Below are 72,089 nucleotides of genomic sequence, written 5' to 3' on the forward strand. Positions count from 1 at the left end.
CATAAAATAAATAGAGAACATGCATAACCATTAATGGTATCTTCATCATAATATCAATGGAGATCATACATAACATCACAACCACTAATATCACAACCAATAATAATAGAGTCATGTGTTCGGATCCTCAACCTGAGGTCCTCAAATAATAAAGTGTGGGCCTTAGGGCTAAATCAATGTTAATCTCATATCGCTGTCAGTCAACTAGAGCGGGGCACTACATATGGAGTCATACTCCTCCACCATAACATCTATAGAAATTCTCACTGTAGATCACCTGAGAATGCAATATTCTAAAGCAAAATACTTGGTCTACTTCTACAAACAAACTTGTGTAAGCTTAATCGATTTTTAGCAAGACCAATTAGAACACATATAACAGAGAATGAGAAATCAATTACACATGAACACAAAATAATACTCTAGGGAAAGCCTCAGCTAAAAACCCCGCTATCTGTATTATCATACAAGTTGAAATATCTCTGGATTACATAAAGTTTTAGCTCACAAGCTATCAAGCTCTCAGTACAATCCCTCAATGTTGCTCATAGACTAAATAGACACAACATATGCCTTCCTTCAGTCCTCCAAGCCTCTTATTTTCTTGCGTAGTTTCTCCTGGGTCCTCTGGCTACCACCTGTGTGAATTCCCCTCTCACACAACTCACCAAACTCAGAAATAACTACGCAATCTTGAAGGAATGAATTCCTTATGCATGCAAGAGATATCCTCAAGGGAATATTCCTGCAATTGATAGTACACTGTCCTATCCTCTGATCTCAATTGGGTCTCTGACTGAACTGACATGCATGAGTTATTTATGAGAGAATATTCAGTTATCTGAAGTACACTAGTTACATGCATGCATGCATTAACTAACTGAACTCACAATCAGTTCCACAAACTGTTGGAACTAATCTAACTGGACTTAACTCAATTAATTGAGCTAAATAATTACAATTCAAAGTACAACTCATCTTGATCTCCTTAATTAAGGGATAACTTCCTCAATCAAAGGGATAACGTTTGCATGTCTTCACATATACTTCATGTTTGATTTTCTCCAACTAATTAACTCAAGATAAATTAATTAATTATTTTTCAAATAGCTGCTAAGATCAAATTCGAATTTTAATTCTCAATTTTAGTTCAGGGACTAACTAAAATCAGAATGTATCCCGAAATGCTATTTATAGCAATGCCATTTTTAACACTTCTATATTTAGCATTTCTTGTTGCTATTTTCAACACTCCCTCTCAACAAGAAAATGATTATCTATCACCCCAATCCTATCTTTGTGGAACTCAAATTTGCATTTTGACAATGCCTTAGTCAAAATATCTGCATCATGCTTCTTGGTCAAAACATACTATAACAACATGATCCTCTTCACCACACAGTCTCGAAGATGATGATACCAAATATTGATGTGCTTGGACCTGTCATGAAATACTGGATTCTCGGTGAGTTTGATACAACTCTGATTATCACAATAGATCATAGTTGGATCCATCCTCTAATCAAACAATCCAACTAGAATGTTCCACATCCAAATGGCCTCACATGCTGCCTAACTGACAACCATGTATTCAGCCTCTGCTGAGCTAAGTGCAACTGACCTCTGTTTCCTACTATATCAAGAAACTGCAGTTGAACCAAGGTTGAAAATTCCTCCTGAAGTGCTCTTCCAAATTGATGGACTCCCTGCCCAATCTGCATCTGTGAATCCCTGAAGCTTCACTCCCTCTGTTCGCCTATACCATAATCCATACTGAGATGTGCCTCTGAGGTATCTCAGCACATGCTTCGCTGCCTTCCAAAACATCTTGGTAGGCTGAACCATAGCTTGACTCAGCTGGTTCACCGCAAAGCACAAATCTGGTCGTATGTTCACTAAATACATCAATGAACCCACAAGCTGCCAATAAAGAGTAGCAGCTACTACCTCTCCTGAAGTAGCATCCTCCTTCCTCTGGTTACCTGCTAGAGGAGTCTGCATGGGCTTGCACTTCTCCATGTGGAATCTTTTGAGTATCTCATTGGCATACTTGCCTTGAGGCACAAACACTTCCCCATCCTTCTGCCACACTTCCATGCCTAGAAAGTAGTGCATGAGACCCATGTCTTTCATCTCAAACTCTCTTGCAAGGCCCTCCTTGCAAGAATTGATCAATTAATCATCACATGTCAATATCAGATCATCAACATAAAGAACAATGATCAATGGCTTACCTTCTACCATGATGTGGTAAAGGTTCGCATCCGCTTCACTCTTTGTGAAGCCCAACCTGGTGAAATAATTGTCGAGCCTAGTGTACCAAGCACGAGGTGCTTGCTTCATCCCGTAAAAAGCTCTCTTGAGTCGACACACATGCGACTCACGATCAAAGGTCTCAAATCCTTACGACTGCTCTATGTACACCTCTTCCTCAATCTTGCCATTGAGGAATGCAGTCTTCACATCCATTTGAGGATCTTCCAATCCATCTGAGCTGATAGTGCCAACATCGATATGATAGATGAGTACCTTGTTACAGGAGAAAAATTCTCATCATAGTCAATCCCCTCGACTTGTGAGAAACCATGAGCAACTAACCTTGCCTTATGATTCTGCACAATCCCATCAGCTGCTTGCTTTACCTTGTAAAGTCATCAAGAACTCACCACTGACTTTTCCTTCGGTCTTGGAACAACATCCCAAACATTGTTTCGAACTATGGAGTCATACTCCTCCACCATAGCATCAACCCAAACTGGTTGTTGCACTGCTTCCTCGAAGATGGTTCAGTCTCTATACATTCCCCAACCAGGGCCATCGAACTAGTGTACCGCTCAAGTGACCTCCTCTGTCTGCGTTGAGAAGATGGTTGTCCCACATTCTCTCTCGCATCCATCATCAATCTGTCAGCTTCCCTTGAGCACTTCCGCCCAAGTCTGGAAGACTCTGCATGAGTGGATATCTCCACTCCTGGATCCTCTGCATGCGGCTGCTCCGCATCAGTCTGAGGCTCCTCCTCCTTAGGAACCAAAAGTTCCTCCTTTGCATGCAACTTGAGCCCCCTCTCAAGGGAAACTCGCATGGCCTTCTGCTCATCAAACTTCAGATCTCTGCATACCACTGTCCCTTGACTGGTAGGCAAGAACACCCGATAGTTGTGGGGTGTATCAGTGTACCCCACAAGTATTCTCAACTCAGTTGTTGGCTCTAGCTTCTTCTGGGCATCTTTGGTCACATGGCAATAAATCGATGATCCAAAGATCCTGAAGTGACTCACATCTAGTATCTTCCAGGAGAAGGCCTCCATTGGTGTCTTCATCCCCAGTATATGATGTGTGTAGTGCCCACTCTAGTTTCCTGACCATAATACGACATTATCTTAGACACTCTATTCTTCGAGGACCTCAGATTGAGGATCTGGACCCATGACACTATTATTAGCGATTGAGATATTCATGGTTGTGATGTTATGAATGCTTTCCATTGATATTATGGTAGCATGAATGGTTATGTATCTTATCTGTCAGCATTCTGATGATTGCAATATTAAATAGTCAAGTTGGTCTCTATTTGAAATTATGACGAGGGTAGTAAAGAATATGTATGCGCTCTACTAAAAGCATAATGAGGATAAATTTTATGGATAGGTATATTTCTACAATGCTACGATGTTGATAGCTTAATGAATATGTATGTTTCCATTGATGATTATTGATGATAGCCATGAGGGATGTGTCCCCTATGTTACCAACTTCCTTTAGTTCAGACTTACAATTGACAATGATGTGAATGACCAGGAATTTTTAATGATGCTATTATGATAATTGACTAACATTGAGAAACCTTGTTACTGATGATTATTGAGTATGGCAGGAAACCATCAAAGGCACTCGCATATGACATGTCGATGACACCTGGTTTGATGAAAATTTATATTACTTTATCTTTGAAAGTCTAAGTCGATCTTGGAATCTGCCATATATGTTTAACTATATTCTGATGATATATTAATGGTTGTAGGCACATATTAGTTGCTTGACCGAATGACTCACATATGGGTGATGGGGTTGTACAAGTGGATGGAACTACATGGGAGGGGTGAGACAGAGTCCCTGATCTCACCCACTAGCACTCCCGCCGTGACATGGGCTGGAAGGGTTGAAGCACCTTCGCCTTGAAGATCACGATGCCATGAGGGCAGGTTCCAAAGTTGGGTCACTCATGAGGACTTTACCGGGGGGCGCGCATCAAGGCGGATTCCTTGATCCCCTACACCATTAGTCTCACTATAGCAGGCAACATAAGAGATGATAGTGGTCTATGACGTTGCACTATATTTTCCCCTCGTAATCACTGGATGCTTGAAGGGCAAGTGGTGTGGCACCCTTGGAACTTCAGGGGAATTTCTTGAAGGGCACGACCAACTTGGCACCCTTGGCATCACAAATAAACTATTAGGTGTGGCACCCTTGGAACTTCTAGGGAAGTTCTTGAAGGGCACAACCAAACTGGCACCCTTGACTTCACAAATAAGCTATTAGGTGTGGCACCCTTGGAACTTCTAGGGAAGTTCTTGAAGGGCACAACCAAACTTGGCATCCTTGGAATCATTAAAAATAAATAATAATAAATAAATATAAGCAAGGAATGAAAATTAGGTAAATTTACATCAAGGGTAAATGATGATTAGAAACCAATGTAATTAAATCAAAAATAAAACTTGGAATAAGGAGGATCATAGGAAGAATTAAAATAGAGTACCTTAAAAACCCTACCCTTCCCATTTTGGAAAATACTAGGAAGATTATGTGGTTTAATTAGGAAAAAGGTGAAAGAAAAACATAATGGTAAGGATAAAGATTAATCCTAAACTAATTTAAACCTAATTAATTAAAGGGGAAGGTGAATCAAAATGAGAATAATAAATTAAATTTAGAGAAATGTAGAGAAGCTCCATGTGTCAACAACCAACATAAGAATATCCATCTAGGAGATAACCTGAGTTAAATTAGGGAGTAGATTGGGGATAAAATCTTGACTCATTAATTGACTTCAAGTAATGAACACAAATTAAGGAATAAAAGGGGGGAATAAAGAGACAACTAGGAGAAGAAATAGGAATCTTGTTGAGGTGAGGAAAATATTAGTTTTAAATAAAAATTGAAGTAAATAATTTTGGGAGACCCTTGATATGAGAATGACACATGGGTGGGTGAATAATCCAGCTATTGAATTATAAAAAAAATAATTAATTATGCATGACATGACAAGTGTCACCTATGAGGACTCCTATAAAAGAAGGGGCAAGCCATGGAAGAAGGGACTTTTGGGAACCCTATTGTTGGATGGATGAGATGTCGTCAGAGCAGTGATTACGAAGCTATAGTGAGTTTGGTGAGGTAGAGGATTTAGAGAGGGGAGTCTTGAGCCAAGGTGTTCTCTCCTCTACTAGCTAGTGCTTGTCTCCATTGTACAACCCCATTGCAGCTCGGGGGTCCGCGGGGAAGAAGAGTACCCAAGGAGTAGGCTGGGAGGTTAACCGGTGGGTCTTCGCATTCGGATCAAGTGCGTCATCATTCACTCGCGGAGGTGACCAACTACAAGGGAATACCAGCGACAGCAGAGCAAGTGGAGTCTCGCCTCTGGTGAACGGTACATATGTATTTCATTACTATTGATCTTAGTTAAAAGTATGAAAACGTTATGATATGTTTCCTGAATGAGTGGCAGGAATGTGTGAGTTAAATGAATTTGAGATTCAATGTGTTTCTTTTCTGGTTGTATTTGTTGTAAAAAAAAAATTAAAAAAATAAAAAAATAAAAAATAAAAATGTATATAGTCTGGATTTGGTCCTTACACTTGGTATCGGAGCACAAGTTGAACCCTTGAGGTCTATGGGCCCATGCATGCATGACTAGCTTTGTTTGCTATATGTGGGTATTTTTCTAAAATCAAAATTACTCAAGTTTCAAAAAAAAAAAAAAGAGTCTGAATCTGGTCCTTACACTTGGTAAACCATTATTAGACCAAATGAAAAGCATTTCTCGCAATTTTGGGTGACGCGACAAGATATAGATACAAAGAACCACTGCAGTTGCGGACATAACTTCATCTGCTTCTAAAACATCTGGTGCATGCTTGAGTGGTGAAAACATCTCGTGCCCGGCTACTTGGAATGCATTTGCTATTTGGAGAGCCAAATTTCTTCTTGTTTCCGCAAAATCATCCAAAACAATGGGAAGAATATAGTGTCCTGCTGTCTCATCAACTGTCTGATAAGGAATGCCCAAGAATGAGATAAGAATTTTTTCAAGCACATCCACAGCCATTTCATCTGATTTTTTCAACTTTTCTAGCAGATCATTCATGCACACTGTATTCGAAACATCTACCCGCCTTCTTTTTGGTTGATCAACACCAGCCTCATCCATTCTCATTTCACATGAATCCTTTGTCATAATCTCTGGAACCTCGAAGTGATTCCCTTTATGACACAGTGAAAAAACTGAATTTTGAACTGGTGTTTGAGATCGAGAATCCTCTATTCTCATTTGACGTGAATCCTTTGTCATAATCTCTGGAACCTGGAAGTTATTCACTTTGGGACACACTGAGGATACTGAATTTTGAACTGGGGCTTCAGATCCAGCATCATCTATTGTCATTTCACGTGAATCCTTTGTCATAGTCTCCAGAACCTGGAATTGATTCCCGTTATAACAATGTGATGATATTGAATTTTGAGCTGGTGTTTGAGATCTAGAATCCTCTATTCTCATTTGACGTGAATCCTTGGTCATTATCTCTGGAACCTGAAAATTATTCCCTTTATGACACATTGAAGCTACTAAATTTTGAACTAGTGTTGGAGATCCATCGGCTGGCTTTCTACTATTTACCGTGCCCATCTCTACTTCTGCTTTCTCGATTTTTCCTGCAATATTGTGATCAACTTTGGAGTGTGCTAATGAAAGGAAGCTTGTCAGTTTCTCTCGAAGTAAAGGGGCAATAACATTGCAAGACAATATTGGTTCCAGTGAACACCAATAGATAAGATACATAAACTATTTAATGTATATAGTCTGAATAAGGTCAAAAACCACACCAACTCGGTATACGCTCCCTTCAATCTGCGCTGATAGAACACCTTGCATAAGAACTTGTATCGAGAAGGAAGCACTTCCGTATCAGCTTATAGCAGTTCTTAGAAAGATCTCCATACCCATTGAGAGGAATGAGCCCTATAGAGCTCTTATTTTACCATTAATACTAGGCTACTCCAATTAATCCAGGAACTTCGGATCTAATCATCAGGTTTAACTCATTAAACGTTCGATCAATATGTTACGCCTTCTGTCTTAAAATAGGTCCGATACTTTATTCAAATCGAAATCTAGATGCACCAGTAACATATATAGTTCTAGGCGCAAATTCATATCCATGCTCGGGCCATCCAATAGCAGCATCTGAGCCAGTTTAAACAGCAGCTTAAGCAATTGATCCAGGGCCATGAGCAGGGGGTCAAGTATAGCCTGGTGCATCGAGTATCATAATCTAGGAAGCATTAGAAAACAGGGTAATAAGAAGATTCTCTTTGTATTGACCCTAGAATTAAGGTGCGAAGCCGCCAGAGGATAAAAAGGAGGGGCCGGGGGGCAAGGAAAATGGATAGTTTAATCGGTTGCTGGCCAGGTGAACAAGGCCCCACATTATCATGGATTATGAACAGTGTCAAAGCACGCTTACATGGATTGTGACAAGGTAAGCTATCTGAAGTTGCTGAGCCCACGTCAAAATGGGATCGGTAATCCCGATGCAATGGAAGCTTCGACTCTGGTTGGTAGCAAGTGGATAGCAGCTCCGACCAATCAATATCCAATGATGATATTGCACCTCTTATCTTACTAGGTCGAGTTGCTTAATGGAACGAGGTTAATCTATTAGATGTTTCCCCCATATCCCTTAAGGTTTCCTGCGGCTGAATCGAGACCCGTCTAAGAAGTACTAACACGATGGAAAGAAGATTCGGTTCTTGTGATTCCATTTACTCAGATCCCTAGTCAATCCTTTCTCTCAGATTCACTGATCGAGATGTGCTTCATTCGAGTTACGCACTATAATATTGATTGGGTCATGGGGGATAAGCATTAAAATGGATTCGAACATGTTGGTAGTAGCAAATCCCCGAATATGAACTCGGTGATGTCAGTTATTACGTATATAGATAAGACTGGTGTTTATTGATTTGATCCAGTGAGTCTGTCATAAGTAATTGGTGACACAAACCCTCGAATGAAGTAGGAACAAATGAAGCATGAATCCATCCAATGAATGATGAAGCGGCTAATTGGTCCAATCCATTTCACTCAGGAGATAGTGAAACCAATTCTCGACATCGCATGTCTCTGCGTCACAACCAGGATTTGATTGATTACCCTTTTCCAAATAATATATATATTCGCAGGATCAAATGTTTCTTTATATGAATCTAATTTGATATGATCAATGAATTGGTCAAATGGGCGTGTTGAATCTGTAGCTAAGAACACTTGTTCACCGGAAGCAATAGTCCCGAAGCATTAAGATGTTTCTATTTGAGCGAGACAGAACGATTCATGGAGGAACTCAGCAACAATTTTGATTCTGTCCGTTCTCAACTGCAGTTGGACTCGCCTTATTAATATTACAACTGACAATTGACAATATCCAGAACTTGATGCGAGATTTCAGGAATCGGCAATTTCCATAATTCGGTGTTGTCCCTAATAATCTGCGCAGTCTCTTTGCTAAATAACCTATCCCATCCAGTGTTCCATTTCTCAACTGTCTCTTTGCTAAATGACTTATCTCAAATAGAATTTTCTCAATAGTCTAATTTCTGAATGACTTAGCCCAAATAGTCCCTCTGCTGGATGAAGTACTCCATGAGCAGTTAGTCTTTTTGCTGAGTAAGTTATCCCAAGTATTCTCCTTGCTCAATAAAATATTCCATTTCGCAAATTGCTTTTTGTTGAATAAATTACCTCGACAGTCTCTTCGCTTCCTCTTTGTAGAATAAATTATCTCGACCGTCTTTTTGCTAACAAATCCCCTCAAATAGTCTCATGGCTAGGTTAATTATACCATGAGCAGTTCAGTCTCTTTGCTGAATAACTTATCCCAAGTAGTGTCTTTGCTTATTAAGTACTCCATTTTTCAACTGTCTCTTTGTTGCATAAATTATTTCGAGAGTCTCTTTCTCAAAGTTTCCATTTCTCAACGGTCTCTTAGCCTGCATAAATTATCTCGAGAGTCTCTTTGCTACATAAATTCTCTCAATTATCTCAGGAGTATCTTTGCTGAATAAATTATGCCAAATAAATAACTTTTTCTCAATTTTCTCAAAGGGTCTTTTTAGCTATTAAATTATCTCTTAGCGGAATAAATTATCCCAAAGAGAGGTCATTTTAATCCTTTTATTCTATAAAATTGGATTGCTTGTATTCACAACCTCGGGAGTTCCTTGCAGTCTATAACCTTTGAGCATATATATGGAACAAAATCAGGTAGTTGATCTTTTTCAAAAAGGGGATAGCAAAAGACACTGGCAAATTTTATTTTGCAGCGCTGGAAGCATCCATTTCTCTTAAAATACATTTTAGTTTTTGTTTATACTTTATGTACACCGATAAATGCTATATGATATTATGAGATCTATATTTTAAGATAGACAAAATACCTCTATATCTATAAGGGAATTAAGGCAATTTAATAATGAGAAAAATAAGAACAATATACAAATTTATTGGAGGTGCGTTTTGTTTTTCAGAATTAGATTCTGGGAACTATCTACATATAGAAGAGAATTTGAAACTATCTACATATGGAAGAGAATTTGAAGGTAAATACCTGCGAAATTGAGGAGAAATCCCTGCGTTTTTTAATAGTGAAAAAAAATTAATTACTTTCACACTTATATTCAGCCTCACATTTTTATTTTTGAAAAAAAAAAAGAATTGTAATTTCTGTGAGTTGAGTAGATTTGGTATTATTATTATTTAATAGTGATAAAAAATATATATTTAGTCTAAATTGTGGTAGTCTGAATTGTGGTTCATTCCTCATTATTTGTTTCAGTATATTTGTCCTAGATGATCTCGAGAATTTCATATAAACTTTGCACATTGTGCTATGTGAACTTGAGGTGACTTTTGAATTGGTGAGCCTTCCAGAATTTTGAGGGCATCTGAATATATGCTGCATTCATCTACCCTTAGACATTAAAAATGGTTTTGTTCTGCTTTAAATCCTTCTCGCTTTTGCTCACATGGTTTTGTTTTTAAGGATGTTCTTGTCGATGAACTCCAATAGGTTTGGAGGACAAGGTTATAGCTTTACTTCCATGGTCTAGCACATGACATTCAACACGTTTTCTGAGAAGAGAGAACATTATGAATTCGTTATTTACAACAAAGCGCTGTCTAGCTTTGTTTGTTAAGTGTTTGATTTAACTCAATGCTCAAGATCTATGCAAATTTGTTTTGGACAACTGGAGAAAACGTTCAGTGCTTTAGGGCCCAATGAGGGTAAGAAGTTGGTAGATCTGGCAGTCATTAATTTCGAGGGAGGTGATTGTATTTGTCATAACTTAAAGTGAGATATTTGTACATAAAAATGGTAGTCAGTGACAATCTTCATCCTCACGCATAATTGCTTCGTGTAGCATGGGATCAAATGGTTTTCCAACAATATTGACCACATTAACATTAAATCCTTTCATGATTTCTACGAACTGTTTATAAATACTCCAGGCAAATTAGGAGCATTATTAGCGTCTAATGGAAGCCAATCTGTAAAGTAAAGTAGAATGATAGGATTGACGACTCCTTCATTTCTAAATTGTTTTCGTGCCTACATTGCTAAACTATTTTCGTACAGGGGTTCATAACAGTAATAATAAGCATTATACAAATATTTGAAAAAAAAAAAGTTTAAGGCATATCTTAAACAGTTTAAGAAAATAACAGGGGTTCAAGGCATATCTTAAACAATTTCTATATTTTTCAATTCAATTTTCCAATTGCCTGACATTAGCCATCTTACTGGCTTTCTTTTTAAGGAATTCTTGAACATATATCTCTTTGTATTCTGGGTTTACCAGTTATATGGTGTCGTAGAACTCTCGGTTAATTCCTACATATATTGTTTCTCTGCTTTACTGGCAAAGAAAAATAAAGTTGTGGAAGAATATTCAGAAGCCTTTTCCATTCATTGAAACATGGAACATGTAATCATATACATTCGACATTTTCCATTCATTAAAATTGGGTAAATCTAGAATATTTAAAATATCTTTCTTCGATATTTGTATTGCAATTTTCTTTGCAACGATTTTCCATTTCAATTGCATTTACAATTTTATGGATTCTGTGCGGTTGGTCGAGTATTTTGGTCTGTAAATTATTTGATATTTTAATGTTTTCGAGCAGGTTGTTTTGCCATGGAGAATTTAAGTAAGATATATTGAAGGTATTATTTTTAATTGAAATAAAATTTCCGATAAAAATTTACAGTGTAATTCTAATTATTTTAGTTTCTATTAAGTATTCAACTTTCTTGACTTATTGTGATTTTTCTCTTGATGTTTAGCTTGCTCATTTTGGTTCCCTATAAATTGATACAATAAAAAGTAATCTAAAAACTTAAATCATAATAGTAGTAATAGAACTATATTATTCTTCTATAAAGAATTTATCAAATTTATAATGGAATAAACCCCTGCTGGTAGACGAAGTTTGATTCCAAGTGTTCAGCCTTATTTAAGATTTATTTTATCCAACAACCAAGAATGATCCAACAAAGAGTGATTATGTACATGCAATGTCTAAATAGGTCTTATTGTTTATCAATGGTAAAGGATTAATTGAGACTAATTCCAATTAGAACAATTGAAAATGGACCAGAACAACAAGAAGCAACATAGGAGCATATTACAATCATGATAATATTATACATTGTAATATTTATGATTTATATCTTAATCTGTGTTTTGGCTCTTTCAAAATTGTCCACCATAGGCAGCAGATTTTCAATTACATCACCTTGAATGTTAGATGCCAAACTTAGTCGTTCTTTCTCTGCTCTCTTCCTGTAACCTCACAAGGAGTTGGAGTTTCTCCTTGTTTTATTTGATTGACTTCTTTGTTCAATGTTTTGTAATGTAACAAGAAAACTTTTCCTTAATGACTTTTTGGATTCTTTGCTAGTTCGTAATGCAGAAATAGAGCTATAGTATTGGTTTATGGTTATCTGGAACACCATACTTCTACCAATGCCATTCGATACAGTCAATGATCATTTAGACATGGGTTTCTCTCTATTGTTTTACATTCTGTGCATATCTTTGGCTTCAATCCATATAGTTTTTAGTTCTGCTTGGAATCAAGCAAAGACTGGTAAATGATGTCTGCCTGCCATCTTTGGTCACTAGTGAAGCTTGCTATATGCTTTGTCTTCCATTAGCTTGGATGGCCAAACTGCGAGAATATGCATTCCTCATCACCAGGAAATTAAGAGACTTAATAGTCACAACAACTTTAAAGATTGCAACAATATTGCACTCCTTATCATTAGATTCAGTAGGATTAAATGAAGATAGGCCCCAGATAGCCTCACTCGCTTACCCTAGCGAAAGGAAGTAGGGTAGCTGGGTTTGAAGGGATGAAGGTTTGGACTACTCATTCGTTGCAAGTGATGATTACGTTCTATGTAGTTAACATTATTTTATCTCTAGATAGTGTGTACCATTAAGTATCCGCTAGAAAGGAGTGGTATGCATTTATTTTAAAGTGCATGGTAGTTGTACAACATTGAACTTTTAGAACATGGATCATGAAGGTAAATCAAGTCTCTAAGAAGGTGTAGTAGGCATTGTTAGGTCCCCCTAGCAAGTAGTGGCATATGTTTATTTTCAAAGTACTAATTGTAGTTCCTAACAAAATTGAAGATTTAGAACATGGTAAACAAAGGTGGATTACGTCATAGGTGAAATATCAAGCAATAATTAACACAATTATTATTGACCATTACAAATATTGAAGTCCAAGCTTAAGGTGGGTAGTTCCTCCTATGAAAAAGGCATAGGCATCCCCTATGAATTTGAGTTAATACAAAATTATTGCTATCTTAATTGCATGATTGAATGAATAAAACTAGAGAGATTTCTCCTAAATTAGTCAATTTGTAAATTGAAGGAAGGTGGGTGTTACTAATTGTTGCTTTAATTAGTTGTGATTTTGATTATGATGATTTTGTTGGAAAAGTTTATGTATGACGCTTCCTTTAACTATTAATTTTTAATAATATCTATAATGTATGTTTTGTACATTTATACAAAAAGTGGGTTGCAATGTTCCCCAGTTATAGTCCTTCAGTTATAACGGAATTCGTGTTATAGATACCTTGGGAAAATTTTAACCTGCCCACCAGAAGGTTAGCAAGAGTTTCAGAAAGGATTCTTAGAATATGTGTCGTCGTTTTTCCTTTATGTTCTAAGGACTTCGGGACGAAGTCCATTGTTAAGAGGGGGTGTATGTAGTGCCCACTCTAGTTTCCTGACCCTAATACGACATTATCTTAGACACTCTATTCTTCGAGGACCTCAGATTGAGGATCTGGACCCATGACACTATTATTAGCGATTGAGATATTCATGGTTGTGATGTTATGAATGCTTTCCATTGATATTATGGTAGCATGAATGGTTATGTATCTTATCTATCAGCATTCTGATGATTGCAATATTAAATAGTCAAGTTGGTCTCTATTTGAAATTATGACGAGGGTAGTAAAGAATATGTATGCGCTCTACTAAAAGTATAATGAGGATAAATTTTATGGATAGGTATATTTCTACGATGCTACGATGTTGATAGCTTAATGAATATGTATGTTTCCATTGATGATTATTGATGATAGCCATGAGGGATGTGTCCCCTATGTTACCTACTTCCTTTAGTTCAAAATTACAATGGACAATGATGTGAATGACCAGGAATTGTTAATGATGCTATTATGATTTGACTAACATTGAGAAACCTTGTTACTGATGATTATTGAGTATGGCAGGAAACCATCAGAGGCACTCGCATATGACATGTCGATGACACCTAGTTTGATGAAAATTTATATTACTTTATCTTTGAAAGTCTAAGTCGATCTTGGAATCTGCCATATATGTTTAACTATATTCTGATGATATATTAATGGTTGTAGGCACAGATTAGTTGCTTGAACGAATGACTCACATATGGGTGATGGGGTTGTACAAGTGGATGGAACTACATGGGAGGGGTGAGACAGAGTCCCTGATCTCACCCACTAGCACTCCCGCCGTGACTTGGGCTGGAAGGGTTGAAGCACCTTCACCTTGAAGATCACGATGCCATGAGGGCAGGTTCCAAAGTTGGGTCGCTCATGAGGACTTTACCGGGGGGCGCGCATCACGGCGGATTCCTTGATCCCCGACACCATTAGTCTCACTATAGCAGGCAACATAAGAGATGATAGTGGTCTATGACGTTGCACTATATTTTACCCTCGTAATCACTGGATGCTTGAAGGGCAAGTGGTGTGGCACCCTTGGAACTTCAGGGGAATTTCTTGAAGGGCACGACCAACTTGGCACCCTTGGCATCACAAATAAACTATTAGGTGTGGCACCCTTGGCATCACAAATAAACTATTAGGTGTGGCACCCTTGGAACTTCTAGGGAAGTTCTTGAAGGGCACAACCAAACTGGCACCCTTGACATCACAAATAAGCTATTAGGTGTGGCACCCTTGGAACTTCTAGGGAAGTTCTTGAAGGGCACAACCAAACTTGGCATCCTTGGAATCATTAAAAATAAATAATAATAAATAAATATAAGCAAGGAATGAAAACTAGGTAAATTTACATCAAGGGTAAATGATGATTAGAAACCAATGTAATTAAATCAAAAATAAAACTTGGAATAAGGAGGATCATAGGAAGAATTGAAATAGAGTACCTTAAAAACCCTACCCTTCCCATTTTGGAAAATACTAGGAAGATTATGTGGTTTAATTAGGAAAAAGGTGAAAGACAAACATAATGGTAAGGATAAAGATTAATCCTAAACTAATTTAGAATTAAGAAAAGGGGAAGGTGAATAAAAATGAGAATAATAAATTAAATTTAGAGAAATGTAGAGAAGCTCCATGTGTCAACAACCAACATAAGAATATCCATCTAGGAGATAACCTGAGTTAAATTAGGGAGTAGATTGGGGATAAAATCTTGACTCATTAATTGACTTCAAGTAATGAAAACAAATTAAGGAATAAAAGGGGGGAATAAAGAGACAACTAGGAGAAGAAATAGGAATCTTGTTGAGGTGAGGAAAATATTAGTTTTAAATAAAAATTTAAGTAAATAATTTTGGGAGACCCTTGATATGAGAATGACACATGGGTGGGTGAACAATCAAGCTATTGAATTATAAAAAAAATAATTAACTATGCATGACATGACAAGTGTCACCTATGAGGACTCCTATAAAAGAAGGGGCAAGCCATGGAAGAAGGGACTTTTGGGAACCCTATTGTTGGATGGATGAGATGTCGTCAGAGCAGTGATTACGAAGCTATAGTGAGTTTGGTGAGGTAGAGGATTTAGAGAGGGGAGTCTTGAGCCAAGGTGTGCTCTCCTCTACTAGCTAGTGCTTGTCTCTATTGTACAACCCCATTGCAGCTCGGGGGTCCGCGGGGAAGAAGAGTACCCAAGGAGTAGGTTGGGAGGTTAACCGGTGGGTCTTCACATTCGGATCAAGTGCGTCATCATTCACTCGCGGAGGTGACCAACTACAAGGGAATACCAGTGACAGCAGAGCAAGTGGAGTCTCGCCTCTGGTGAACGGTACATATGTATTTCATTACTATTGATCTTAGTTAAAAGTATGAAAACATTATGATATGTTTCCTTAATGAGTGGCAGGAATGTGTGAGTTAAATGAATTTGAGATTCAATGTGTTTCTTTTCTGGTTGTATTTGCTGCAAAAAAAAAAGAAAAAAAAATGTATACAGTCTGGATTTGGTCCTTACAATGTGGGCTTCTATTCTGCAAGTATACTACTGTATTACATGCCTCAGCCCACAAATGAAGTGGTAGGCCTTGGTCATGCAACATCACTCGAGCTGCTCCCATAATCGTTCTGCTCTTCCTTTCGACCAGCCCATTCTGCTGTGGGTTATGGGGTGCCGTCAACTCTCGTTTAATTCCTTCTGTTGCAAAGAAGACCTTAAACTATTGAGATACATACTCTCCACAATTGTCACTTCGCAAGGCCCTTATTTTCTTTCCAGATTCTTTCTCAACCAAGGATTTGAACTCACAAAACCTTGAGAAGTTTTGATCCTTCGTCTGCATGAAGTAGATCCAACATCTACGAGAAAAATCATTAATAAAAATAACATAGTACGTTTGTCTAGCGGTGGAGGCTGTCGAGAATGGTCCACACACATCCGTATGAACTCGCTCTAGGATTTCTCCAACTCGACTGTCTCGATCATGAAAGGAAGATTTTGCATACTTACCCAAGGTAGAACCTTTGCATGTATCCACTTGCTCTAGTTTACCCTTGGGAATTCCAGTAGGAATCTGTTGCATGATCTTCAAGGCCCCATGGTGCAAGTGGCCCAATCTTCTATTGCATAGCTCACAAATATCTTGGCTTTGCACCAACTCTGCTTTGGAACTTAATGTAGCACTGTCATCTACCTCCAGCTTGTAGAGATTCTTTACTCGAATCCCAATCCTCTTGGTCTATCGAGTGCTAATGTGCCTCAGGATTGCCTTTCCTTTACTAAAGACTACATCATAGCCTTTGTCTTCCAACATAGCGACGAACACCAGGTTCTTCTTCAGTCCAAGCACATACTTTACATCAGTTAGCGTGAGAGGAGCTCCGTGCTCCCTCTGAAACAAAACTGTGCCTTCACATGAAACACGATACTTTCCATCATCGCCCATCTCTATGTGCATCTAGAGGTCCTTCTCCTCCAAGGTACCGAATAAACTCTTGTTGCTGGTCATGTGGAATGAGGCTCCACTATCCAGGTACCAAACATAACCCACCATTGATGAAAGCATGCATGCGATGAGGATGAAATCCAATTCAAACTGTGAGGCCAGTGCCTCACCAGCTGATCCTTTCAAGGATCCCTTCTTGGATTTCTTTCGTGGACAATTTGTTGCATAATCGACCACCTCATGACAATTAAAGCATCGAACTTTAGATTTGTCAATATTCTTCACACCATGGTAAGAACTCGATTTGGAATGAGAAGCCTTCCCTTTAACTTTCCTCGCCTTACTCACCAAGGCTAGATTTTCTTCATCATCATGCTTTGATGAAGATCCATCTCTGGAGCTTCTCCTTATCTCCTCTTGCATCAGATCTGACCATAGTCATTCCCAATCTGGCAGTTTCTCTCTTCGATTTACTCAGTCTTGGTAGCTATGCTAGCTCTTAGGAAGACCGACGAGAGCAAGACTCACTATGTCATCATTGACTGTCATGATTCCTACACTTCCAAGCTCATCCCTACAGGTGGTGAGCTTGTTCAGATATGTAGAGATCGTGCCACCATTTTCACACTTGATTTTCCGAAGCTTGTCTTTCAGTGCTAGCTTGCTCTGATCGCTGTTGTTCTGAAATAGATCCTTCAATGTTTTCCACATTGAAAATGGTATCTCCTTCCCATGGAGACTTAAGATAATGTGGTCTCGAACTCCCTCTAGAAGAATCCTCCTCACTCTAGCCACACATTTCTTCCATTCTGTCAATTCTTGAGCATTAGCAGCTTTTGGCTTGGGGACTTCTTGATCAATGAAGTCCTTTAAACCGTTGTCCTCTAATACCGCTTCCATGTGATCCTTCCAGGCTATATAATTCGAGCTACCATCCAGGGCATACTCGAGTCTCAAACCGTTGAACGCCATTGGTGAAATTTGAAATGTGATAAGAATTCGATTTCTATAATCAGGAACTTCAAACTTCAAACTTGTCCCTTCTTTGTATACTATTCTCTACTTTGATCACCTTTGCTTTGATACCATGTAGAAATTCTCACTGTAGATCACTTGATAATGCAATATACTAAAGCATAATACTTAATCTACTTCTACAAACAAACTTGCAAAAGCTTAATCGATTTTGAGCAAGATCAATTAGAACACATATAACAGAGAATGAGAAATCAATCACACATGAACATAGAAGAATACTTTAGGGAAAGCCTCAGCTAGAAACCCTGCTATCTATATTGTCATACAAGTGGAAATATCTCCAGATTACACAAAGCTTTAGCTCACAAGCTATCCAGCTCTCAGTACAATCCCTCAATGCTGCTTAGTCTATTTAGTCTATGAGCAGCATTGATGGATTTTACTAAGAGCTAGATAGCTTGTGAGCTAAATCTTTGTGTAATCTAGAGATATTTCCACTTGTATGATAATATAGATAGCGGGGTTTTTAGCTGAGGCTTTCCCCAGAGTATTCTTCTTTGTTCATGTGTGATTGATCTCTCATTCTCTGTTATATGTGTTCTAATTGATCTTGCTCAAAATTGATTAAGCTTTTGCAAGATTGTTTGTAGAAGTAGATCAAGTATTTTTCTTTAGTATATTGCATTATCAGGTGATCTACGGTGAGAATTTCTACATGGTATCAGAGAAAAGGTGATCAAAGCAAAGAAAAATATACAAAGAAGGGAGAATTTTGAAGTTCCTGATTATAGAAATCAAATTCTTATCACATCTCAAATTTCACTAATGGAGTTCAACGGTTTGAGACTCTAGTATGCCCTGGATGGAAGCTCGAATTATATAGCTTGGAAGGATCACATGGAAGCGTATTAGAGGACAACGGTTTAAAGGACTTCATTGATCAAGAAGTCCCAAGCCAGCAGCTGCTAATGCCCAAGAATTGGCATAATGTGTAAGGACCACGATTCAGACTAATTACATTTTTTTTTTAAGTTAACAGCAAATACAACCAGAAAAGAAACGCATTGAAATTTCAAATTTATTTAGCACACACATTCCTGACACTCATTTCAGGAAAACATATCATAACATTTACATATGTTTAACTAAGATCAATAGTAATGAAATACATGTGTACCGTTCACCAGAAGGCGAGACTCCGCTTGCTCTGTTGTTGCTGGTATTCCCTTGTAGCTGGTCACCTCCGCGAGTGAATGATGACGCACTTGATCCGAATGCGAAGACTCACTGGTTAACCTCCCAGCCTACTCCTTGGGTACTCTTCTTCCCCGCGGACCCCCGAGCTGCAATGGGGTTGTACAATGGAGACAAGCACTAGCTAGTAGAGGAGAGCACACCTTGGCTCAAGAGTCCCCTCTCTAAATCCTCTACCTCACCAAACTCACTATAGCTTCGTAATCACTGCTCTCACAACATCTCATCCATCCAACAATAGGGTTCCAAAAAGTCCCTTCTTCCATGGCTTGCCCCTTCTTTTATAGGAGTCCTCATAGGTGACACTTGTCATGTCATGCATAATTAATTATTTTTTTTATAATTCAATAGCTTGATTATTCACCCACCCATGTGTCATTCTCACATCAAGGGTCTCTCAAAATTATTTACTTAAAGTTTTATTTAAAACTAATATTTTCCTCACCTCAACAAGATTCCTATTTCTTCTCCTAGTTGTCTCTTTATTCCCTCCTTTTATTCCTTAATTTGTGTTCATTACTTGAAGTCAATTAATGAGTCAAGATTTTATCCCCAATCTACTCCCTAATTTAACTCAGGTTATCTCCTAGATGGATATTCTTATGTTGGTTGTTGACACATGGAGCTTCTCTACATTTCTCTAAATTTAATTTATTATTCTCATTTTGATTCACCTTCCCCTTTTCTTAATTAGGTTTAAATTAGTTTAGGATTAATCTTTATCCTTACCATTATGTTTGTCTTTCCCCTTTTTCCTAATTAAACCACATAATCTTCCTAGTATTTTCCAAAATGGGAAGGGTAGAGTTTTTAAGGTACTCTATTTTAATTCTTCCTATGATCCTCCTTATTCCAAGTTTTATTTTTGATTTAATTACATTGGTTTCTAATCATCATCTACCCTTGATGTAAATTTACCTAGTTTTCATTCCTTGCTTATATTTATTTATTATTATTTATTTTTAATGATTCCAAGGATGCCAAGTTTGGTTGTGCCCTTCAAGAACTTCCCTAGAAGTTCCAAGGGTGCCACACCTAATAGCTTATTTGTGATGTCAAGGGTGCCAGTTTGGTTGTGCCCTTCAAGAACTTCCCTAGAAGTTCCAAGGGTGCCAGACCTAATAGTTTATTTGTGATGCCAAGGGTGCCAAGTTGGTCGTGCCCTTCATGAAATTCCCCTGAAGTTCCAAGGGTGCCACACCACTTGCCCTTCAAGCATCTAGTGATTACGAGGGGAAAATATAGTGCAACGTCATAGACCACTATCATCTCTTATGTTTCCTGCTATAATGAGACTAATGGTGTCGGGGATCAAGGAATCCGCCTTGATGCGCGCCCCCCCGGTAAAGTCCTCATGAGCGGCCCAACTTTGGAACCTGCCCTCATGGCATCGTGATCTTCAAGGCGAAGGTGCTTCAACCCTTCCAGCCCAAGTCACGGCGGGAGTGCTAGTGGGTGGGATCAGGGACTCTGTCCCACCCCTCCCATGTAGTTCCATCCACTTGTACAACGCCATCACCCATATGTGAGTCATTCGGTCAAGCAACTAGTCTGTGCCTGCAACCATTAATATATCATCAGAATATAGTTAAACATATATGGCAGATTCTAAGATCGACTTAGACTTTCAAAGATAAAATAATATGAATTTTCGTCAAACCAGGTGTCATCAACTCGTCATATGCGAGTGCCTCTGATGGTTCCCTGCCATACTCAATAATCATCAGTAACACGGTTTCTCAATGTTAGTCAATTATCATAATAGCATCATTAACAATTCCTGGTCATTCACATCATTGTCCATTGTAAGTCTGAACTAAAGGAAGTAGGTAACATAGGTGACACATCCCTCATGGCTATCATCAATAATCATCAATGGAGACATACATATTCATTAAGCTATCAACACCGTAACATCGTAGAAATATACCTATCCATAAAATTTATCCTCATTATGCTTTTAGTAGAGCGCATACATATTCTTTACTACCCTCATCATAATTTCAAATAGAGACCAACTTAACTATTAATATTGCAATCATCAGAATACTGATAGATAAGATACATAACCATTCATGCTACCATAATATCAATGGAAAGCATTCATAAACATCACAACCATGAATATCTCAATCGCTAATAATAGTGTCATGGGTCCAGATCCTCAATCTGAGGTCCTCGAAGAATAGAGTGTCTAAGATAATGTCGTATCAGGGTTAGGAAATTAGAGTGGGCACTACATACACCCCCTCTTAACAATGGACTTCGTCTCGAAGTCCTTAGAACATAAAGGAGAAACGGCGACACCTAATCTGAGGAACCCTTCCTGAAACTCTTGCCAACTTTCTGGTGGGCAGGTTAAAATTTTCCCAAGGTATCTATAACACGAATTCCGTTATAACTGAAGGACTATATCTGGGGAACATTGCAACCCACTTTTCGTATAAATGTACAGAACATACATTATAGATATTATTAAAATTAATAGTTAAAGGAAGCGTCGTACATAAACTTTTCCAACAAAATCATCATAATCAAAATCACAACTAATTAGAGCAACAATTAATAACACCCACCTTCCTTCAATTTACAAATTGACTAATCTAGGAGAAATCTCTCTAGTTTTATTCATTCAATCATGCAATTAAGATAGCAATAATTTTGTATTAACTCAAATTCATAGGGTATGCCTATGCCTTTGTCATAGGAGGAACTACCCACCTTTGGACTTCAATATCTGTAATGGTCAATAATAATTGTGTTAATTATTGATTGATATTTCACCTATGACGTAATCCACCTTTGTTTACCATGTTCTAAATCTTCAATTTTGTTAGGAACTACAATCAGTACTTTGAAAATAACATATGCCACTGCTTGCTAGGGGGACCTAACAATGCCTACTACACCTTCTTAGAGACTTGATTTACCTTCATGATCCATGTTCTGAAAGTTCAATGTTGTACGACTACCATTAGCACTTAAAAATAAATACATACCACTCCTTTCTAGTGGATACCTAATGGTACACACTATCTAGAGATAAAAAAAATGTTAACTACATAGAACGTAATCATCACTTGCAATGAATGAGTAGTCCAAACCTTCATCCCTTCAAACCCAGCTACCCTACTTCCTAATCATATGCAAACTAGCAATTGCTCCTAAAGGTGCAAAGATACACCGAAGGAATGGAAAATTTGGAAAAAATTTTGAACTATTTTTCCCTATATCAAATGGAGTGGGAAAAATTTTCAAGGCGTAGCATGGAAAAATGAAAAACAGATAGACAAATTGTTTTCCTCTATATACTCATTCATTGAATGGATGGGAGAACCTACAAAAAGGAAAGTGGATGCTGATATTGATCGAGGCATCTAAACATTGATGCTGATATTGATTGAAGCATCCAAGAATTTGTGATCCTGTATTTTATAAAATTAAAATCAAGATTTCCAGAAAGTGATGTCGAAACTGATATTGATAATGAGGATTTCGAGACATTGATATTGATATTGGACAAGGTATACAAGAGGATTTCGAGAACCTGATATTGATATTGGATGAGGTATACAACAAATTTGTAAGTATGTATTTTATAATACTATAATCAAGATTTCTAGACGCTGATATATGCAAGTAATTTCTAGAAACTGATGTACTACACAAGTTTGAGAGAAGTATAGAATTTGCACGACTTTGGCTAACACAAGAGTTTCTCAGTAGGGTACTCTTGTCATTCCAACATTTCATCACTGTTAGGACTCAGATTCATGGTAGGCATAATTCCCTTAATGTACAAGTAGTCATATGATTTTGTTTTCTAATTTCAGTATGAATACTTCACATTTTAGTAAAATATGTCTTAACATATCTTGTAATGTTTTTGCTTCATTGGGATGTCTTCATTCGGGGTTTGGAACTCTTGCAATAGGATTTTTTTCACAAAAGGTGAGATTACAAAAATAATGTTCACGACAAATACATTTTATAAGAAAATTCCATAATATACAATGGTTTGTCTGCACTTGGAACATATTCCCTCTCACACAAGGAATTTCTTAACAATAATCTTAACCTTTATAACTGACTACTCTACGTCTTGTGGACCAAAATATTTAAATTTAAAGTATGACTTTAATTTCATTGTTCTCATTTCTTTAAAAACCTCTTTCAGGGCATTTATAACACTTGGCTTGCACCATATGTTAATGCCTTTATAAGCCATGCTAATAAGTGGTTCTCATTATAAGCTCACTTGGTAGATACACATAATTAATAAGTAAAAATCTATAACAAAGTATACATTGCAACTAAATAATTCATTACGCTAGATGCTTTAAATAACATATTTCCTTTCATAACTTTTCATAATTTTTATTTTTATGTTGAAGCATTGCTATGTGTCTTACTAGTTTCACCACTATTTATTGATAAATCTCTTGCCAAATAAACATGAATCCTTTTATTTAACAAAAGCCAATTTTAAATCTATCATTTTCATGTAACAGAAGTCAATCTTAAATTAACTATATGCTCTTCAAATAAATTTACATACACATACTAAAATTCTTTAATAAACCGGATAAATTTCAACATTCCTTTTAAATATATTAAACCCACGTCATATTTTTATTTGCTTTTATAAAAGACACCCATTTTCAGTGTCTTTATATGTTTATAATATCTTTGATAATACCAGAGTAACTAATACTTTCTCTAAATCCTTATTTATAGATTATAACAAGTATTTATCAAAACATCAAATCAATCACTTAAAAAAAATACCATAATAACTAATAAATAAATCACAATAATAAATACCAAATCTAATATTATTGGATAACGTTCTTTTATATTAAAAATATATATATAAAAAAAATACCATAATAAGTAATAAATAAATAACAATAATAAATACTAAATCTAATATTATTGCCTTGAGGTTCGATAACGTTCTTTTATATTTCGAAACTATTTAAGATAAACCTGTGAATACACAATTGATTGGACCGAGTGATACGTCAGTTGGACAAGCAAGAGAGGGAGAGTGATACGTCAGTTAATTTTTTTTTTTTTTTTTATCATTGAAGCTGTAACATATTTGAACAATTATTGTGTGATACTTCATGAACAAAATCATCATATAACCCAGCTCATTTTACTGGTGGTGCGTATGCACAAACTTTTGGTTATTCTGGCTGACATTTGGGAACATTTAGCAATTTCTGAAGTCAGGAAACGACTATAACTGCTAAGGCCAGATTATAAATGCTAACATTTAATGATCTTGTTGTTTCAGCCATGATGGAACAGAAGACACCTTGACATAATGAATCGTCAAAATCCGATTCAAGACTCGAACGTAACTACATGATTATTTGATTACTTAGACCTTGTACTGTTGATTTTGAATTTAAGCTAGAAGCACCAACATTCAAACATAACTACATGCTTGTTCGGCAACCACGTTTCCACAATGTAAATATCCAACAGTATTATTAAACTGAATCTTGTCATGTTTATTAGATGCATTGACATTTGTTACATTATTCGCTTTCAATTGACGTCCTCTTCCTAATTCAAACAGATTTTTCATTTAGGTATGTGGCCCAGTAGGCAAGTTTTGTTGTCTTCAAGTCAGAGGAAGTGGAAGTTTCTCAAATCAACATCTGACAATTCTGACTGTTGTGGGACTGCTGCAGCAATTTCAGGTTCTATGGATGTTCCTCTGCCATTGGAAAAACTTTCTCGTCAGCTGAATACAAAATGCACAACAGATCCTTTGGAACAAAAACGAATGCAAGTGGTTCTTCTATTACCAGGCAGTTTCAATCCACCAACTTATATGCACTTGCGCATGGTTGAACTGGCTAGGGATCAATTGCTATCAGATGGATATGTGGTTCTTGGGGGTTACATATCCCCTGTCAATGATGCATATGGCAAAAAGGGCCTGGCATCTGCGGAGCATAGAATTAATTTATGTCAGCTTGCATCTGAAGATTCATCATTTATAATGGTGGACCCATGGGAGGCAAAGCAAAGCAGCTACCAACGGACTTTGGTAGTTCTTAGGAGAGTGGAGTCTTCCTTGCGTGCTAGTGGGCTTGTGAATACAGAGTCTTTAAGAGTCATGCTACCTTTAATTTTTCTAAATATTAGATTTGTACGTCTTTTCTTAAAGTTGAATTAATAATGGATTTAATTCTCCTTTATTCATTAGGAAATTCAGGACGTATTTTGTGTGCATTGCTGTTGTCTGGAAAATTATCCTATGTATGCAAGTTTAGCCAACACCAATTTGCCTGAATTTTGGTTTCATGAAGACTATATCTCTAGTTTGAAGCTACAAAGTAGAGGAACTGCTGCTCCCAAGAATGGGGGAACCCATTGCTTGGTTTCCCCCTTTTTTCAGAGCAGGGAAACTGGTACGAAATGCTCCTATTTTGACCAGGAAGACATCAGGATTCAGGAGTGTGTTGGGGGCATTTACAATCCCTCATTTTGGGTGTCACTCATGTGGTGTTCTTGGCAGTGTTCTTGAAGTGTTGCCCTCCACATGATGGAAACTTCTCAAAGCTCCTGCATACATGGGCCCAATCAGTGTGCTGAAACAGGAATGCAGATGTTCTATTTTTGTGTGCAATCACTAAGCTGACTCCCCAAGTTTCCAATTTGCCTTTAGAAACCCTAAAAGTAGTTAATAATTAAAAATTTAAACAAAAGAAAATCCTGAATCTCTTTGCATGGACGTATTAGCTGACTATAAATATTAGTTAATAATTAAAAACAAAACCAAAACCAAAAAAACCCCCAAATCCTTATCTATGAAATATTAATTGACTATGGAAATGGTGGAAATAGCTACCCAACACTTGTATATGGACATTTTGCATATAAATGTATCTCTAAGTGCATTCTCTTGTAGGGTAGATTTATTCCATGTTTCGTACCTTGGATTACGTGGCCCTATAACCTAATGGTCTAAAAATAAAATGGTTATGGTTTAGTTTTTATAGAGCAGGCTATGAAAAATACCATTGAGAAATTGATACAAAACAGTTCTGACTTGGAACTTGAATTGAAGTACAAGCAAGAAAATCAAGAAAGAAAGAATAGCTCAGAACCAATTGCTTAATTCACTTGGCCAAAGGGCTTGTAGTTTTACAGTGGGTCCACTTTAAACTAACTGCCAAACAGAAAAAATAAACAAGAATGAACTGTGTTCAAGGGCTAAAAGTATGCAACTAACTAATAATGAATGCAGCTAAGTATTTGGGAAAATGTGTCCTCAGAGGAGGGGTGTTGTGCCCTCATGTTCCATGTTTAGATTGAAAGCATTCTTGCTGTCCTTCCAAACCCTGAAATATGCCATGAACTTGAAAAGCATTGTAAGAAATAGCATACCATTTTGAGTCTTGAACTGCATAGAGAGGAGGATTTGGCCATCTGAAAATGTCAGGGATTGGAAAAATCTCAGTGATGTGGACACCAAGAGTGATGACTTGGACTGCAAAAGGGATAATTGTCATTGCATGAAACACATAAACAATGGAAGAACTGCTTGTCCTTTTAAGGGATGAAAACATGATAGTAGCTGAACCCTAGATGTGTGTATAGGAGATCATGAACTGTCAGCTAGAGCAGACTAATATAGTTGATCAATGTAAAAGAAGTCTCATGTGTTGAAAGGCTAGAGCACTGTTCTCTTGGCTTCCTGATGTGGTGTAGGAACCCTTGTGAGTCTTCATGGCAAACTGGTGGTATCAGGACACATAAAGATCCCTGAGTAGGCGAGGGCTATTTGTCGAGATCATGGTATTGTTTGCATTTCTAGAGGAGGAAGGACATTGCAAAGCTCATCTTTGAGAGTGATATTTCTCAAATGTGGTTTTCAAGTAATTCTGCAGTGAAGCTTGAACAGAAGAACAGTGTCCATGATCATTTATAGCCTTAAAAAGAATTCCTTTATTATGATCCTGAAACAGTTAAATCCATATATTATATTGTGGGAAACTGCTGCTCTGTATCCAACCGAAAATCTGTTTGTTGAAACTCGAAAAAGCGTGGAGCATGCATGCCAAATAGTGGAAAGTAGTACCTTCATTTTTCTAGATAGTTTTGCAAAGAACTTAAAGCTTCAAGTTTTGGTCTCGTTAGATTCGAACTCTAACAATGGCTCCCAAGGCAGATAAGAAACCAGCTGAGAAGAAGCCTGTTGCAGAGAAATCTCCAGCAGCAGAAAAGAAACCCACTCCAAAGGCAGAGAAAAAGCTGCCTAAGGAAAGCGTAGACAAGAAGGGGAAAGAAGAGGCATAAGAAGAACATTGAGACCTACAAGATCTATATCTTTAAGGTCTTGAAGCAGGTTCATCCTGATATCGGAATTTCCAGCAAGGCCATGGGATCATGAACTCCTTCATTAATGATATTTTTGAGAAATTGGCGAGCGAGGCATCGAAGCTCGCCCGCTACAACAAGAAGCCTACTATTACCTCTCGGGAGATTCAGACCGCCGTAAGGCTTGCTCTTCCAGGGGAGCTCGCGAAGCACGCTGTTTCAGAGGGTACAAAGGTTGTTACCAAGTTTACCAGCGCTTAAATTTGGTATTTTTCTGTGAATTGAATTTATTGGTGTCTTTTGACGCCACCTATTGTATCGAATTTCAAACAAGATATTGACTCTCAGAGTTTGATGGAGACATTTGGTTCGCCGCTATATATATTTTTTGATCGGGAATGGAACCTATGTTATTAACAAGTTAAGATTCGGCAAGTTGAGATTCTAACAACGTTCACAGGTTGGCATGACCTTGGTTGGCATGATCCCGGACTAAACACACCCCAACTTTCAATTCTAAGTGATCAAGAATAGCCTTAGTCCGTGGAAACTTCTTTACCACTCATGATACAATAATCTATATATGAATCTTTGCGATTGTTGCAGAAGAAATCGACACGTAGATTGTGACAGAGATTCATCCGTTTAACTCGCGACAAACTACATTTGACTTATTCATGCCCAGATAAAAAATATTAGAGAATGCCAGACCATTCAAACAATGTAGAAGCAGAGTCGAGTCGCATATCAATAGGAACAATTTTGTGTAATTAGCTGGGTAAAATTAACAATTTTTTTTTTTTTTTTTCTTCTTGTTTTTGAAGAGGCTTTTAAGTAAACCAGGGTCCAGTCACATATGTCTATTGTTGAAATCAGTGCAAATCCTAGCATATTGTAAGATGTGTCAACTAAACTGGGCTGGTGTTTCAGTTTTGAACTGCTATGGATAATGCTTGATGTCTCTATTTCTGATCTGTGACATAAATCCGCTCCAATTATGTCCATGAATTTGGATCATAATACACTATAGAGCTCTTAAAATGTTCCTAAATTGATTTTTTTTTTTTTTTTTAAACTTGAGTAATTTGATTTTAGAGAAATACCCACATAGCAAACAAAACTAGTTATGCATGCATGGGCCCATAGGCCTCAAGGGTTCAACTTGTGCTCTGATACCAAGTGTAAGGACCACGATTCAGACTAATTACATTTTTTTTTTTTTTTTTAACAGCAAATACAACCAGAAAAGAAACGCATTGAAATTTCAAATTTATTTAGCACACACATTCCTGACACTCATTTCAAGAAAACATATCATAACATTTACATATGTTTAACTAAGATCAATAGTAATGAAATACATGTGTACCGTTCACCAGAAGGCGAGACTCTGCTTGCTCTGTTGTTGCTGGTATTCCCTTGTAGCTGGTCACCTCTGCGAGTGAATGATGATGCACTTGATCTGAATGCGAAGACTCACCGGTTAACCTCCTAGCCTACTCCTTGGGTACTCTTCTTCCCCACGGACCCCCGAGCTGCAATGGGGTTGTACAATGGAGACAAGCACTAGCTAGTAGAGGAGAGAACACCTTGGCTCAAGAGTCCCCTCTCTAAATCCTCTACCTCACCAAACTCACTATAGCTTCGTAATCACTGCTCTCACAACATCTCATCCATCCAACAATAGGGTTCCCAAAAAGTCCCTTCTTCCATGGCTTGCCCCTTCTTTTATAGGAGTCCTCATAGGTGACACTTGTCATGTCATGCATAATAAATTATTTTTTTATAATTCAATAGCTTGATTATTCACCCACCCATGTATCATTCTCACATCAAGGGTCTCCCAAAATTATTTACTTAAATTTTTATTTAAAACTAATATTTTCCTCACCTCAACAAGATTCCTATTTCTTCTCCTAGTTGTCTCTTTATTCCCTCCTTTTATTCCTTAATTTGTGTTCATTACTTGAAGTCAATTAATGAGTCAAGATTTTATCCTCAATCTACTCCCTAATTTAACTCAGGTTATCTCCTAGATGGATATTCTTATGTTGGTTGTTAACACATGGAGCTTCTCTACATTTCTCTAAATTTAATTTATTATTCTCATTTTAATTCACCTTCCCCTTTTCTTAATTAGGTTTAAATTAGTTTAGGATTAATCTTTATCCTTACCATTATGTTTGTCTTTCCCCTTTTTCCTAATTAAACCACATAATCTTCCTAGTATTTTCCAAAATGGGAAGGGTAGAGTTTTTAAGGTACTCTATTTTAATTCTTCCTATGATCCTCCTTATTCCAAGTTTTATTTTTGATTTAATTACATTGGTTTCTAATCATCATCTACCCTTGATGTAAATTTACCTAGTTTTCATTCCTTGCTTATATTTATTTATTATTATTTATTTTTAATGATTCCAAGGATGCCAAGTTTGGTTGTGCCCTTCAAGAACTTCCCTAGAAGTTCCAAGGGTGCCACACCTAATAGCTTATTTGTGATGTCAAGGGTGCCAGTTTGGTTGTGCCCTTCAAGAACTTCCCTAGAAGTTCCAAGGGTGCCAGACCTAATAGTTTATTTGTGATGCCAAGGGTGCCAAGTTGGTCGTGCCCTTCATGAAATTCCCCTGAAGTTCCAAGGGTGCCACACCACTTGCCCTTCAAGCATCTAGTGATTACGAGGGGAAAATATAGTGCAACGTCATAGACCACTATCATCTCTTATGTTGCCTGCTATAGTGAGACTAATGGTGTCGGGGATCAAGGAATCTGCCTTGATGCGCGCCCCCCGGTAAAGTCCTCATGAGCGGCCCAACTTTGGAACCTGCCCTCATGGCATCGTGATCTTCAAGGCGAAGGTGCTTCAACCCTTCCAGCCCAAGTCACGGCGGGAGTGCTAGTGGGTGGGATCAGGGACTCTGTCCCACCCCTCCCATGTAGTTCCATCCACTTGTACAACCCCATCATCCATATGTGAATCATTCGGTCAAGCAACTAGCCTGTGCCTGCAACCATTAATATATCATCAGAATATAGTTAAACATATATGGTAGATTCTAAGATCAACTTAGACTTTCAAAGATAAAATAATTTGAATTTTCGTCAAACCAGGTGTCATCAACTCGTCATATGCGAGTGCCTTTGATGGTTCCCTGCCATACTCAATAATCATCAGTAACACAGTTTCTCAATGTTAGTCAATTATCATAATAGCATCATTAACAATTCCTGGTCATTCACATCATTGTCCATTGTAAGTCTGAACTAAAGGAAGTAGGTAACATAAGGGACACATCCCTCATGGCTATCATCAATAATCATCAATGGAGACATACATATTCATTAAGCTATCAACACCGCAACATCGTAGAAATATACCTATCCATAAAATTTATCCTCATTATGCTTTTAGTAGAGCGCATACATATTCTTTACTACCCTCATCATAATTTCAAATAGAGACCAACTTAACTATTAATATTGCAATCATCAGAATACTGATAGATAAGATACATAACCATTCATGCTACCATAATATCAATGGAAAGCATTCATAAACATCACAACCATGAATATCTCAATCGCTAATAATAGTGTCATGGGTCCAGATCCTCAATCTGAGGTCCTCGAAGAATAGAGTGTCTAAGATAATGTCGTATCAGGGTCAGGAAACTAGAGTGGGCACTACATAATGGAAGAAATGTGTGGCTAGAGCGAGGATGATTCTTCTGGAGGGAGTTCGAGACCACATTGTCTCGAGTCTCCATGGGAAGGAGACACCGTTTACAATGTAGAAAACATTGAAGGATCTATATCAGAATAACAACGATCAGAGGAAGTTGGCTCTGAAAGACAAGCTTCAGAAAATCAAGTGTGAAAAGGGCGACACGATCTCTACATATCTGAACAAGCTCAGCACCTGCAGGGATGAGCATGGAAGTGTAGGAATCATGACAACCGATGATGACATGGTGAGTCTTGCACTCCTCGGTCTTCCTAACAGTTGGCATAGCTACCGAGACTCAGTAAATGGAAGAGAGAAACTGCGAGATTGAGAATGACTATGGTCGGATCTAATGCAGGAGGAGACAAGGAGAAGCAATAGAGATGGATCTTCATCAAAGCATGATGATGAATAAAATCTAACCTTGGTGAGTAAGGCGAGGAAGGGGAAAGGGAAGGCGTCCCATTCCAAATCGATTTCTTCCCATGGTGGGAAGAAGATTGACAAATCTAAAGTTCGTTGCTTTAATTGTCATGAGGTGGGCCATTATGCAACAAATTGTCCACAAAAGAAATCCAAGAAGGGATCCTCGAAAGGATCAGATGGTGAGGCACTGGCCTTACAGTTCAAATTGGATTTCACCCTCATCACATGCATGGTTTCATCTATGGTGGGTTGTGTTTGGTACCTGGAAAGTGGAGCCTCATTCCACATGACCAAAACAAGAGTTTATTCAACACCTTGGAGGAGAAGGACCTCCAGATGTGCATAGAGATGGGAAATGATGGAAAGTACCATGTTTCAGGTGAAGGAATAGTTGTGTTTCAGAGGGAGCATGGAGTCCTATCACCCTGGCTGATGTAAAGTATGTGCCTGGACTGAAGAAGAACCTGGTGTCTGCCACTATGTTGGAAGACAAAGGCTATGATGTAGTCTTTAGTAAAGGAAAGGCATTCCTGAGGCACATCGGCACTGGATAGACCAAGAGGATTGGGATTCGAGTAAAGGATCTCTACAAGCTGAAGGTAGATGACTGTGCTGCATTGAGTTCCAAATCAGAGTTGGTGCAAAGCCAAGATATTGGCGAGCTATGGCATAGAAGATTGGGCCACTTGCACCATGAGATCTTGAAGATCATGTAGCAGATTTCTACTAGACTACCCAAGGGTAAACTGGAGGAAGTGGATACATGCAAAGGTTGTACCATGGGTAAGTATGCAAAATATTCCTTTCAGGATCGAGACAGTTGAGATGGAGCAATCTTGGAGTGAGTTCATACAGATGTGTGTGGACCATTCTCGACAGCCTCCACCACTAAACAAAGGTACTATGTTATTTTTATTAATGATTTTTCTCGTAGATGTTGGATTTACTTCATGTAGAAGAGGGATCAAATCTTCTCAAGGTTTTGTGACTTTAAAGCCTTGGTTGAGAAAGAATCTGGAAAGAAAATAAGGGCCTTGCAAAGTGACAATGGTGGAGAGTATGTCTCTCAATAGTTTAAGGACTTCCGCAGAGCAGAAGGAATTAAACGGGAGTTGACGACACCCCATAACCCATAGCAGAATGAGGTGGTCAAAAGGAAGAACAGAATGATTGTGGGAGTAGCTTGGGTGATGCTACATGACCAAGGCCTACCACTTCATTTGTGGGCTAAGACATGCAATACAACAATATACTTGCAGAATAGAAGCATGCATTGTATACTGGGGATGAAGACACCAGTGGAGGCCTTCTCAAGGTAGAGACCAGATGTGAGTCACTTCAGGATCTTTGAATCATCGGTTTATTGCCATGTGACCAAAGATGCTTGGAAGAAGCCAGAGCCAACAACTAAGTTGGGGATACTTGTGGGGTAAACTGATACACCCCACAACTATCGGGTGTTCTTGCCTACCAGTCAGAGGACAGTGGTATGCAGAGATCTGAAGTTCGACAAGAAGAAGGCCATGCGAGTTTCCCTTGAGAGGGAGCTCAAGTTGCATGCAGAGGAGGAAATTTTGATTCCTAAGGAGGAGGAACCTCAGACTGATGCGGAGCAGTCGCATGCAGAGGATCCAGGAGTGGAGATATCCACTCATGCAAAGTCTTCCAGAGATGGGCGGAAATGCTCAAGGGAAGCTGACAGATTGATGATGGATGTGAGAGAGAATGTGGGACAACCATCTTCTCAGCGCAGACAGAGGAGGTCATCTGAGCGGTACACTGGTTACATGGACCTGGTTGGGGAATGTATAGAGACCGAACCATCTTCCTTTGAGGAAGCAGTGTAGTAGCTAGTTTGGGTTGATGATATAGTGGAGGAGTATGACTCCATAGTTTGGAATGGTGTTTGGGATGTTGTTCCAAGATCAAAGGACAAGTCAGTGGTGAGTTCCCGATGCCTTTACAAGGTAAAGTAAGAAACTGAAGGGAATGTGGAGAAACATAAGGCAAGGTTCGTTGCCCGTGGTTTCTCACAGGTCGAGGGGACCGATTATGATGAGTCTTTTGCTCTTGTAGCAAGGTACTTATCTATCAGATCTATGTTGGCACTATCAGCTCAGATGGGTTGGAAAATCCATCAGATGGATGTGAAGACTACATTCCTCAATGGCAAGATTGAGGAAGAGGTGTACATAGAGCAGCCAGAAGGATTTGAGACCTTTGATCGTGAGTCGCATGTGTCAACTCAAGAGAGCTTTTTACTCGCTGAAGCAAGCACCTCGTGCTTGGTACACCAGGATCAACAACTATTTCACCGGGTTGGGCTTCACAAAGAGTGAAGCGGATTCAAACCTTTACCACATCATGGTAGAAGGTAAGCCATTGATCATTGTTCTTTATGTTGATGATATGATATTGATAGGTGATGATCAATTGATCAAGTCTTGCAAGGAGGACCTTGCAAGAGAGTTCGAGATGAAAGACATGGGTCTCATACACTACTTTCTAGGCATGGAAGTGTGGCAGAAGGATGGGGAAGTGTTTGTGTCTCAAGGCAAGTATTCCAATGAGATACTCAAGAGATTCCACATGGAGAAGTGCAAGCCCATGTAGACTCCTCTAGCAGGTAACTAGAGGAAGGAGGATGCTACTTCAAGTGAGGTAGTAGCTACTACTATTTATCGGTAGCTTGTGGGTTCATTGATGTATTTAGTGAACACACGACCAGATTTGTGCTTTGCAGTGAACCAGCTGAGTCAAGCTATGGTTCAGCCTACCAAGCTATTTTGGAAGGCAGCAAAGCATGTGCTGAGATACCTCATAGGCACATCTCAGTATGGATTATGGTATAGACAGAGGGAGTGAAGCTTCAGGCTTCATAGATGCAGATTGGGCAGGGAGTCCATCAGATCGGAAGAGCACTTTAGGAGGAATTTTCAACCTTGGTTCAGCTGCAGTTTCTTGGTACAATAGGAAACAGAGGTTAGTTGCACTTAGCTCACAGAGACTGAATACATGGCTACTAGTCATGCAACATGTGAGGCCATTTGGATGCGGAAAATTCTAGTTGGATTGTTTGATTAGAGGATGGATCCAACTGTGATCTATTGCAATAACCAGAGTTGTATCAAACTCTTTAAGAATCCAGTATTTCATGACAGGTCCAAGCACATCGATATTCGGTATCATTATCTTCGAGACTGTGTGGTGAAGAGGATCATGTTGTTGCATTATGTTTCGACCGAGGAGCAGGATGCAGATATTTTGACTAAGGCATTCTCAAAATGCAAATTCGAGTTCCACAGAGATAGGATCGGGGTGACAGATAATCCCTTTCTTGTTGAGAGGGAGTGTTGAAAATAGCAACAATAAATTCTAAATATAGAAGTGCTAAAAATAGCATTGCTTTAAAAATAGCATTTTAGGATACATTCCAATTTAGTTAGTCCCTGAACTAAAATTGAGAATTAAAATTTGAATTTGATCTTAGCAGCTGTTTGAAAAATAATTAATTAATTCATCTTGAGTTAATTAGTTTGAGAAAATCAAACATGAAGTCTATGTGAAGACATGCAACAATTATCCCTTTGATTGAGGAAGTTATTCCTTAATTAAGGAGATCAGGATGAATTGTACTTTGAATTGTAATTAGTTAGCTCGATTAACTGAGTTAAGTCTAGTTAGATTAGTTCCAACAGTTTGTATAACTGGTTGTGAGTTCAATTATTTAATGCATGCATGCATGTAACTAGTGTACTTCAGATAACTGAATATTCTCTCATAAGTAACTCATGCAGTTAGTTCAGTCAGAGACCCAGTTGAGATCAAAGGATGGGATAGTGTACTATCAGTTGTAGGAATATTCCCTTGAGGATATCTCTTGCATGCAGAAAGAATTCATTCCTTGAGGATTACGTAGTTATTTCTAAGTTTGAAGAGTTGTGTGAGAGGGAAATTCACACAGGTGGGAGCAAGAGGACCCAGGAGAAACTGCACAAGGAAATAGGAGGCTTGGAGGACTGAATGAAGGCATATGTTGTGTCTATTTAGTCTATGAGCAGCTTTGAGGGATTGTACTAAGAGCTGGATAGCTTGTGAGCTAAAGCTTTGTGTAATCCATAGATATTTCCATATGTATGATAATACAAATAGTTGGGTTTTTAGCTGAGGCTTTCCCCAGAGTGTTCTTCTATGTTCATGTGTTATTGATTTCTCATTCTTTGTTATATGTGTTCTAATTGATCTTGCTCAAAATCGATTAAGCTTCTGCAAGTTTGTTTGTATAAGTAGATCAAGTATTTTGCTTTAGTATATTGCATTATCAGGTGATCTACAATGAGAATTTATACATAGAAATTCTCACTGTAGATCACTTGATAATGCAATATACTAAAGCAAAATACTTGATCTACTTCTACAAACAAACTTGCGGAAGCTTAATCGATTTTGAGCAAGATAAATTAGAACACATATAACAGAGAATGAGAAATCAATCACACATGAACACATAAGAATATTTTGGGGAAAGCCTTAGCTAAAAACCCCGCTATCTGTATTATCAAACAAGTGGAAATATCTCTAGATTACACAAAGATTTAGCTCACAAGCTATACAAATCTCAGTACAACTCATCCTGATCTCCTTAATTAAGGGATAAATTCCTCAATCAAAGGGATAACTATTGCTTGTATTCACATAGACTTCATGTTTGATGTTCTCCAACTAATTAACTCAAGATGAATTAATTAATTATTTTTCAAACAGTTGTGTTACATAGTAAGTTGTCACTGCCTTCACCCCAGTCCTTCTACTGTGTCATGTATCCAGTAAAACATGCTCATACTAAACAAGTGCTCTCTTATGTTTCCCATTGACCCACTTTTCCTTAGTTTTCTACCTCGTTGCGACTATTAGCTAAATACATGCGATGAACAACAGTCATAATCAGCACAGTCGCGCTTCCTTCACGGAGGGAGTGTTGAGAATGCAACAAGATGATGGAGCTTAGTGGAAAGGAGTCGCCTTCACTAAGTGGGCCCGCAGGCTATTTTTGGCGCAAAGTCTATTTTTAGACTATGTCTATTTTTAGACATATGGATCATGGTCTATGTGTTGCAGTATGTTATTTATGGATGATTGATCATGTTGGTAAAAATAGATGGACTTCTATTTTTAGACTACCAGGCTAAAAATAGAACAGTCGAATATTATTGTCTCATAATAATATTTGGACTATAAACATTATCTTATCCTCTTGGAGCACTTCAGTTTGAGCTACGAATGTGGCACATGCAGCTGAAAAAAGGAATCACGTGGTTTCTTATGTGTTAGCTGAGCTATTGCATGGAGGACTTCAGTTAGAACTCATGCATGTGAGTTCTGTGGAGTTGGATGTGGAGTTGTGTTCAGTTTGACTTAGTTGAACTAGTTGTATTTAGTCTAACTAAAGAATACACTAGTGATGAGTTGTGTGAATTAATTGTTAATTAATTCACTAATTATTAACTCATAAAGAAACTAAAGAATACATCAGTTAACTCAGTGCATGGACAGTTCAACAGAGACAGGTGTTAGAGGTAAGTGAAAGGGTGAGTTGTGACTATCAGTTGTGCATGAGATTTTGCACATGCATGGATTGAGTAATTCCAATGAGGATTACGTAGTGTGGGCCAATATGAAGGCAATTGTAGCTTGTGCTCATGTGATTTCTCTTGCAGATTGCGAAGTGGAGGCAGGCAAAGCAGTGGAGGAGATTTGAACCTGTGACTTGTTTGGATCTGAGCTAGTTTTGTGTGTAACAGGTGGAGATAGTACTGAGTACTTGTGAGGAGTATTGTACTATGTATTGTTACATGTTCTAAATCATTATAATATACATATAGTGTGGGGTTTTCAGCTGTATGCTTTCCCCAGGTTACATACTGTGTGCATGCGATTGATGTTTCATTGTTTTTGATGCTGCTAAATTGATGATCAACGTAGAAGAGATTATGTATTGTGTATGTATTCCGCAATAGTGTATAATCGGGATAATATTTGTGAATAAGTGTTTATTATTAAAAATTTCTACATGGTATCAGAGCTGGTTGATTTGTAGAAAAATTTCTATAGGATATTAAAGCGGGATTGATCATCAGATCGATTATTCAGAAAGTGTTTACATTTTATTTCTTCAGGCAGAGTCTGTAATCAAGCCAGGTAGCTTTTGGATTCATCCTTCTTTTGGAAGGTGAGATATCCGGTAAAAGCCCATACAGTCAATCTCTGTACGAGAAATACTTTGTTGTTTAGATAATCTTCGGCAAAATCACATAACCAATCTTTTGTCGACACGTTTCGAACCAACTAGTGTGGTTTATCGTCAGGACAAGTTCTGACGATCCTGACGATGAACCACACTGGTTGGTTCGAAACGCGTCGACAAAAGATTGGTTATGTTATTTTGCCGAAGATTATCTAAACAATGTTATGGATCACAGAAGTCTTAATTCCTTAAATACTTTGTTCTCACAAATTCTAGATCAAAGGTGATTGAGTTGTTGAGCTGGTGGAATTCGAATTTGCAGTAGTGTTTTCTTGGTGTCAACGCGGCAATGTCTTTCAACGAATTGCGATTGGAGTATGCTCTTGAGGGCAGCTCGAACTATATTGCATGGAAGGATAGGATGGAGGCCGTGTTAGATGATAATGGGCTGAAGGAGTTCATAGAGGTTGAGGTCCCAAAGCCTACTGATGCTGCCAAAGCTGAGATTTGGCAAAAGAAGACAGCAAAGTGTCGAAGGATTCTGTTGCAGGGCGTGAAGGATCACATTGTATCCAACCTCCATGGAAAGGCTTCTCCATACTTGATGTGGAAAGTGTTGACAGATTTATTCCAAAGCAAGAGTGACCAGAGGAAGTTGGCGCTCAAAGATAAACTCAGAAACATTAAGTGTGAGAATGGAGACAGTATGCCCAGGTATCTCACGAAGTTCACCCAGCACCGGGATGAGTTGGGAAGTGTGGGGGTGACTGTCGATGATGAGGAATTGGTGAGCTTGGCTCTCCTTGGTCTTCCAAAGAGTTGGCATTCCTATCAGGACTCTGTCAATGGTCGGGAGAAATTGCTAGGATGAGAGAGACTTTGATCGGATCTTGTACAGGAGGAGATCAGACAGAGCACCAGAGACAGTTCTTCATGCATGCATGATGTGGATAACTGTGCCTTAGCGAGTAAGGCAAAGAAGGGGAAGGAGAAGGGTTCTCTTTCTGAATCCAGTTCTTCCAATGATGGGAAGAAGGTTGACAAATTGAAAGTGCGATGCTTTCGTTGTCATGAGGTGGGCCATTATGCTTCAAATTGTCCACGGAGGAAATTCAAGAAGGGATCCGGGGAAGGATTTGAAGGTGAGGCACTTGATTCACAGTTTGAGTTGGATTTCACACTCTTCGCATGCATGGTTACATCCATGGTGGGAAGTGGTTGGTTTCTTGACAATGGAGCTTCTTTCCACATGACCGGTGACAAGAGTTTGTTCAGTACTTTGGAGGAGAAAGATCTCCAGATACTCATAGCGACGAGTAATGATGAGAAGTATAGTGTCTTAGGTGTAGGCATGGTTATTTTTCAAAGGGAGCATGGATCTCGCCTTACCTTGACCGATGTCAAGTATGTACCAGGACTGAAGAGAAACTTGGTGTCAATCGTGATGCTGGAAGACGGAGGCTGTGATGTAGTCTTCAGTAAGGGAAAGGTTTTCCTTAGACACATCATCACTAGACAGGTGAAGAAGATTGGTTCACGGGTCAAGAACCTGTATGCTCTTGAGGTTCAAGATGCATGCAAAGCCTTGAGCAGCGAGGCAACTGATGGAGACTTAGTGGTTGAGAGGGAGCATATATTACCTCTCAACATGCAGAGCCAGAAGAAGTCTCAGACGATTGTGGAGGAGCCACAATTGGTGCAGCAGCTTCAGGAGGTTGTGGAGCAGCCACAACAAGGGAAGTTGAGAGGATATCGAGTAGAGACATCTACTCATGCAGAGACCTCCAGTAGGGGGAAACTTTGAGCCAGGTGGGCAGAGGGATCACATGCAGCCATACCTCCAGGTAGGAGGTGGGGTGATGTGGATTGATCGTCCAAAGGAGGAGGGGTAGGATCCTTGAGGTACCCAACCTCTTGGATGAGACCTTGCTACGGGACCCCTGATGTGGAGTAGCAGGAACTAACTGATTGGGTAGAGACAGATGCGGATGGAGTGACAGAGAGAGCGACAGTGTAGGGAATCCCAAGACAGCGCATAGCTAGCAGGCTGCATCAATGCGAGAGGCACAAGTGTTTTGCACAGTGCTAGGTGGCACAGAGAGGTGTGTAATGGTGCGAGATGCATGGAGATGTTGCAGTAGTGTAGATGTCAGAGAGGGAGCACTTGTCAGCTGCAGGTAGAGCTTCAACATCAGAGTATGTTCCTAGCCCAACAGAGTGGTCAGTTGGGAGTGTTTTTGTTCCAAGTGTTGTTGGAGCAAGTGGAATCGGCAAATGTGTTGCATGCAGAACATTCCAGAGTTGTAGGATAGGGGTTTTATATAATCCATATCTTGTTGAGAGGGAGTGTTGAGAATGCAACAAGATGATGGAGCTTAGTGGAAAGGAGTTGCCTTCACTAAGTGGGCCTGCAGGCTATTTTTGGTGCAAAGTCTATTTTTAGACTATGTCTATTTTTAGACATATGGATCATGGTCTATGAGTTTCAGTATGTTATTTGTGGATGATTGGTCATGTTGGTAAAAATAGATGGACTTCTATTTTTAGACATATGGGCAGGTTTCTATTTTTAGACTGCCAGGCTAAAAATAGAACAATCGAATATTATTGTCTCATAATAATATTTGGACTATAAACATTATCTTATCCTCTTGGAGCACTTCAGTTTGAGCTACGGATGTGGCACATGCAGCTGACAAAAGGAATCACGTGGTTTCTAATGTGTTAGTTGAGCTATTGCATGGAGGACTTCAGTTAGAACTCATGCATGTGAGTTCCGTGGAGTTGATGGAGTTGTGTTCAGTTTGACTTAGTTGAACTAGTTGTATTTAGTCTAACTAAAGAATACACTAGTGATGAGTTGTGTGAATTGATTGTTAATTAATTCACTAATTATTAACTCATAAAGAAACTAAAGAATACATCAGTTAACTCAATGCATGGACAGTTCAACAGAGACAGGTGTTAGAGGTAAGTGAAAGGGTGAGTTGTGACTATCAGTTGTGCATGAGATTTTGCACATGCATGGATTGAGTAATGCCAATGAGGATTGCGTAGTGTGGGCCAATATGAAGGAAATTGTAGCTTGTTCTCACGTGATTTCTCTTGCAAATTGTGCAGTGGAGGCAGGCAAAGTAGCGGAGGAGATTTGAACCTGTGACTTGTTCGGATCTGAGCTAGTTTTGTGTGTAACAGGTGGAGATAGTACTGAGTACTTGTGAGGAGTATTGTACTATGTATTGTTACATGTTCTCAATCATTATAATATACAGATAGTGTGGGGTTTTCAACTGTATGCTTTCCCCGGGTTACATACTGTGTTAATGTGTGCATGCGATTGATGTTTCATTGTTTTTGATGCTGCTAAATTGATGATCAACGTAGAGGAGATTATGTATTGTGTATGTATTCTGCAATAGTGTATAATTGGGATAATCTCTGTGAATAAGTGTTTATTATTCAAAATTTCTACATTGTAAAACGTTTTCTAGAAATCAACCAACTCTGATACCATGTAGAAATTTTGAATAATAAACACTTATTCACAAAGATTATCCTGATTATATACTATTGCGGAATACATGCATAATACATAACCTCCTCTACGTTGATCATCAATTTAACAGCATTAAAAATAATGAAACATCAATTGCATGCACACATTAACATAGTATGTAACCCGGGGAAAGCATACAGCTGAAAACCCCACACTATCTGTATATTATAATGATTGAGGACATGTAACAATACATAGTACAATACTCCTCACTAGTACTCAGTACTATCTCCAACTGTTACACACAAAACTAGCTCAGATCCAAACAAGTCACAGGTTCAAATCTCCTCCGTTGCTTTGCCTGCCTCCACTGCACAATCCTGCAAGAGAAATCACGTGAGCACAAGCTACAATTTCCTTCATATTGGCCCACACTACGCAATCCTCATTGGCATTACTCAATCCATGCATGTGCAAAATCTCATGCACAACTGATAGTCACAACTCACCCTTTCACTTACCTCTAACACCTGTCTCTGTTGAACTGTCCATGCACTGAGTTAACTGATGTATTCTTTAGTTTCTTTATGAGTTAATAATTAGTGAATTAATTAACAATCAATTCACACAACTCATCACTAGTGTATTCTTTAGTTAGACTAAATACAACTAGTTCAACTAAGTCAAACTGAACACAACTCCATCAACTCCATAGAACTCACATGCATGAGTTCTAACTGAAATCCTCCACTACAATAGCTCAACTAACACATAAGAAACCACGTGATTCCTTTTTTCAGCTGCATGTGCCACATCTGTAGCTCAAACTAAAGTTCTCCAAGAGGATAAGATAATGTTTAGAGTCCAAATATTACTAAGGGCTAATAATATTTGACTGTTTCTATTTTTAGCCTGGTAGTCTAAAAATAGAGTCTGATCACTCCGCTGTGAACCAAAAATAGAAGTCCATCTATTTTTCCCAACATGACCAATCATCCATAAACAACATCCTGCAACTCATAGACCATGATCCATATGTCTAAAAATATACATAGTCTAAAAATAGAGTTTGCGCCAAAAATAGCCTGCGGGCCCACTTAGTGAAGGTGACTCCTTTCCACTAAGCTCCATCATCTTGTTGCATTTTCAACACTCCCTCTCAACAAGATATGGATTATCAACAACCCCTATCCTACCTCGGTGGTATTCTGTATTCAACACATTTGCCCGGTCCACTTGCTCCAACAACACTTGGAACAAAAACACTCCCAACTGACCACTCTATTGGGCTAGGAACATACTCTGATGCTGAAGCTCTACCTACTGCTGACAAGTGCTCTCTCTTTGACATCTGCGCTACTGCAACATCTCCATGCATCTTGCACCATTGCACACTTCTCTGTGCCACCTAGCACTGTGCAAAACACTTGTGACTCTCGCATTGCTGCAGCCTGCTAGCTATGCGCTGTCCTGGGATCCCCTACACTGTCGCTCTCTCTGCCGCTCCATCCACATCTGTCTCTACCCAATCAGTTAGTTCCTACTACTACACATCGGGGCTCCTGTAGCAAGGTCTCATCCAAGAGGTTGGGTACCTCAAGGATCCTGCCCCTCCTCCTTGGGACGATCAATCCACATCACCCCACCTCCTACCTAGAGGTATGGTTGCATGTGATCCCTCAGCCCACTTGGCTCGAAGTTTCCCCCTATTGGAGGTCTCTGCATGAGTAGATGTCTCTACTCGATCTCCTCTCAGCTTCCCTTGTTGTGGCTACTCCAAAAACTCCTGAAGCTGCTGCACCAATCGTTTCTCCTCCACAATCGTCTGAGACTTCTTCTGGCTCTTCATGTTGAGAGGTAATATACGCTCCCTCTCAACCACCAAGTCTCCATCGGTTGCCTCGCTGCTCAAGGCTTTCCATGCATCTACATGCAACTGATAAAGGTTCCTGACTCGAACCCCTAACTTTCGGCTTTCTCCAGTTGTCTTGCTGCGCAGGAAAGCCTTTCCCTCGCTAAAGACAACATCATATCCCTTGTCTTCCAACATCGCCATAGAGATAAGATTCTTCTTCAATACTGGAACATGCATCACTTCCTTTAATACGAAGGGTTTACCAGACTCCCTCTCAAAGGAAATGGTACCACCGGTCGCGTTGTATCTACCATCATCGCTCATCTCGATGTGCACTCCAAGATATTTCTCATCCAGATTAGAAAACAAATCTCAATCTCCTGTCATGTGAGAAGACGCATCACTATCCAAGAACCATACCGATCCCATCACACTTGATTCCAAGCATGCGATCAATGAGAAATTAAGCTCAAGCTACGAGGCTAAGGCCTCTCCCACTGCAGATCCAGCAGCTTGCTTGTTCTTCTTCTTTTGCGGACAATCTGTGGCATCTCCATTCTCAACTTTGATGTTTCTGAGCTTATCCTTGAGCGCCATTCCACCAGCTCAAAACTCAACCGCTTCTGATCTAAAATTCGTGAGAACAAAGTATTTCTTGTACATAGATCGACTATATGGGCATTCACCGGATATCTCACCTTCCAAAAGAAGGATGAATCCAAAAGCTACCTGGCCCGATTACAGACTATGCCTGAAGAAATAAAATGTAAACACTTTCTGAATAATAGATCTGATGATAAACTTGCTTTGATATCCTGTAGAACTTTTTCTACAAATCAACCAGCTCCGATACCATGTAGAACTTTTTCTACAAATCAACCAGCTCTGATACCATGTAGAAATTTTGAATAATAAATGCTTATTCACAAAGATTATCCTGATTATACACTATTGCAGAATACATGCATAATACATAACCTCCTCTACGTTGATCATCAATTTAGCAGCATTAACAACAATGAAACATCAATTGCATGCACACATTAACACAGTATGTAACCCGGGGAAAGCATACCGCTAAAAACCCCACACTATATGTATATTATAATGATTGAGAACATGTAACAATACATAGTACAATACTCCTCACAAGTACTTAGTACTATCTCCACCTGTTACACACAAAACTAGCTCAGATACGAACAAGTCACAGGTTCAAATCTCTTCTGCTGCTTTGCCTGCCTCCACTGCAAAATCCTGCAAGAGAAATCACGTGAGCACAAGCTACAATTGCCTTGATATTGGCCCACACTGCGCAATCCTCATTGGCATTACTCAATCCATGCATGTGCAAAATCTCGTGCACAACTGATAGTCACAACTCACCCTTTCACTTACCTCTAACACCTGTCTCCATTGAACTGCCCATGCACTGAGTTAACTGATGTATTCTTTAGTTTCTTTATGAGTTAATAATTAGTGAATTAATTAAAAATCAATTCAAACAACTTATCACTAGTGTATTCTTTAGTTAGACTAAATACAAATAGTTCAACTAAGTCAAACTGAACACAACTCCATCAACTCCACATCCAACTCCATAGAACTCACATGCATGAGTTCTAACTGAAGTCCTCCACTACAATAGCTCAACTAACACATAAGAAACCACATGATTCCTTTTGTTAGCTGCATGTGCCACATCTGTAGCTCAAACTGAAGTGCTCCAAGAGGATAAGATAATGTTTAGAGTCCAAATATTACTACGGGCTAATAATATTTGACTGTTTCTATTTTTAGTCTGACAGTCTAAAAATAGACTCTGATCACTCTGCTGTGAACCAAAAATAAAAGTCCATCTATTTTTCCCAACATGACCAATCATCCACAACATCCTGCAACTCATAGACCCTGATCCATATGTCTAAAAATAGACATAGTATAAAAATAGACTTTGCGCCAAAAATAGCCTACGGGCCCACTTAGTGAAGGCGACTCCTTTCCACTAAGCTCCATCATCTTGTTGCATTTTCAATAAGGAGTACATCTGATTCCCGCGATGATTGGATTTCATGCTCCGGCGCAAGTCTATTTGGTATTTTTCACGATGTTTTGACTGATTACATTGCCTACTAGCGATGTCAGTGCTAGGTCTTAGTTATAAACTTGCAACGATCCAAATTGGGCAAATTCGTTTCGACAGTCGGCCTTCTGGATGTCTCTGGACCTGGTTGTTGGGTCCAATCGGGTCGCCCTCCTCCCTCTGGCATGGTGTTCCATATTTCGTGCTGCTTGTCTTGATAATAAGCTCCCTCTCCCTCATTTCATGGAGACTCCTTCTCCTATAAAATCACTCACCATTGCTATCATCTACTAGTTCTTTTGGTTGCATAGTGCTTCTGCAGTTTTTGAGTTTGATAGATAGTTGGTGTGAGTGTGAAAAGTGTGGGATTGCTTTATAGTTTGCAAGAAGGTGTGGAGTTCCCTTAATCTTGTGTAAAGCTTGTGAATAAGAGAGAGAGAGAGAGATATTGCTATTTGGGAGACCCATCTTTGAGAGTGATTGCTTGGAGAAACACACTAGTTGGACCCTCTGAGAAGGCTTGCGACGTCAAGACCCAGTTGTAAGCTTACTCTTGTTTCATTATTAATACAATCAATGACGATTTACTATGTCTTGTATGTAATTTACTTGATAACTCATTACTTCTTGACTTTGTGAGTAAATAGATCATTGTTGTTTCCTGGTTATGTGCTTTGTCGTTGTCTTGTGTTGTTTTCAGGTCAATTACTCTCTCAGGAGAAGGAAACAGATGCTGGAGTAGCGCAACAAAACATCATAAAACACCAGTTTGAGGTAGGCCTCCAACAATGACTATTTAAGGGAATCAATTGTTGTTTTGTCCTTGCTGTGATTAGACCCACTCTAGGGCTAGAGGGGTTGCCTCTGTCCGCAGAGGGAACACTTTCTTGCAGCACAAGTTGGAAAATCCACTAGGGAATCCTTTGTATGTTGCCTCTCTTGTTTGCTCTTGATTTGGTGTCTTTTGAATTTTGGGGATACACTATAAGTCTTTTGGGTTACCTAGATTGATTTGGGAGATCCCTACATTGATATAAGGATTGACTGGTTTTTATTTGGGAGTTCTTGTTCGTTTATCATTGTTTTTTAGTATCATCGCATAAAATAGTTTAATAGTCGCGTCGACGTCACCTTTACTCTTTTGTAAAGTTCTGTGCATCGCTAAATCCCGTCACACAGTCGCGATGACTCTGAAATCGGTCCATTGTGGAAGAGACATGTACTCTCGCTACGACGTTGATCTGTTGCTACAAACACTGGCTTATCGCCGCTAGTTGCTTGTGTAGTACCCACGACGATTCCTGTATAATTGTTTTTTCAATTCTACCTCCTCAATTTACGAGTCTTCTTGACCCCTTGCCTTCTTTCTCTTGCTCAATAGCTTGTTTTTGATTGTTTATGGTTAAGGCACTCTTTCTTTGGCTTTATTGAATGAATCTTGCGTTTTTGTCTGCGTGACCTAGTTTGTTCTTTCAAGTTCGTTCTTGAATCAATTGGTTTGGTTGCTGGTTTGCCCAAGGTTCGTTTGCAACTTTCTTTTTGGTTTGTTTGAGCCTTAACAATTATTGAACCAATCTGTAGCATTGATTCAGGTTCTTTTCACTACCGAACATAGATCACAATTGTTTGGGTCAACCGGTTTTTTCACACTTGCTTGTTTGTTTCTCTTAAACTTAAAGTGATCAAAGTCAAAAGACTGCATTCATTTAGCATACGAAAGTGAAAGTAAATTTGCATTTCAAGTTTACATATTGGAAAGCAAATGATAAAATCTATCATTAGTAGTATTTGTGCACTAGGGTTGACGTGTTTTTGCATTGTGTCTCTTGTTTTATCTTGGTTTGGGAATGATCTCTCTACCCTCCTGTAAGTAGGTGTTCATTGAAGAAAAAAGATATTTCACTCATTCTAGCTGCATCCTAGGTTTTGTTGTGTACATACGTTAAGGTCTGAAAACTGAAACATAATTCAAGATCAACTCTAAAATGAACTGAATGAACTTAACAACGCATTGGAACATAACACACACTATTTAGAGGTCTAGGCTAGAGACCTGCTCCGACGTCGTTAAACCTAGTCGCTATTGTTTTCACTCAAGGTTGGGTGATTCCTCCTTTTGTAGCCCAGTAGTGGTCTAGCACTGAATTTTGTTCCCAGTACCATCGAGTATATGTTGGGAGACCCCACTAGGTTATCATCCTATATTCCTAGGAAGCCTTGTTTGCTGCCTTGCAAACCGTAATGCACCGAACACAGCATTCAGGAAGATTGACTACCGTACAGAAAGTCCTTGGTTTTGATATGATCGCCAAGGTGTATATGCAGTTTTACGGGATGTTTGGTAAACCTTTTGCCTAGTTTCTCCAGAGCAGTCACTTTCATTCCTTTTAGGGCTCCTTAAAAGAAAAGGTCCATTTGAGCACTTGTCACTTCAGGCTCATTAAATACTTGAAGGCGACTAGAGTCATCTTTTCATCCTTTTCTCGACTCTTTAAAGATGAAAAGGTCAAGTTTTGTTCCTGTGCCTTAAAATTTATTCGACCACGTCCACAATTACCCGGTTAGATCTTGTTGTGTTTTAGTTTGTGTAGGGTTTTTTCTCCTTACTTGATTAGTTATCCCTAGCGATTTTGAGTTAAATCATCCTGGCGGAATCACTGATCTCGTCTCCCATTCCAAGTGACCAAGGATCCCCATCTTCTGTCGCTCTTAAGCTACCGGTTTTTAGTGATACTCTCCCTGTTATTCCAAGTATCCAACCCCTTAACTCTCACGATCTAGAAGACGAGTCTTACGATATTTGTTGGAACCTTGTTTCAGAGCCTCCTGAAGAAGATTTTCCCTTTACTCATCCTAATTTTTTGATCCCAATGTCTTCTTCTGACATGGATGACACATCCCCCATCATGAGTGAAGAGTCCTTTGTGATGAGCGGTGAAATTCCTATCCTAACGGAAACTTCACCCTTCCGTGTCACCTCCCTTGGTATCACGCTACCGTTACATTATAATGCTCTGGCTGATATCATGGGTTCTATGTCTCCCCTTACAAGTTCCATGTGGTCTCGTACTATCACTCTGACTTCGGGATCTTTTACTCCCCAGATTCACAATGTGATGTCTATCCCGACTATGCCAACTATTTGTGTGGCTTCCATAGCCCCCGCTGTTAGTGCCGCCACTGCATCTTCAGTGGTGACCACTATTGCTAGACCTTCAACAAGGCCTTCACACAGTGGCCCTGCGGCACCCATATTCGGGGTTGTTGACCCTAGCCTAAGTGCCCCACCTTCTTCTGGTCCTATTCTAGCAGGGGGGCATATGATCAATCTCTTCAAATTCTTCAGAGTCTGGATCCTCAGAATCCGTTTAATTATTATGATTCTCAAGTAGCTCATATTTATCATCCTGGACCCATAGCATCTCAACCTTTTGTTGAGGTCTCGATTCTATTGTCTGTCACTTGGGGTACCACAGCTTACCAGGGTGGCCAAGCGTAGTTTTCAAATGTTCAAGGACCACCCTATCAAGGTAAAGCATCTTACAGAGAACTGTACTATGGGCAGCCTTATCCAGGGCAAACTGTCGGCCCACACAGACAACCCATTCCGGGACAACCTTTGGCCTTCAGTGGGTCTTCTTTCATGTACTTCGGGCAACCTTCTGGTAACCCAGGACAACCTTACATTAAACAAGGCCAACCTAGTACCTAGCAAGGCTACCCTTCTGGACAAGTTGGTCAGTCTCAAATTCAACAAGGACAGCCAATTGTCCAACCTACTCAACCATCTAGTCAGTCTTGACAGCCTTCGGTTGCACAAGGTCAACCCAATTCCCAGCAAGTCCAAGCTTCTAGGCAAATGGGCCAACCTCAACCAGGCCAACCTTCTAGCCAGGTGGCTCAACCTCTATCCTCTCAAGGACATCCATCTGGGCCTGCTCAACCGGGCACTCAAATGATCGTTGCTTCTCAAGCTCCACCCGGTTTTCAGCCCTAGTTTGGGCTCCAGACCCAATCTAGTCTTCAACTTTAGGTTGGATCCCAATCCCAACCTGCTTATCAGATGCAGCCTGGCTCCCAGGCTCAATTTGGGGCCTAGCCGCCTTATGGTTTTCAACAATCCCAAGGGAAAATCCAATTTGCCCCATACCAAAATTATCAACAAATGCAGGTGAGTCCTTACCAGAATTACCAGCAACCATATGTTGCTCCTGCAGGCTAAGTTGGTAATCAATGGAATGTTGGGGGGCAGATCTAGGGTCAACCGTCCAGTTACAGCTATAACCCCTATGGAAAAAATCCCTACAGACAAAACCCTTCTGGGCCAAATCCGTCGGGACAAAATCAGTGGGGGCAACAAGCAATTGGGTGGAATTCTAGTACTACCTCCTATCCGCGGCCTCAGATGTCCTTTAATACTCAATTACCCCTTTTAGCAACATTGGAGTTACTAGATGTGTGCAAACTGACAAATGATCCCATTCTTCATAATCCGTATTGGCCACCGGTTCCGACTAAGATTCTCGGTGATTGTCCCAAGTTTGACGGTAAAGTTGGAGAAGATCCCCAAGCCCATGTTATGACTTATCATCTATGGTGTTCGTCAAATTTGTGGATTGATGATTCAATCTGGCTCCACATTTTTCAACGGACCCTCACTGGCTCTGTTGCTAAATGTTATATTGAGCTAGCTCACGGATCTTTTTAGGACTTTAACTCGTTGGAAATGGCATTTTTAACTCATTTTCATTTGCCGATTCGATATGAGATGGGCACACACCTCCTGACATCCTTAAAACAGACCACGGCCAAGCACATCTTAGATCATATCCATGAATGGAGACGACGTCACTGTTTGATTAAGTTTTGGATTCCCGATCAACTTCTGACCGACTGGTTCACAACCTCGTTTGTCGGTCCGATAGCCCGGGACATTGCTATGGGGGCATGTGTAACTGAAGAGCAGGATATTGCACGTGCTTAGTACCTTGACTTGGTTTACTCCTAGTCCGGTACACTATATGATTATTTTCCTGATGCTCCGAGGCCTGGAACTTCCAAAGCCCCGCCAGCACCATTTGTTGATGGCATTATTGGTTCTGTTAATCTGTCCTCTAAGAAATCTTCTACGAACCTTGGGAAGCAATAGTCGAATGCTTCAAATGAAAACACTTCTCAGGATGTATCCAATTCTAGTAACACTTTCGAGGTTAACACCGTTCAGTCCACCATGACGGACAAAACCTCGAAAGGGAAAAAGAAGGGAAAAGGGAAGAACAAGGCTGATCAACTGAAGTAGGATTCCTCTAAACCTCCACCCGAGGAAGGTACCAAACGTAAGCCTAAGTATCCTTGCCTTATCTGTGACGAGGATCACTATACCAAAGACTGCCCGAGGCGGTCTGAAGTTAGTCGTTTGTTGAAAGGTGCCCCTGGGACTCCTGCTGTGCTCAAAGAGCCTTTTCCCTCGCAGCAAACGCAAATGGTGGCCGATCTATCTCAATCCTCTTCTCCCTTTGGTTCTTAGGTATTTATGGCTGGGACGATTCCTGTCCACATTAGTATTCGGGAAAAAGAGTATCTGTTGCCTACCGGGAAGGAGGCTGAGGTCCCCTCTAGTGCTCCTCCATCCAGTTCTGGTCCCCTTCATATCGAGCGGCCTAGTACTGAAGCGGTCATTTGGCCTCCTCCTAAGGGCGTGCTCTGGAAGTCTTATTACAACCCTAATGCTCATGCTGCTAAGCACTACAACATATTGAGGACTTAGTCCAGGCTCCGTCAGCTATGTTCGCATTAGAAGTCCTCCAGAGTTGCCCCTCTCAGAGGAAGTCCTTGCTATCGGCTATCGGTGGCATCGACTCGACCGACTCGGACCTGATCACTTTTGACCTAGACAGTCATATACCGAGACTGCCTCACCAAATTGCCTTCCTTATCCAGGTCATCATCAATTCTAAAATGATTCATCGTACAATCATTGATGAAGGCGCTTCTACTTGCATCATGTCTGTTGCTTGTTGGAAGGCTATTGGCTCTCCGACCCTGAGCCAGTCTCCTATGACCTTAGAAGGCATTGATGGGAGAGAGTCTCATCCTTATGGTATACTCCAACGCTTGCCTATTACTCTAGAAGGGAAGACATTCGAAGTTGTTGATGCCAATTTAACTTACAACCTCCTTTTAGGACGAAGCTGGACATATGCCATGTGAGCAATAGCTTCATCTCTATTTCGTGTAATTCGTTTTCCTCAATAGGGGAAGATCGTCACAGTAGACCAGCTGTCCTTCTTCGCCTCTTCCTCCTCCGGTGGCAACATGCCTTTTGTGGAGCATACCTCCGTTCCATGTGAGAGTGTGGGTGCTGGACTCTTTAAAGATCTCGCCCTTATGGGTGTTTTTTCACTCCCACCCCCTAACATTGCCCCCATTAATATGATTTCTGTTTGCTTTGATCCTTGGGTTCTTCCCCCTACTGATCAGATAGAATCCTGAGGTGATGAGATGCCATTGAGTCCTGCCGAGCTCAACTACGTCGAAATTGTTTCTGCATCGGTTCCATCTTATGAATCTTCTTCTTTGAGCAGAGCTCTCGACTCGTATGTTCAATCCCCTTGGCTTGGAGATGGCGCTTCTTTAGACCCTTGAAAGGAAATTTTTCCTTCTGATGAAGTGATTATTGAGACCATGTCTTTCGAGGAATCCCCTTGGTTTTATCATCACCACCTTTCCTCGTTTCTCCCTGCCCATCGGGAAATGCTTAGTTGTCTCGAGTAGTTTGCTCCTTGTCTCCCATCTCAACCCATTCAGACACCCATCCAAGTTCATCAAGTGTCTTCTGAAGGGAATATGGGAAACATTACGCAAACTCAACCAATCGACATCTTTGTTAAACCGGGGATTGTCGAGCATATCCATGTCGGAGTAACTTGTACTCCGGAAGAGATTCAGCTTTATACTGATCTTTTTTGCAAATTTCGTGATGTGTTTTCTTTGTCTTATGAAGAGATGCCTGGCATTGATCCTAGCATCGTGGTGCATGAGATACCTACATATCCGGGTGCCAAACCTGTTCGATAGCGTCTACGCCCCGTGCACCCTCGAAAGGCTGCAACCAGCAAAGCAGAAGTTGAAAATCTTCTTAAAGCCGACTTCATTTACCCCATCTCACTCATAGATTGGGTTTCTAATATTGTTCCTGTGACTAAAAAGCAGGGCACTATTAGGGTATGTGTTGATTATCGTGATATTAATCACGCCCGTCCCAAAGATAACTTCCCTACACCCTTCATTGACCAGCTCATTGATGAGTGTGCCGGGAGTGAGATATATTCATTTATGGATGGCTTTTCTGGTTATAACTAGATTAATATTTTGCCTGCGGATCAACATAAGACCACCTTTACATGTCCGTGGGGCACTTTCGCTTATAAAAAGCTCCCCTTCGGTTTAAAAAATGTCGGTGCCACCTTCCAATGCGCAATGTCTTATGCGTTTCATGATATTCGACACATTATGTAGCCTTGCCTGGATGATCTTCCGGCTCATTTAGCAAAGCGCCAAGACCATCTAGCTCACCTTTGAGAAATTTTCCTCCGCTGTCGACACTATCGTATCCGGCTTAATCCGCATAAGTGTGTCTTCAACATTGAGTCAGGAAGACTTCTCGGGTTCATCATCTCCCGAGAGGGTATGTTGGGTCCCAATAATACTAGTGATTACCCCATTACTATTGTAGTTATACCCCTTATTAATATTATTGTGCCCCTATTTCCCCCATATTGTTATTACTGTGCCCCATAGAATTCCTCTATTGTTATTTTTGTGGCTTTATATTATTATTGTTAGGTCGGCTGGATTATATTGTGACTCCTTAGACTCCTATATATAGAAAGGAGGTTTTGTCATTTGAATCATCCAAGAATTGTTAATTTATGTAATGTAAAGGAGGTTTCCCCCTCGAAGAGGCTGAATTCTAAGGCGTTTATCTATCTTTTCTATCTTTTCTTGAGCTGGTTTCATAACATTTGGTATCAGAGTTTGGATTCTAGGGTTTCGCTGCTCCAAACAGGTCATCGTGGAATTTTCACTATAACTTTTTTTCTGCAACGTTTCAGAAGTTGCAAAAAAAAACCCATTTGAGAAGAAATTGTGCTGAACCTCGGGTCCGAATTTCAGAGCTTTTCGCACTATATTTGCGGAGATATGATCCGAGGAAGTTGGTATTTTTGCAGACTCCTGAATTACATTCCAAACAAGTGACCTGGGGAAAATCGTCATAACTTTCTCTCTGGGGATCGGATTGAAATTTCGTAAGAAGGTACAAAAAGAGGACGGACTCTAGTTTCTTGTATGCATTTTTTAGATCCAAAGGTCGAAACAATGACTCGTGCCACGTCGTACAAGTTCGCTCTACTGAACTAGTCTATAATCAAGTCACTGTGGGAGATTTCACATAACTCTTCCGTGGAGAATCCAATTTGGGTCAGACTTGTGGAATTGGAAAGAAGACATAGAGGGCTACTTCAGGTCACAAATTCAAAACTAGATGATCGAAAAGTACAGAGATACATCAGAGGAAATATCGAGCTCCTACAAAGTGAAAAAAGGTGTGTAGATTTTCTTAAATTTTTGCTTAAGATCGGTTTGAAAATTATTTTGAAGGAATTATTATCGGTAACTGATGCCCCGAGGAAAGAAAATGCAAACACCTAGTAAGGAACCTGAAAGCTCTAGCATGACTCATGAAGAAGAGGAAGAAATGCTACATGATATATTAAAATTACAAGAACAAGTGCAACAAATGTCACGCTCACAAAAGCTAACAGAAGCTAAGATAAATGGCATGTAATCTAAGATAAAGGGCGTTGAAGCTAAGATGGATGATTGGAAGACAGATTTGAAGATAGACATGGAAGAATTGAAGATAGATTTGAACACAAACTTGAAGACAGGCATGACAGATATGAAGACAGATTTGACAAATTTTCTACAAGAAATACTTACTAATGGTGAAAAGGTAGTAAAGGAAACTCATGATGCGAACAAAAGAAATGTTAATCATGATATCATAGACTCTAATGTTGGATCGAAGACTCACCATATTCCAAAAATCGATATGAGGAAGTTTGATGGCAAGGATCCCGCCACATGGATATTACAGATGGAGCAGTTCTTCGATCTCAATAATGTGCAAAACACACAAAAGGTACGTATGACAACTTTATATTTGGAACCAAATCAGTTTGTATGGTATCAATGGCTTTGCTCTCGTAAACAATTTATCACTTGGGCAATTTTTACGGAAGAATTGATAGCACATTATGAGGATACAAAAAGCAACACTTTTTTTAGCCAATTGATAAGTCTCAAACAAAAGGGTTCAATAATGGAGCACATTGAGGAGTTCCAAAAATTGAACATAAGGGTAAAAGATATTCCAGAGGAGCATAGGATTGATGTGTTCATAGGGTCTTTAAAGGATAATATCCAACATGATGTTCGCCTTTGGGAACCTGATTCATTAGAAAAGGCATTCAAGTTAGCAAGAAAAATGGAAAGCAAAATTATGGCAACCAGGAAGCATACCACTCACAACTATAAAGACGGAAGCGTTGTTGCCCCTAGTCTTCCACAACCTATAAGGTTGACACCACAACAATTGGAAGAAAAAAGAGCAAAAGGGCTTTGTTATAGTTGTGATAACAAATACACTAAAGGTCATAAGTGTGCTGAGAAGAAATTATTCTACATAGATTGTGAAGAGGAAGAAGAAAAGGAGCGAGAAAGGTCAAAAGAAGAGGATATACTCCAGGAACAAAGCCTAGATGAAGAAAAAATAAATCCAACCATATCTTGTAATGCATTGGTGGGAATCACCACTCCTCAAACCATCAAGATAGAAGGACAAATCAAGAAGAAAAAGGTAATAGTGTTGATTGATTCAGGAAGCACCCACAATTTTATTCATTGTAGGGTAGCAAAAGAATTGAATTGCTTCCTATATCCAGCACCAGAGTGTCAAGTGATGATTGCAAATGGAGGAACAATAAATTGCTCTGGAAAGTGCCATAATATCAAGCTATCCATGGGAGAATATGTATTGACTAGCCCAATGCTTTCCATTCCAATGGGAGGTGCTGATGTTGTACTAGGAGTCTAATGGCTACAATCCTTGGGTACAATAGCTTTTAATTTTCAAGAACTTTTCATCAAATTTTCTACGGAAGGAAAGGAAGTTGAATTAAGGGGTATTGTAGGGAAACCAGGAAAGATAATAAGCTCTAATGGTATGACAAAGCTTCTAAAAAAGGAGCAAAGAGGTGTAATTGCACAATTATGTTCGCTAGATGTTTCCACATCGGAATCATCTATTTCTCCAGATCTCCAAAAAGTCCTGGACAATCATTCCAAGGTATTTGAGACTCCCAAAGGTCTCCCACCTATGCGTGATCATGATCATGCTATTCATCTGATTCCAGGAAGTGTTCCTCCAAACATCAGGCCGTACAGATATCCCTATGTCAAAAAGAGTGAAATTGAACGTATGGTTGCAGAAATGCTAGAGGCTGGTATAATTCAACCGAGTCAAAGTTCTTTCTTTGCTCTAGTAGTATTGGTGCACAAGAAGGATGGATCATGGCGCATGTGTCCAGATTATAGGGAGCTCAACAAGCTCACTATTAAAGATAAGTTCCCCATTCCTGTCATTGATGAATTACTGGATGAATTGCATGGATCAATTTACTTCACCAAGTTGGATCTTCGTTCAGGATATCATCAAATCAGAATGAAGATTGAAGACATTCCGAAAACAACATTTAGAACTCATGAGGGTCATTATGAATTTTTGGTCATGCCTTTTGGCCTTACCAATGCACCTTCAACATTTCAAGGTTTGATGAATTCAATTTTCAAACCATTCCTTAGAAAATTTGTGTTAGTATTTTTTGATGATATACTAATCTACAACAAGTCTTGGAAGGATCATGTTGAACATGTTGACAGGGTGCTACAACTATTGGAGGAGAAACAATTATATGCAAAAAGATCCAAATGTTTCTTTGGAGTCTAGGAGGTGGAATATTTGGGTCATATTGTATCTCATGAAGGAGTTAAGGTAGACCCTAGCAAAATTAAAGCCATTAAGGAATGGAAAATCCCCACATCCATAAAGCATCTGCGAAGATTTCTTGGGTTGACAGGGTATTATCGCAAGTTTGTTAAGAATTATGGGAGAATAGCAGCATCTCTAACAACATTATTGAAGAAAGATGCATTTTCATGGACTCCGGAAGCAACAAAGGCCTTTGAACATCTTAAAGAGGCAATGTGCCAAGCACTGGTCTTAGCTACACCAGACTTCACAAAAACCTTTATTGTGGAATGTGATGCTTCAGGAAATGGAATTGGTGTTGTTCTAATGCAAGATGAAAGACCCATTTCTTTTGAAAGTCGTCCAATCAAGGGAAAGTTTTTAAGCAAAGCTATTTATGAGAAGGAAATGTTGGCAATACTCCATGCACTTAAGAAATGGCGAACCTACCTAATGGGAAGACACTTCAAGGTAAAAACAAATCATGATAGCCTTAAATACTTTTTAGAACAAAGATTATCCTCTGAAGAGCAACAAAAGTGGGTCACAAAGATGTTGGGTTATGACTTTGAAATCATCTACAAAAAAGGGAAGCAAAATGTGGTGGCAGATGCACTCTCAAGAAATGATGAGGATGTGGAAGCATTGTTGTGTGCCATTTCTATTATCCAACCAGATTGGATAAATGAAGCAAGGGAGGAATGGAAGAATGACGAAGAAGTGTGGGCACTTATTCGAAAGCTACAACAAAATTCTAGTACGTCTGATACATTTAGCTGGCAAAATGATTCGTTATGGTACAAAGATCGCTTATACCTCTGTAAGAATTCCCAGCTAAAACAAAATATTCTTATGGAATTGCACACTTCTCCCTTAGGAGGGCACTCAGGATTTCTAAAAACTTACCATAGGGTTAAGAAGGAATTTTTTTGGGATGGCCTTAAATTAGATATTCAAAAGTTTGTGGCGGAATGTTTGGTTTGCCAATAAAATAAAGTTGAAACAATTAAGACACCGGGTCTATTACAACCTTTATCCATTCCAAGCCAACGTTGGGAGGAGGTTTCAATGGATTTTATCACAGGTTTACCCAAGTCTGAGGGAAAGAGTGTCATCATGGTGGTAGTTGACAGACTTACCAAGTATGCACACTTTTGTGCATTATCACATCCATTTAAAGCCAGTACAGTTTCTACTGCATTTATGGAAACAATTCAAAAGCTACATGGAAACCCAAAGATTATTGTAAGTGACAGAGATCCCATTTTCACTGGAAATTTTTGGACAAAATTATTTTCTTGTCTTGGTACTCAGTTAGCTCATAGCTCATCTTATCATCCTCAATCTGATGGGAAAACTGCGATAGTAAACAAATGTTTGGAAGGATATCTTCGTTGCTTTGTATCTGATAAACAAACATAGTGGGTCAAATGGTTGCCTCTGGCTGAATGGTGGTATAACACTTCCTTCCATACAACAACAAAAATGACCCCATTTATGGCACTTTATGGTTATCAACCACCATCCATCACATCATATTTAAGAGAAAATTCTAAGGTTCAGGCAGTGGAACATCACATCAAACATCAACAACAAGTCCTCCAACTCTTAAAGGATAACCTCGTGTTGGCACAGAATAGAATGAAACAACAGGCAGATCAACATCGCAGTGAAAGAAGTTTTGATGTAGGTGATTGGGTATTCCTACGGCTACAACCATATAAGCAAATTTCCCTCAAGCAAGCTAAGAAAGATAATAAATTATCACCAAAGTATTATGGTTCGTACAAGGTGTTGCAAAATATTGGTACTATGGCACAATTGGAGCTTCCTGCAGCTTGTCGATTGCACCCAGTTTTCCATGTTTCATGTTTAAAGAAGGTTATATGCGACAAGCTCCCAGTTCAAACAATATTGCCAGAACTTGACGAGGAAGGAAAAATTATATTGGAACCGGAAGCAGTCATAGAAACAAGAATTCGGCAGCTATGAAATCGATCAATTTCAGAGTATCTTATCAAGTGGAAGAACTTATCCGCTGAAGATTCCACATGGGAGGATGAGAATTTTATGCAGAAGTATCCAGAACTACTCAAGCGTTGAGGACAACACTTTTTTGAAGGTGAGGGGCATGTTGGGTCCCTATAATACTAGTGATTACCCCATTACTATTGTAGTTATACCCCTTATTAATATTGTTGTGCCCCTATTGCCCCCATATTGTTATTACTGTGCCCCATAGAATCCCTCTATTATTATTTTTGTGGCTTTATATTATTATTGTTAGGTTGGCTGGATTATATTGTGACTCCTTAGACTCCTATATATAGAAAGAAGGTTTTGTCATTTGAATCATCGAAGAATTGTTCATTTATGTAATGTAAAGGAGGTTGCCCTCTCGAAGAGGCTGAATTCTAAGGCGTTGATCTATCTTTTCTATCTTTTCTTGAGCTGGTTTCATAACAGGGTATCTGTCTCGATCCCCTTAAAGTCAAGGCCATCCAGGATCTCCCTCCCCTTGCTTCTTTACAACAATTGCAGAGTTTGCAGGGTAAAGCGATTTTTTTTACGACGATCCATTCCGAATTATGCCGAAGTGGCCAAAGGCTATACGCGGTTATTAAAGAGGGATACCCCTTTTCTTTGGGATGCCGCTGGACAAGAGTCATTCAAGCATCTCAATGCCCTCGTTTCTTCTTCGTTGTTGCGTCCCCCTGATTATCACCATGACTACGCTTTGTATTTAGCCGCTGCCACACCACTATTGGCATGGTTCTAGTTCAAGATGATGATGATGACACTGAGCATGTCGTTTATTATCTCAGCCGCAATTTATTGTTGGAAATAATACTGAGAGGGGGGGGGGTGAATCAATATTATCAGGTCAATTATTTTTCATTTCACAATCATATTTGTATACACTACTTCAGTTAGTGAAAACAGCGTATATACGCAACTATATTTAAGGAAATTCGTGTATAACTTGCAGACTTGTAATTTAATTTATTCTTTTGATGTTGATCCTTAATCTGTGTGTCAGAACCATATAAACAATAACCAAGAACAGTAAAAATAGATCAGATAGTCACACACAAGAACACAAGATATAAGGTGGAAATCCAATGTGGGTAAAAACCACCTACTGTAATTCGTCTCTATCTTCTTTCAATTAGAAATTTCTTTTTACAATGGATCTTGTACAGGTGCAGTCTTATACCAGTACACAGGCTTCTACCTGTAGAAGGCTACAACCTTCTCTCGTTTTTTAGCTTCTCTTGAAAGGGAGCTACAACCCCCTTAGCTCTTGCACTAGTTGAGGTACTAGTACATAGGTGATGACCTACAGAAGGCTACAACCTTCTCTTTTCTTCCAGGGACCATGTTTCATAAATTTTCAGACTGGATCCATGAATAACATCAATCAAACATCAGGTATATCTGCATCAACCAATGTCCTTTGCACCAAACAAACTGAATCAAACAGTCACTTCTCTGAATGTTGTACCAAGAAAATAGTAACGGTAACCAGACACCAATTTTGAACCCAGAACACTGCAGCAATAAACAAAAGTAGCTAAAACATATTTCAAGAGATGTACGCTACTTCAATATGCAGAAACCTGCATGCACATGCTTCTATATTAAGTCCAACCAGCGTATACACGATTTTTTTTTACTAAACCATCGTGTATATGTGCTTCTGATGTGTCGAACCTGCATAAAATCTATAAAAGATAATTCACTCTTTAAAATATTCTGACATCAGTTATACCCAGATTATAAGATTTATAGATCAATTCATGCACCAAATATAACAGATCAAAATCACACAAAGATACTACTATTCAAGACTTGAGTTTTGACCCATCAATAAAACTTATCCATCTTCTTGTGTTCAGGTTCCTCCTTGATTCAGATTCAGCTATGCACTATAAACCAATCACCAGTATTCCAGATCTTGCTCTTCATAAGATATTCAATACTTGAGTCAATACCTTTACCAAATGATTTCCTCCTTTTTATAGACTTAGGCCCTACTCAAACCATGGTCCAAAACCATAGAGAACCAATACTAGGGACCCAATACTTGGGTTCAATACTTCGGACGCAATACCAAGGTCCAAAACCATAGGTCCAAATACCATGGACCTAAAAATAAGTTTTCCCACATGTACGCGTTTTTTCATGCATCAAAGTGCGTGCACATGCATGCGTGACTTTTGATCGGCAATACCATGTGTATACGCAACTTCGTTAAAGGAAACCTGCGTATACCTCATTTATTTCATTCTGAGAGCCTGAACAATGATCTACCATCTAAGTGAGTTGCCATCAAGGACAACACCTGTGTCATAGTGCCAAACCTGTGTCATAATTCCAACAATCTCCCCCTTTGGATTTGATGGCAACCCCAAGTCACTTACAGTCATTCTCCCCCTTTGACATCAAGGGCAAAGGGTTATGCTCCCCCCGAGTTCATGCTGAAATATTTGCTCTACTATGCTGTTCATGCTCCCCCTGGCTGTAGGAAAGGTCTGCAAGAAGATGTTCTTACAAGAATATACATAACTTTATACATCATAAGTGACCTTCCTACCACCAAAGACTCATACGTACATCTATCTCCCAACCAAGTGGGAATTGACTCATCCACCCAACCAAGTGGGGATACACCAAGAGTTTACACAAGATAAAAAAAGAACATTACTAAATCCATCCAGGCATAGTGGGGAAATCAAAGAAGGTCGTTACATGACCTTGATAAGAAAATAAATACATGACATAGAGACGGAATATCTACAACAAGAATATGATAGTTATCAACAACTATCATCAACAACATCTATCAATCATCATTCAGACCAGCAACCATTCTTCTTCTACACATGTTCCCCCTGAAACCAAAACACTGTGATCGTGATCCAAGATCTTCTTGGATAATGCCAACAATGCATTATTAGAAGAATATATATGCTCCCCTGAATCTGTGCCAGATGGTCTCTGTCAGACCCATATCAGACTCTTTTCATCCTGAGCCTGGCCACTGTTTGTCTTCAAACCAACATATATGCGACTATACCTACATAAACCGACGTATGTATGCGGATCCTCCTCATGAAACTCACGTACACCCACTTTTCTCTAAAACAGACAAGTTTCAACAACAAGATGATGCATCGACTACTCCCAGCTTCTGTCTGAGGTATTCAAATGTTTCCCTGGGCAGTGGTTTGGTGAGTATATCAACAACTTGTTCCTTGGAGGGAACATACTCTAATTTAACCTTTTGTTCAAGCACTTGTTCCCAGAGAAAATGATATTTGATAGGTATGTGCTTGGTCTTTGAATGCATGACGGGATTCTTTGAAATACTAATTGCACGTGTATTATCACAAAAAATGGAGATAGGTGGAGTACAAGTGATTTAGATGTCTTACAATGTTTGCATCATCCAAAGGAGTTGTGTGCAACAAGATGCAACAGCTACATATTCTGCTTCAGCTGTAGATAATGCAATTGAACTCTGTTTCTTGCTGAACCAAGATACTAATCTAGGACCCATGAAGAATGCACCACCACTAGTGCTTTTTCTGTCATCCATGCTTCCTGCCCAATCTGCATCTGTATATGCATGAAGTGTGAGATCTGTACCTCTAGGATACCATAAGCCATAGTTTTGAGTTCCTTGAAGATACTTGAAAATTCTCTTAACTACCTGAAGATGAGTTTGCTTTGGATTTGCCTGAAACCTTCCAAATATTCCCACTGCATGCATAATGTCTGGTCGGGTACTTGTTAGATAGAGCAAACTTCCAATCATGGATCTATAGGTTGGTTGATGCACTGCTGCTGATTCATCATTTGCGCTAAGGCTGCATCCTGTTACCATAGGGGTACATACTGGTTTTGAATCCTCCACCCCATATTTCTTCAAGATCTGCTTGAGATACTTGGTTTGTGATAGAAAAATACTGTCTTTGTTTTGTTGGACTTGTAAACCAAGAAAATATGTGAGCTCACCAAGCAGGGACATTTCAAATTCTTTTTGCATCATTAAGGCAAAGTTTTGACTCATGTCTTCTTCATTGCTACCAAATATGATATCATCAACATATACAACAAGTATTAGCAACTTATCATTGTCAATTTTTATATATAGATTGTTGTCTGTTGATCCTTTTGTAAAACCTTGTTGATGGAGGTACTTATCCAAACGATAATACCAAGCCCTTGGAGCCTTTTTAAGGCCATAGAGAGCCTTTTTGAGTCTACATACAAGTTTTGGATCATTTCCAAGGACAAAGCCATCTGGTTTTCTTCATCCAAGTCTCCATTTAGAAAAGCAGACTTCATGTCCATTTGAAATACTTTGAACTTCTGAAAGCTAGAAAGAGCAAAGAACATTCTTATGGCCTCAAGTCTAGAAACTGGTGCAAAAGTTTCTTCAAAGTCTATGCCTTCTTGTTGAGAATACCCTTTACAAACAAGTCTTGCCTTGTTTCTAATGACATCTCCATTTTCATTCAGTTTGTTTTTGAATATCCATTTTGTGCCTATTACATTTTTATCTTTTGGTCTAGGAACCAACTCCCAAGTGTTATTCTTTTCAATCTGCTCTAGTTCTTCATTCATGGCCTTGACCCAGCATTCATATTTGCATGCTTCACTTACATTTTTTGGTTTAGTGGAGGAGAGCAATGCTAGGTAGCTTGAAGCTTCTGAAATAGTTCTTCTTGTTTGTACACCTGCCTCTTTCTACCCCACAATTTGAGTTTCTGGATGATTCTTTTGAACGTACCTGGATGGAGTCTTTTTTTCTATCCTTATCTATTCTTCTGGTGCCTCATGGGTTTCTTCTTCATCATGAGTCTGATTTGTTTTTGAAGGATAGTCCTCATCTTCTTCGAAATCTTTAGATTTTACTTACCTAAGAATGTTTCCTTCTTCATCAACCACTACATCAATACTTTCAACAATTTTTCCAAGTCTTTTATTGTAACACTTATATGCTTTGCTGTGGGGAGAGTAACCAAGAAGAATGCCTTCATCTGCTCTAGGTTCAAACTTACCAAGGTTTTCATCAGTCTTTTTGATGTAACATTTGCTTCCAAAAATTTTGAAGTATTTTACTGTGGGAGTCTTACCATACCAAAGTTCATGAGGAGTTTGAGTGCTGTTTACCCAGATGTTTGTCTTGTTGAGAATAGTAACTGCAGAAAATGCGGCTTCACCCCAGAAGGTTGCGGGAGTTCCAAACTCATCAAGCATAGCACGAGCCATTTGTTGAACCGTTCTGTTCATCCTTTCCACTACTCCATTTTGCTGAGGAGTCCTTGCAGTAGAGAATTCCCTTCTTATTCCATGTTCTTCACAAAAATCGAAAAATTCATCCGAGGTAAATTCCCCACCTCTATTAGACCTGAGGCATTTGATTCTGCGATCTGATTCATTTTCAACCAAGGCTTTGAATGCTTTGAACTTTTTGAAAGCTTCGTCTTTATGCTTCATAAGTCCTATCCAACACATCCTAGAAAAGTCGTCAATGAACAATATAAAGTATTCTTCTCCTCGAGGTGACCTTTTCCTAGATGGACCACATACATCAGTATGGACAAGTTCAAGTGGCCTACTGGCTGATCCTTCCTTCTCAGGGAAATTAGTTTTGGTTTGCTTCCGAAACTGACATGATTTGCATATTGTATTGTCTAGAATTCTGATGTCAGGGAGATCATGAACCGCCTGATATTTGCATGCTTTCCTTATTTGAGAGAAGCTTAGATGCCCCAATCTTCTGTGCCATAGCGAGTGTTCATCATTCTTGCTTAGATAGCATTGTTGTTGTCCTCCCTTGAGTATGTATAAATTATTTGGTGTTCTTATGCCTTTGATCATTGTTTCTCCTGTATCAAACTCACGAACAATACATCCATTTGATTGAAATATTACCTCATTTCCTTGATCACACATTTGATTGACACTTAATAGATTATGCTTTAAGCCATCAACATACATAACATTCTCACATTTGACCTTTTCTTTCAAAAGAACATAACCTTTACCTTTTATGAATCCAGGAGTGTCATTTCCAAATGATGCCTTCTTTTCCTTTTCTAAGGCACTATATGATTAAAGTTTTTCTTTATCACCTGTCATATGTTTCGAGCATCCACTGTTGATGTACCACTGGTTTTCCTACCCTTCCGCATATAAGGCTATACCACATCTTTCTGGTTGCGGTTCTTTCTTCCTCCATGTTTTGGGGCTCAATGAAGCTTGCTCCTTCTGAGTTGTTTGCCGAAACCTACTCCTGCATTCATAATCTTTATGACCAAAGTTGTTAGAAATAGAACATTCTATTTCATTTTCAAGGGTAGAAAATTTATTGTAGGTTCTTTTCATGATTCCAGTCACACTCCTTTGATTTCGTGCTTCTCTGGTCATGATGGTCTTATAGGCAACACATTGAGCTGCTTTATGTCCAAAGTTATGACAAGAGAAACATTGGCCATTGAAGAAATTCCTGTGATCATCAAACCTTCCGTCTAGGTGATTATAATAGCCATTCGTTCTCGAGGCAAATTGAGAATGATTTACCTGCAGTTGGTTGTAGCTTCTGTTCATCCTTGAAGTAGATTTCCCTCAATTTACTTGGTGATCTTTGTTCATTCTTGAAGTAAATTGTCCTTGATTTACCCGATGATCTTCATTGTGCCTTGTTGTCGATTGTCAACCTGTTCACTTCTCCTTGCTGCTTCAAGATAACTTTTGGAGGTAGATGGCTTCTTTGCTTGAGATGTTTTTTTAGTATACCCAAGACCAGTCTTGATTAGAGGAGAAAACTGCACTTTTATAATCTCATCTAAAGTTTCAGATCCTTTAGCAAATCTAAGATTAAGAGCTTTTGTTTTCTCAATGTCCTTTCTAAGTCCCACAATTTCACATTCTAACTTTTCATTGTGTTTTTCCCTTTCAGCTAGCTGGAATGTCAGAGTATCTATAATCATATCCTTTTCATCTAAACAAATTTTGAGTTTAGAAATTTCTTCATAAAGACCTTCTTCATCTATAGCATCCAAGAAATCATCATCTTCAAAAGCCATCAAAAGTCTATAATCATTACCTTGTTCATCTTCATCACTATTTGAAATCCATCACTGTCTTCATCTGTGTAATAGCTCTTCTTACTTACATTTTGTTTTCTGTTCCATCTAACTGGTTCCTTACCTTTGTCAAGCTTATCTTTATGAGGACACTTGGCAGCATAGCGACTGACTCTTCCACAAGCAAAACATTTGAAAGGTAGCTTACCTTTGAATCTTCCAAAACCCCACTGAAGGTTCATGACAAAATTTGATTCTTCCTCTTCTTCTGACATATGTCCTGAGTCATTATAATCTCCTTTTCCCGATGCTTTGAATGCGGCTTCTCTCTTGTCTGATGGTCCCCCTTTTCTCATTTCGTAAGCGGTTAGGATTCCGTGTAGCTGTGACATGGTAATGCTCCGAAGATTCTGTTTTTCTTCTATGGCAGAAACTTTTGATTCAAACTTAGAAGACAAAGATCTTAGAACCTTTTCAACCAAAACAACTTCTTTTATTTCTTCACCCAAGTTTTTCATACAATTAACAATCTCATCTATACGTAGGAAATAGTTAGCCACACTTTCATCATTGTGCATTTTGAGATTTTCATATTGAATTCTGAGAGTTTGTAGTTTTGCTCGTTTTACTTGATCATCTCCTTCATAGCTCAGAACAATCTTGTCACATATTTCTTTTATGGTTTTGAGCTGCATAACCTTGATGAATTCTGATTGAGATAGACTCCCTAATAGAGTATTGACAACATTTTCATTTGTTTCATACTGCTTCTTACCAGCCGCATCTGTAGGAGTTGCTGATGGAAATGTGTATCCTGTTTCCACGATATCCCAGACTTCTGTACCAAGAGATTGAAGATATGCTGTGATTCTTACCTTCCAATAGACGAAGTTTCTCCCATCAAAAATTGGTGGCCTGATCGATGCTTCTTTCTCGTAGTTGCTCATGATGATAGATCTTCCTTCAAGTGATCAAGCTTCTTCTGAAGGACCTGCTCTGATACCAATTGTTGGAAATAATACTGAGAGGGGGGGGGTGAATCAGTATTATCAGGTCAATTATTTTTCATTTCATAATCAGATTTGCATACGCTACTTCAGTTAGTGAAAACAACATATATACGCAACTACAGTTAAGGAAATTCGCGTATAACTTGCAGACTTGTAATTTAATTTATTCTTCTGATGTTGATCATTAATCTGTGTGTCAGAACCATATAAACAGTAACCAGGAACAGTAAAAACAGATCAGACAGTCACACATAAGAACACAAGATATAAGGTGGAAACCTAATGTGGGTGAAAACCACCTGCTGCAATTCGTCTCTATCTTCTTTCAATTAGAAATTTCTTTTTACAATGGATCTTGTACTGGTGCAGTCTTATACTAGTACACAAGCTTCTACCTGCAGAAGGCTACAACCTTCTCTTGTTTTCCAGCTTCTCCTGGAAGGGAGCTACAACCCCCTTAGCTCTTGTACTAGCTGAGGTACTAGTACGTAGGTGCTGACCTATAGAAGGCTACAACCTTCTCTTTTCTTCCAGGGACCACGTTTCATAAGTTTTCAGACGAGATCCATGAATAACATCAATCAAACATCAAGTATATCTGCATCAACCAATCTCCTTTGCACCAAACAAACTTAATCAAATAATCACTTCTCTGAATGTTGTACCCAAAAAATAGTAATAGTAACCAGACACCAATTCTGAACCCAGAACACTGCAGCAATAAACAAAAGTAGCTAAAACATATTTCAAGAGACGTACACTACTTCAATACGAAGAAACCTGCGTGCATACGCTTCTGTATTAAGTCCAATCAGCATATACGTTGTTTTGATTTACTAAACCATCGTGTATACGCGCCTCTGATGTGTCGAACCTGCGTACAAATCTATAAAAGATAATTCACTCTTTCAAATATTCAGACATCAGTTATACCCAAATTATCAGATTTATATATCAAGTCATGCGCTAAATATAACATATCAAAATCACACAAAGATACTACTATTCAAGACTTGAGTTTTGACCCATTAATAAAACTTATCCATCTTCTTACGCTCAGGTTCCTCGATTTAGATTCAGCTAAGTACCATAAACCAATCACCAGTATTCCAGATCTTGCTCTTCATAAGATATTCAATACTTGAGTCAATACCTTTACCAAATGATCTCCTCCTTTTTATAGACTTAGGCCCTACTCAAACCATGGTCCAAAACCATAGAGAACCAATACTAGGGACCCAATACCTGGGTTCAATACTTCGGACGCAATACCAAGGTTCAAAACCATAGGTCCAAATACCATGGACCTAAAAATAAGTTTTCCCACATGTATGCGCTTTTTCGTGCATGAAAGTGCGTGCATACACATACACGAATTTTGATCAACAATACCGCGTGTATACGCGACTTCATTAAAGGAAACCTGCATATACCTCATTTTATTTCATTCTAAGAGCCTGAACAATGATCTGCCATCCGAGTGAGTTGCCATTAAGGACAACACCTGTGTCATAGCACCAAACCTGGGTCATAATGCCAACATTTACTAGATACAAAAACTCGATACGCCTATGTTGAGAAGTTGGCTTTGGCCACCGTTTGTGCCATCCAGCGTTTCTATCACTATATTTTATTGCGTACCACGATGGTGATTTCTGATTGCAACCCAATGATGTACATCCTGTCACGTCAGTTACTGGGGGGGGGGGGAAGATACTCAAAGTGGATTGTCATCCTCCAAGATTTTGACTTGGAGTTCACCACTGCCAAGTCCAAGAAGTCCCTCGTCTTTGCTGAGTTGCTATGCTCTTTTCCATCTATTACTATGCCCTCCCGGTTAGAGGACCATATTCCGGATGAAACTCTGTTCCTAATCAGCACCCTCGATCCTTGGTACAGGGATATTATTGTCTATCTCTAGACGTCCTCTTTTCGTCTCAACTTGTCCAAGGATGCTCAGTGACAGATTCGCCATCATTCTCAACCTTATCGCATTATTGGGGACACCCTGTACTGTCTCGGCGCTGACTCTATTCTCTGCCGATGCTTAACATTCGAGGAAGCCAAACGAGTTCTAAATGCCTGCCATTCTAGCACTTGTGGTGGTCATATGTCCGGGTATGCTACTGCTTAGAAGATCCTCTGTGCTGGTTATTTTTGGCCCTCTATCTTCAAGGATTCTATTCTTATTGTCCGCTCTTGTCATGAGTGCTAAATCCACCAATAGAAGATGTGCGCACCCCCCGCTCCATTGCACCGTGTTGTTACTGTCGGCCCTTTTTCCAAATGGGGCATTGATTATATGACCTGTAACCCTCGCTCGGCTGGGGGGTCATGGGTATATCATCATTGCTGTTGATTATTTCACAAAATGGGCCGAGGTGATGCCTACACTATTTGAAGACAGTCACACAACGACACAATTTTTATTTAATCATGTCATCTCACGGTTTAGAGTCCCTCAGGCTATCGTCACTAACCATGGCAAACATTTCCGTAATCATATGATGACTGAGTTAATGACCTAGCTAGGCTTGCAGCATGATAGATCGACACCATACTATCCCTAGGCCAATGGCCAAGTGGAAGCCGCCAAGAAAGTTCTAGTTACGATGCTTCAACGCACCATCGGCATGCATAAGTCCAACTGGCACTTGATGTTGTTCTCCACCTTATGGGCCTACCAAAATTCAGTAAAGGATGCCACCAGGTTCACTCCGTTCCAATTGGTTTACGGTTTGGAGGCTACCCTTCCCATTGAGTGTGAAATCCCTTCTCTGAAGTTAGCCGTCGAATTACTCCCCAACACTACTCCAGTAGAAGAACATCTTCTCTACCTAGAGCTGCTGGACGAGACTCATCGACTAGCCTCTCTAGCTATTGAAGCACAGAAGAAGAGAGTGAAAACTCACTTTGATCATACTGTCCATCCCTGTTCTTTCGTTGAAGGAGATTTATTTTTGCTTTATGATCAAGCAAATGATAAGCCGGGGGTAGGAAAATTCGAGCCTATGTGGCATGGGTCGTATATTGTAAAATGAGTTTTGCAAAAAGGGCCTATGAGCTGATTGATTATGAAGGGAACCCTCTAGATAAGCCCCGAAACGGGCTTTATCTGAAAAAATATTATGCATGAACCCCATGCATTCTTGATTTGTACATACGTGTGTTTTCAACAGATGTGTTGTGTGCATGTTTTCATGTCTGGCTTGGTGTGTAGGCATAATTGCTACTTATTGTGTCTTTTTTCTTCGTGTGCAGATGTCTGATACACCCTACGTTGGTTTCGCTGATGGTGCCTGCCGCAGTACTCGAAATCTTTCTTCTGCGGCATGGGTGATCTATGATCCTCACGGTGAGTTAGTAGACCTTCAAGGTGTTTGTCTAGGTTGCACCACAAACAATGTCGCTAAATATAGTGCTGTTATTGAATTACTAACCGAGGCTATCAACCTCGGTATTCGTACATTGGTTGTGAATCTGGATTCTCAACTTGTTGTCCACCAGCTTAATGGGCGTTATTCCGTCAGAGATCATCGGATTTTAAGGTTGTATTTACGTGTTAAATTGTTAGAAAGAGATTTTGATTTCATCACATATCAACACATTCCAAGAAGATTAAACACGTTAACTGATGCATTAGCAAACTATGTATTAGACATACATTTGCTCAACATGTAATCAAAACAACATATAGAAGCATCCAAAGCACAATAATGAACCATAGGAATATGTATGTATATATATATATATATATATATATATATATATATATATATATATATATATATATCTCGTGTGGCACACTGAGGCGCTAAAAAAATAAGTGTATATGTCCAAATAGAGTCTGTGTTCTCTGTACATCTGAGACACATGTCTCTCAAAAAATCAGCAGGAAATAAAACCTAGGCATCTACTGTGGTGGGTTATGCTCCCTGTAGCACACCACCGCTCGTGCGACTCGCCTCAAAAGTCAGTGTACCCTAGGTATCACCCCTACTGTATGTATCTGGTACTCCATGGGGACCTCCTCGATCCCTCTGTAATCAGGAATCCCCTCCATCAGGCCCTCAAGATTTTGGGCCACCATCTCCACTGAACTTCCAACCAGGGGAGCCAAGGCCAGCTCTCTGATGCCCTGTGGATCCCTCTGTGCCTCTAGAGCTAGCCCCACAGGCCTCTCTGGTCCCACGTTTGCAAGTACCATAGAATATTAGGACATATGCATAAAAAAAAAATAAAAAATATCATAAAAGACAAAATACAAAATAATGTGATCAAGTGTTTTACCACCATCATCCCACTACTCGTCAGCAGGCAACTGCATGTCGAGGTCTCCACGGAAGTCCATACCAGCGTATGGCCAGTCCTCGACGAAGATCATTTGGTGATCCAACCACTCATGGAATAGTGTCCCCCATGACACTGGTCGTCCGCCACCCCCTCGTGGCATAACATGCGCCCACCGTGTGATCCTGGTCTCCCGTGGTCTGGGCCTATCCAAGTCCATATCCTGCAACTGTAGTATTGGCACCCGCTCTAGCATGAGTGGGATCAAGATAAACCCATAGCCAAACTACTTCGCCTCCCCACGACGACAGTTGGTAAGCTGTCTTTTCATGTTGGCCGTCACTGCTTCCGCCCAGTTGAACATGGTCGGATTGAGGCAGTTAAGAGCCAACCGGAGTTGGGTCTTTGTTGCTTCGTGTTGGGCTTGGGAGCCCACTGCCCTCGTCACCATAAATAGAATTGCATGAAGAATCAAGTCTTCCACTGTGGGAATTTCCACCTTCCTGCTTTTTGATTTGCGTGCCCGTGGGCACACTCATGCTATTAGCATATCTAATGATTCACCCACGACCCGTTGGCCCTCTAGAATCGACCTCTTGCCACGATGGGATAATCTGGTTAGGAAATATATGTCTGTAGCATCGAACTCAATGTCTCTGCCATGGATAATGAATTTTCTGTTTGTTGGGTTCTAAGCACGAATTAGCAATTCTAGCAAATCCGGTTGAGCCCGAAGGTGCAGAGTGAGAAAAAACTTCAGTAGCCCGCAAGCCCATAGAGCATTTCGACACCCAGCATCATTGAATTCTTCCTCATCGCTGATATCATGAGTTCGTTCCTGCCAAATGAATGCCATGTTGCCCTGCATGTCAAGGAAAATGGATTAGAGCTCCTTTTATAAATTTAAATTCATAATTTACACGAAAATTTAATTTGACGTTGCCATCGCGACTGTTTTCAAAACAGTCGCGACGGCGCGGAGTCAACAGTTCATTTTTCTAGAGTACATCAGTTTCTTGTGACGATCACGGAGGTGCTACGTGTTATCACACTCTGTCGTCGTGGACCCGAGTGGCTTTTCCGCGACGACCGAGAGGCGGATTCAGATTTGAAAAATCCGCCGACTACCACCTACCTAGCACTAAATTACATGAAAAAACTACTA

General features: G+C 39.4%; 1 protein-coding gene and 1 pseudogene across 1 annotated transcript; both read left to right on the top strand.

The window, feature by feature from the left end:
• Window positions 1–24,868: 24,868 nt before the first annotated feature.
• On the top strand, window positions 24,869–25,459 carry LOC149201368 (nicotinamide/nicotinic acid mononucleotide adenylyltransferase pseudogene; annotated as a pseudogene).
• A 1,982-nt stretch (window positions 25,460–27,441) lies between these two features.
• On the top strand, window positions 27,442–27,867 carry LOC149201369 (histone H2B-like). Its single transcript, XM_089401259.1, has 2 exons — window positions 27,442–27,579; window positions 27,661–27,867. The coding sequence occupies exons 1-2, from the start codon at window positions 27,442–27,444 to the stop codon at window positions 27,865–27,867; spliced, it is 345 nt and encodes a 114-aa protein (XP_089257385.1).
• Window positions 27,868–72,089: the final 44,222 nt, after the last annotated feature.

This window comes from Pinus tabuliformis, chromosome 2_1, assembly GCF_031772625.1.
Source record: "Pinus tabuliformis cultivar Carrire ecotype Pingquan chromosome 2_1, CPIR1, whole genome shotgun sequence".
Lineage (NCBI taxonomy): Eukaryota > Viridiplantae > Streptophyta > Pinopsida > Pinales > Pinaceae > Pinus > Pinus tabuliformis.

Excerpts from the sequence above, each read along its gene's own strand:
- LOC149201369 (XM_089401259.1), top strand. The coding sequence starts at position 27,442 with ATGGCTCCCAAGGCAGATAAGAAACCAGCTGAGAAGAAGCCTGTTGCA. Across the intron at positions 27,580-27,660 it reads ACAAGAAGGGGAAAGAAGAG|CAAGGCCATGGGATCATGAA; the intron begins GCATAAGAAGAA and ends CGGAATTTCCAG.